Genomic DNA, 69,885 nt, shown 5'->3' on the forward strand with positions numbered 1-69,885 from the left:
AATGTTTTTTTTTTTTTAATTGAAAGTCAGATAGTTTAACGTTTTGGGTTTGGTTTTGATGTATTTTTGGTCAACTTATTTGGCAATCAAATAGCATGAATATCTTCTTTATGATAATCATATGGTAATCAAATAGGAATATCATAAATTACTATGTGATAAAGAATAAAAGGTAATTAGATGGCAATTCAAAGTAATCCGTCGACAAAAAAAGCTACTAACTTTTTTGACATAAAATAGAAAGCAACATGACATTAAGAAACTACTAACTAATTGACAAGAAATAAAAGGTAATCACAATTAGTAGGTAATTAGAAACACTAACTAATTAATAAAACAAATTAAAGGTAATCCGATGACAATCAGAGACAACCACAAACTATTAACTAATTAACAAAAAAATAGAAGTAATCTGAAGGCAATCACATGGCAATATAAAAAACTATATATATATATAAGGTAATCAGAATGCAATCACATGACAATATCAGAAACTACTGAGGGTATGTTTGGGGCGAAAATTATCCTAAGACTATAATAACTACCTCTTATTACATTAAATATTATTTTGTATTCCTCAATTAGCTACTGTTAATGCTATTTCAAAACTCTCATTTGCTACCGTATTTACTATTTGCTACAGTTTTTACTATTTTACATTTATCATTTTTTTATTCATTGCTACAATGTTTAATATTTATCTCTCAAACTAAAATAGTTTAAACCTTAAACAGATACTATTATAACCCAAACTAAATAATCTATACCCCAAACACACACTATTATAACCCAAATATAATAACCAACTCTTTGTCCCAAACATCCCCTAACTATGTGACAAAAAAAATATAAGATATTCAGATAGCTATGTCATTGATATCTTATTGCTATTTGATTGACATGCGATTGATATCTGATTTGTTAGTTGATTGCTATGTGATTTTCATGAGATATTAATTACTTTTGTGATTTCTATTTGATTGTCACGTGATATCTATATTTGGTTGTCATATATTAAATACTTTGTGATTTCTATTTGATTGACATGTGGGTGCTATCTCCGAATGTGTAATTTTCATTAGATATTAAGTATTGTGATTTCTATTTGACTACTATGTGATTGTTATATGATTGATATCTGATTGTCATATTACTAACTTAAACGATCTGAATGACTCTCATCACAACCCTCCAAATTTACTCATCCTCCATTTTCTAGCCTTTTGTTGTAATCCAAAACATAATTCCCCTCAACTTCATTTGTATACATGTATATATTCATAATCGAACAGAGAGATTTAGATGTTTCAAGAAAAAAAAAACAATAATTTTAAGATAGATGCATGGGAAGGAGTATAATCGAAAATTAAAATTTTCCAGTCACGATATGGCAAAATCAAAAGAGGATGCAATTGGAAGAGGGAGAGTAAGAGATTTTACAATCAGGGTGTTTCTTTATATTTTAATGTCGTGATTTTGTTTTGGTGGAAATTGTTGAAAAGAGCACGAACTGATTCAAATAGCAACAAACTCGAAGGAGTGAGCGTAAACTAATTCAAAAGAGTGGGGTATTTTTTTACTTTTCCTTCTTAATCTTTGGGCTAGGTTGAGTATTTTGTCATTTCTACAAAATCCATATACATTCAATATGGATCTAATTTTTAAATTCCTTTATCTTTTTTTTACATATTTCAAGATATACTTAAATTGCGTTTAATAAGTTCTTGTTTAATGTCTCTTCTTTTTCTTTTAAGAAATTTAGGAAAATTGTTAATTAGAAAGTTTTACATTGATAAACATATACGATTATTATTATTTTGTTAGTTTTTTTTTTAATCAACAACTACTAGTAAATGTTCAAACTATCATAATAATTAGCTTTTGTCACATCCCCTCTGAAGCCTTGTTTCACAAACCCGAAAGGAGACGTGAAAACAGCTGATACCACTCTTATGATACCAACTGCTCAACTTCATACCATTTCACAAATAGCTAATAAATAAGAACTTAATTAATTTTTATGAATAGTTACAAGGTTTGTACTTTACACAATATTAGCTTTGACAATCCTAATGACTTTCAAAGATAACCCCAATCTGAGTTGAGAGGGTAGCAATTCCAGACCTTAGGTAGCTTTTTCCAGAACATTCCACTTTCCGTTACCTGGGGGGAAAAGTAAAATATTGGAAAACATGATCTAGAAAGCCCAATGAGTAATATCCTTTAACACGTGAAAACAAATTTGATTTAAGGAACACATTTGTGGAAAAATAATTTTTATACGAAGATATTCATCACAACAATAATGCAACCCTTCCTGCCTAATAACTGGATAACCCTGGCATGATCATGTATTTCCTCGGGTATCGTGAATTCTCGATATGCATGATGTGAAAACAATTCCAGTACCTTTATAGTCCGCCGAATGTGCACATGTCGACATTATCCCATTAGACGTGATGTAGGCACGTTAACAATTTCTCAGGGTACAATCCCAGTTTCCAATGTAAGTCACAACAAGCAAAATGTCATGAACTAAATCAACCAATAAAATCCAGAGAACACACTTCCCGATCATGTCAATTTCCAAACATTTCACATATATATAATAACATATATATATATACAGAATTCAACATATCAAAATACTAAAAACCTCATAATCCTCTTGTTTATCCTTCAAGATTTTGCCTAGCACAGCTCCTAACCTGGGTTTGGGTTTCCTTGAATTTCTCTTCTTTTCAAGAAATCCCAAATTAATAAAAAAAATTCCTCCAATAATTATATTTTAATCCAAAAATAGCTTAAAAGTAAAATAACCAGCTTACCCCCTTCTAAAAATACAAAAATAGGCCTAACTTTCTAACAAAACAACCTTTGGAGGTTATTTGGTAGACTAATGGGCGCTAGGGGCTGCCATAAGGTGTTGACACGCACAGCTGGGCGCTGCTAGGCGTCAGACGTCGCATAGGGTGGGCAGGGATGCAGCGCTGGGTGTCGAGCTGGGCTGAGCGTGCGCCTGGGTGATAGCGCGCACAAGGTTGGCGGTAAGATGCGTGCGTTGGGTGTCCGCGCGCGCCTAGCGTGGAGCGTTTGCGTGTTGGCAATGACTCACGGGTAGGGCAAGGCGATGGGCGTTTGTGCTATGCTATGCGTTCGATTGGGCCTTTAGCCTTCCAATGTTGATTTCTCTTTCCTCACAACTCTAACTCAAATGGCAACCCAGAACCCCTTACTTAACTTCCTTCTGGACACTCTCATACTAAAATCACTCAAAAGGCACGAGTGAATTGTGAGAACTAAACTCCCCAAACTGTTCTATTTATAGGCGTCCAGAATTGCCCAACGCTCAACACCTTCTCTTTCCTTGCATGTCCAGATGCCTTCCTTTTGTGCTGCCAACACCTCTCCTTGTCACCTCTGTTCGAAAGTGGTTTCATCTCCCTTAGCCAATGCAAAGTCCTAACTTTGCATGTCCTCTCATGCCTCCACCTAGCCTTGCTCAATCCTAACTCTCCTTTGTTCAGCCACTTGTCCCGATGAGTCGCAAACTTATCCTTGCTCTCCAAGACACAACTTGTTAACGCATAACTCAACTAAATGACCGCATGCTCTCTTGATCGCATGGCCTCGTCCAATGCTTGACTCTTCCCTAGCTCTCACTAACCTCAAGTCCTATCGCATGTCCTCCCTTGGCCGCACACTCCTTCCCTACGCATGACTCTCCCTTGGTGCATGTCCTCCTTGCTAACACGTACCTTCATGTGCTCAACATCCATACTTAGGTCGTCGCATGATTTCTTCAACACATATACAACCAACGCATGCACAACTTCTCGCCTAGGCCAACCTTGTCACATGCGCCCATGAGATCTTCCCTAACCTCACAATGACTTAGCCATCACGTGGCTTCAATGTATAGGCATTGCCTTACCCTCCTTATATGATCAACTAACCTTTAATTACCTTGGCCAACGTCTTGCCCTTACTCTCGGCCATCCACACCATGTGTCCACCATAGTTTGCCAAGCACAACACCCCTCGCTTAGTGTCTTAGTCGCAAACTTCACACCAATGCATGGTGTTCCTTAAGCTTCCACACTTAATAAGCTAACTTAACCTCAACTACCTTGGCTCATTGATAAGCTTTGCTGTAAGCACTTAACCCTTCAACGCCTAAATTTGCATTGCCACCTCATTGCTTAGCCTAACAACCTTGAGATTGTATAGTCCAACCAGCCTTAACATCGTATGGTTTTGGCATCTCATGGTCTTATCATTGCACATCTCACAGCCGAAAGCCTTAACGTACGCCCAACGCCTCGTGCTCATACTCGTGCAATCCAGCAGTGTGTTCACCCTTGTGCTATGTCTTGCTTCAACCGACCTACTCTTGTGCATCCGCTAGCATCTTGCCTAGCCGCATGTCCCTAGACCAGCGCCTGCCTAACTCATTGCATGAGCAACCTACTCATGTCAACGCCTGGTAAACGTCCTCATGTCATTGCATGGCCACCCAATGTTCACACCTTGCCTTGCCAAGCGCAACATCCCAACGCTGGGTGCCTAGTTTTGATCGCCCGCCTCTTACCAACGCATGGTGCCTTCATGCACAATACTTAGTCACAATTTTGTCCTTTAAAGTCTCACTTAACCACAACTTAAGTTTTAGCCTTTAAGGTCCGATTTTCAATACTTAAAGTATTTTCCTCCTCTTTTATCCTTCTTCAAGTTTCCTTACTGCCCAAGTTTTAACTTAATTCACTTAGGTGAGATTTAGGGTTTCACAACTTTTTTATTCATTCATTGGCTATTATTTTGTTAGTTTATTATGTTACAACTAATTATATTAGCTTGATTTATAGTACATATTTGTACTTTCTTTAAGAACAAAACTAAAGTTATATATATATCCTTATGGAAGCACGTGAACACAATACAATCAAAATTCAATTTGACAAAATACAGAGAAGTAAACATTCTAAATTTATAGTGGATAAACATTAAATTTCTAAGCATGCATGTTCTAAAATACTTGTCCTTGTAGAAATTCCTTCTTCACGAATTTTCTCTCCATTGTAAATTTAGAATGTTTGTCATGAACACTGGAAAACAATTCAATGAACACCACCACTTGGAATCTTTACTATTCTCAAGATAATAGAATAAGAAAGTATGGACTCCTTGTACTTTTTTTTTTTTTTTTGAGAAAGGAAAGGTTGAAGGATTGAGGATAGTGAAAGAGTTTTTGGAGAGAGTTCTTCTTCTGTTATGTTTTCCACGTGTCACACCCCCTTCTGTCTGTTCACAACAGCCTTATCAAAGAGGAGGGGGAGTTACCCATGCGTGCCGAGTTAACTCCCCTATAATGGGGAGCTATTTTATTATAAAAATATTATTAATAACGGTATTATTAAATTGCCATTAACACAAATAATATATGGTCAATTAATTAACCATTAATATATGGTCAATTAATTAACTATTAATTAATTAACTATATATTATGCATCTTAATCACATTAAAATGCAACTCTCTCTTATAACATTTTTTTAAAGATGAATCTCATTCATATTAATTTTAACCTATAGTATTTATATGAATCTTATTCATATAAATAATTTATGAATTCATTCAAATATCTATCACATATTATATAGATTTGATTATAAATTTATAATTACTTGCAATATATAATGTATCAACATACATTATTTTTTATATCAATCATATTAATATAATAAACACCTTCAATTCCCTAGATAATTTAAACAATTCAAATTACTCTAAAAAAATTTATCCCTTATTTTATCCTTAGTGAGCTAGCAAAAAAAACCTTATGGACCTATATATTAGAATCTTCAATGATACGAGATTAATTAATTAGACTCTTTAATTAAAATAATCAACATTTTTAACTACAAGCCACTCTATTGGCTTTTTGAATCTTAATTTCATATTAATAAATTAATAAATTAATTAATGTTTTGATGATAACAAACCTACTTTTATTTATTAATAATTTGAGTGTTTTGAAGTGTCAATTATGTAGAGTTTGGAATAACAGTTTCAACGCAATTTGAATCACTCAAATAAGAATTCAAACCAAGAAGACATGATGTGGCAAAATTTCTCATCAAAGTAGGTCAATTAAAAGGTGTCACTTGGAGCATGAGAGGAAGAACACACAGTGGACTTTTAGGATTTTTTATTGGTTTTAAAAAAGAAAGTGATTTTAAAAGGAAAATGAATTTAATATTATTTTATGCTCATATCTAACGGCTAGTTTTGGACATATAGTGAGTTTTTGTTTTTTGTTGGGTTTTTAAAAAGAAAATGAATTAAAAAAATAATTTAATATTATTTTTTATTTGCATCTAGTGATTAGTTGATTCAAGAAAAAAAAATCTCCACAATTGATTTTTTCATTTTCAAGATCTAAATTAAATGTGATTTTCACCAATTTCCCTCTCCTTTTAAACTCTTCATCTTCTCCAAAATTAAATAACAATTACATATTTTTACAATCCTCAAAAGCCACCGTTGTTATTCTCTCAAATCTCGTTCATTTTTTTTTTCTCTTCATCTTACTCTAGAAAGACTTATTGTATTGTGAGGATTTATTTGTTGAGTACTTAAACTTGTAAATCCACTCTAGAGTTTGTCAAGTATGCCTTTTGTTTTTCCAAACTTTTTTAAGAGTTGGCTCTTGATCTTGGAAAAAGATTTATTGTAATGGTTTGATCCAACCATGGAAAGAATCGAGTTTGTTCTTGTGTTCGAAAAAAAAACATTGTCGGGGCTCGACTCTAAGCCATGGAAAGAGTCAAATTTGAGTGACATACCCAATAGGAGTTTGGAAAGTAGACGTGGTTCGACAGTGTCGAACCACTATAAAATTTTCGGTGTCATTTTCTCTATCTCTCCTGTTTAATTTTATAATTTATTTATTATTGTATCTTATTTGCATGAAATTAATTGATATAAGTTATTCATGAGATTAATCGTTCACATTGTTTGCTTAGGTTGATTTAATTTATCTTTGCATATTTATATTACCAACTTTGTTATGAAAATAAAATTGGATGCTTGAATTTGTTAATGTCACTTTATTGATCATTTAAAGTGACAACATATATATATAACTATTGTTTAAATTACTTGTTTTTCAAAAAGTATGTTAATTTTCTTAATTAGATCCACATTAGTAAAAAAAAAATCATTAATTTAAATAAACCCTTATTCACTCCCCTCTAGGGTTGTCATATCGATCCTACATACTCCAAAGATCGACAGCTGCACTTTTTGTACTGTAGATATATTTATGTGTCCATCGATATAACCAATCAATAATAAATTGACCCTTCACAAATTGTTTGTAATTACAGCTGGGTCAAATTATCGCTTTACCCTATAATTACATATAATTTCTTAAGTACCATTAATCCTTTTAATGAACAATTAGTTATAGCCTAACTATAAACTAGACTATTCTCTAGTCATTAAGACGGAGAGATACCTCATTATTCAAGATCCGAAATCGACCCTTAGGGGAGCAATTCATCTATTTTCCCTCGAGATGGGAAGGAGTCAATTCAATCTTGTGTTGTTGTGTTCCCAGCTCCTTACTCGAACAAATCCCCAAAATGGTAGCTTATTGAGTCCGTGAATATGGTCACTCTCATCCATATAGATCAAAGGATCGTTCTCATAAGCAGAAGTTCACAACTCACTTAAGATTAAGGTCAAGTCACCTATGATCATCCTAGTGAAATGTTAATATCTTCAAGTAACGATGTTATAAAGAGAGACTAATCATTTTGTGCTCCGGTCTTATACAAACTCTTTGTACAGTATACCCTCACTCACATATCTCTACACGATCGATTATGATCGATTCTTTTATAACACTTTACAACGTAACAATTACAAAATAGTTCGTATTCGCAGTGTCCTTGGGATAAGGTACCCAGCCTTATCCATATACTACAGACTGTTCAGGTTATTACTTAAACATGATAGACCCGTATGTCAACCACATACATGTTTCAGTTACATAAAATAATTTTAAATTTTAGTTGATTGGATTTAGTTAATTAGTATTAAATGTCGAATAAAATAACATTTTATTTTATTAAATAAATAATTTGTGTGTAAATATGTGCAAACTATGAAATCCATGAGATCTAACGAATATATATATACACACAAATTATCTATAAACTACGAAATCCATCAAATATTATCTTGGGAAAAGTGCTTGATTCACAATCTTAGAGAATAATTGGTGCTATAAAATTAAAATGTATGAAATGACTAAGTAATTAAAACAAACTTTTTAAAGTTATTTGAAAATTATTCTAAACGGATTAAACTTAAGTATAGTTCATACCTAATACATCTGGTCAAAACATTATTTACCCTCTTAAAAGGTCCAAGCCTAGATCCAATCTCCCTTGAACTAAGAAAATAAAATGATCTCTCTTTAAAGAATTGATTAAATAAATAAATTTATTTATTTAACTTGTTTTAGTTTTGTTTGTTGTAAAAATATTAATTACTGCACATTGCTTGAAAATTCGAGAAAAGTCAAAATGCCATTCCTTTTTTATTGATAGAAATAAGCATGGTGCAAAAAGGGGTTACATTATTTCTAGAAATATTTTTCAAGATCATTATTTTCCGGCCTTTTTTAGAATAACATTATTTCTTTAATTAACCCAATAATCAAAAAGATCTTTTAATTTGAATGCAATGTTGGGTCTAAAATTAGTAACCCATTTCCTCGTATCATTTGATGCTGTCAACTCTCTCATTGTCACTTAAACTTTTCTGTTAGTCTTCAAATCATATAATTTAAATTATCTACCTCAATTAGGGTTGATAATACACTCTAATGACTTGGCTAAACACAATTAGTTGAAATACTTTAACAACACATTGTACTTTGTTCTAATCAATCAACTAAAAAAGCACTATTTAGATAATACCACTTGATTAAATGAAATAAATAAGTACTCCACCAATGTATCACATGAAACTAAATGCAAATGAATTGGACCCTAAGTATCCTAATACTCAACCTAATTAAAAACTTTATTCTATAAATGTGACCCATTTGAATTTAGTAATATGCTTTGTCTTGATATAGCTTGTTATAAATAATATAAATTGACCAACTTGATTTTTTTTTTTTTAAAAAATAATATTTCAGGCCAAATTTGTCAATACTTGTTGCATCTTACTAAAACATTATACTTTATTGAGTTATAAGAAGTAAGTAGCCACCAAATGGGGAAAAAAGTTCCTTTTTTTTTTTAATAATTAGTTTCTTTAATAGTTCACTCCTATTTATTAGAGTTATTTAATAGGTTGCTTCAATCTATTGTACTTCAAAGGGTTTATAATGAACAAAAAGTTCTCTTAATTGCTCACTGTAAACTTTATTTTTTCTTGCAGTCGTATTTAAAGTATTGGAAACATTGAAGCCCTTTTTTTGTGTGAATATATTTTGTGTACGTGTATGTATATACTTTAGGATTAAAAGTAATATGTGAAACATGTACTAAATTTAACTAAAAAAGCCCTTTGTGATTGATAGGTATTTTTTTTTTTTTAATTTTATGTTTTTAAAAATTAAATCTATAAATACAATTTTCATTTTTTTTTTGGCTTTATTACATATTTTAACTTCTAAATAAATTCTTTTGAAACCAAGCTAAAATATGAAAATCACTAAAGAAATTAGTTTTTAAAAACTTGATTTTGATTTTAAAATTGAATTCAAATGTGTTTTAAACAACAGGGAAAACTTACTAAACTTTTAAATATTAAAAATAAAAAATAAAATAGTTATTAAAGGTGGTTGAAAATTAAGAATATATTATTTTCACCGATGAATTTATTTGTTACATAATTTATTTTGTTTTCTACTTCTAAAGTGTAGGTCAATTTGTGAAAACTATAGTTTTTTTTAATCAATACATTTGGAAAACCATTACAAATAAAATGAAAAAAAAAAACGCTATTTAAAATAACAAAAAAAAAATCAGATAATTATCCAACCTCGACCAAGTTTTTGAAAGTTTACTAATTTTGTTCATATATTTTTCCCCAAGAAGAATTTCGATGAAATTTAATAATTCAATTAAAAATACTTAAAATCATGAGGTTCTTAATATATTAGATTTATTCAACTTTAAAAAGTTTTAATAAGTCATTAAAATTTTAATTATTTTTCTAATAAGTTTGTGCAATTTTATTGTGTATCTATTAATTAATTGATATATTTTAAATTTCACGAATCTATCATATATAAAATGAACATGTTAATGTTATTTGATGTCTAATAAATTTATAAATTTTGGATGATGTTCAAATAAGTTAAAGACTACCTACAAAATCAACAATTTAAGATTGTATATAATTTTTTAAAGTTTAAAGACTCATTAAACACGTTTACCAACTTACTAGACTTACTAAATACAAAATCGAAAATTTTAAACCCTCTATCAATCAAATACAAAATAAAAGTTATAATACCGTACTTGTAATCTTATATATTTTTTTACGATATGTGAAATAAAATAATCAAAAGGTTGATAATAGAAGTACCATATCAGTTGAACTAGGTTATTTTGACGTACAACGTGTAGTTTTACCCAAGTCAAAATCACATATTAAATCTATTTTTATTTTAGTATAAAACTTAAAAAAGAAAATCTACCTTATTTTTACCTCATCACCGAATCAACAAAGACATCTTATTTATGTAAAGTATCAATAATACATTTTACTTCTTTTCAAACAGAAAGAAAAACATTTTACTAATAAAATTTTAAGACTTCAGCTTTCAACATAAATAAATAAAATATTATTTTGATATTGTATTTTGTTGTCATTATATTTTCAAGTGTCGAATATTTAGTTACTTTAAGAATTATTTAAATTAGTCCCTTTAGTTCGTTTGTTTGTTGATTTCTATCTCAATTTTACAAAATATATTTCAATAACAGTTCTGTTACAAGAAAATTATTATTATTATTAAACTAAATTCGATAAAATTTAACTTTAAAACTAATTATAGATTTATTAAATGCGCGAAATTAGATTTAAATTATATTTAAAATATAATAACTGAAATTAAACCATTAAAAATATACGGATCAAAATGGAATATCTCGAATTTATTCCATGATGTTAATTTATTATTGAATATTTAGAAATTTTATGTTAATTATTATTCATTGAACACTTTTTGAATGATATAAAAGGAATTCCCATTATTCCTGCAATATAACAAGCATAGACGACCGTCATGTTTGTGGCGTGACAGACACAGTGGCAAGAAGACACGTCAGTGTCGTTTTGCGGTGCTGGCAGAGGCGCGTATACAAATTGTCTCCATTATCCAGTAGGTACGAGGTCCACTTCCATTGCTTCACATTTTTTCCCCCTTTTTAATTAATTAATTAAATTTCACTTATTTTTCTCTTTTTTTACCCTACAATTATTTAAATATACTTTATCCAGTGGAGAAGGGAAGAGGTATTTAGGTTAAGGCTTAATTCGTGATGGTTATAACTTTTAAAATAGTTGTTGGTAATTTTACTTTTAGAAAATTTAGTTATAATATAAAACTAATTATTGTTTGATAAATTTTAGTTTTAAATTTCAACAAATTGGTTATATTGTTTGATAAATAAATACTAAATTAAATTAAACATACAATTGAAATTTTACATTTTTTAATTTAAATGTATAGTTTTTAAAATAATGGTTTAAAATGCTGTATTTTGTTTGTTCTATATTTTTTTGAGAGATTGTTTGTTCTAGAATGACTGTTCAGTATTAAGAGAAATAGTTTTATTTTTCCCCCCTAAAAAAACCAATATGGTATGATTTAAAAGAAAATAGTTGCATTCAACCCAATGAAAGATTATGAGATGGATTTTGGTTATATGAGAAATATACTACACATATAAAAATAAATCTTAATTTTGAAAGAGCAAATGAAAATGGATTAAAATGCGACACCGATTTTACATAATCTAAAAGTTAGTATAAACAATTTCTTTTTGTCAAATTATGTGAAATTAACTTATTTATACTATATATAAATGAGGTTATAGAAGAGAAGAATCTTTGAATCCCTCTTTTGCCCTTATAATTTTAATAAATTTATGTTTTACCCTTCATTGAATAGTTGTAAATTATAGTGGGAGGCACGACTGTTCAAATAAAGATGGTTATATATTGAATTGACACATCCATTCATATATGGATACGATTCAAATTCTAAATGTGAAACATCACCATCTATTATTAATGATGTTTCTAAAATGTTTATTATAAAAGAGATTCCTCTATAATAAAAATTCATTTGATTAAATATTCTTTTCATTCTTTATTTTCTTTTCTAGAAACCAACTTTTTCATAGAATCACTCATTAGGTAAAGAATTATCTTAAAATGTCATTTAGTTATTAAAGTTTTAATTTGCTATTTTGGTGTGTGGTAAGGAATCTTAGAATGTGGAGTATGATGTTGTTTATTCTCTTATTTATGTTTTCATTTAAACTAATTAAGATGAAATGTTTTTTCTTTGATATTGCTATTTCTTATGCATGACAAAGTCTCAAAGGAAAACTAAGACAATATGCAGACTATGCATTGTTAGACATTCGACAAGTTCACATGAAATGATAGTGAAATCCGTAGAGATTTAGATCAATGAATGCAACATGCGTGTGTAAACATGTCCATGGGCATCACTCTTCTCACGAGCAAACCATTGATTTAATTAAGGAATAAAATGAAGGCATGTTTTTCTACTTTTTTATATGTTTATTGAATGTTGAATCACGTTCCAATGATAAAAGAGATTTCTCTAAAATGTTGTTTATAACTAGAGTCTCCTATAATGAATATTCAATTTATTAAATACTTATTTATTTTATTTTTTTCCTCTTAGAATCAATCTCTTCTATGAAGATGTACCTATGAAATGATAAACCATCTTATTATGCTACTTATTTATCACAATTTTAATTTACAACTTTTCATTTCTCTTGCATTACTCGTGTATTTTAATTTTAATCATTTACGTATGTATTTTTAACATTTTTTTAAATACATTTTTTTCCAATACTTTTTATGGGATTCTTGAAGATTGGATCATATTTGTTTTCCTCTTTTACCCTTATGATTTTAATGAATTTAAATTTTACCCTTCATCATTGCTAATAGGACGTGACTTTTCGAGTTTAGGTATTCTCATGTTTGCTAGCAGGACACGACTGTTCGAATAAACAAGATTACATATCGAATCAGCTCATCCATTCACGTATGAATGTAATCCAAATAGTAGGTATAAAACATCACAATTTGACAGTGAGAGATATGCCCAAAATCTTGTGTATAAAGATTAATATTCTTATATAATCAAAATCCAATTTATTAAAACACCTATTTCTTTTTTCCTCCTTGGAGAATACCAAAGAATTTTCTTTGAAATAATAAAATATCATATTATGTCACTCCTTTATCAAATTCAATTACATTATATGCATTGCAATTTTAATCATCCATGTGATATCTTTCAATCATATTTATCTCTTTTATTAATTTTTTAATTTCATGTCAAATATTTATGATTTGAACTCAACATAAAATATAATTATTCAAAATTTAAATATTGCCTAATAAAATTACATTTTAAAAATTTGAAACTACATACAATACATTTCAAATTTATTCTAAATTAACTTATATGACAAGAAAATTTTGATTTTTACATTTTTTTTTTTTTTACTTTCAATTAGAACGACGAGTTTTCATGTGCATTGCCTGTATTTTTTAACTAGTGCTTTAAAGTTACAATTTCAACAAATTTTCTAACCATTGTTATATCGAAACACATAAGTGGTTAAGATTTTTTTAAGGTCACTTACATTCTAAAAAAATTATATAAATAATTTAAGCTTACTTTGATAATTCATTTTTGTGTTTCATGATTTTATTTTCAATTATATTCATCTTTGTCTTTGAAAACATTGAATTCCTAATCACATTTAAAATAAAAAAATTAAAAACATTTAGAGCACCGAGCTGGTTATTATAGTATGTGAGTTATAATAATTTGTGTTTAAGACCAAACTATTTTAGTTTAGATAGAAAATAGTAAACATTGCAACAAAGAGACTTTTAAAATAACATTAACGTAGATAATTGTAGGTCATTGTAAACGTTCACGGTTCGTTTGATTGGAAGTTTTTCTATGTGAGAATTGACACAGGTAAAGCTAAACCCATGTTTGTTACACAATTTTCAACCGTTCGTATAGAAATAAGCTATTTCCATATATCATTTTTTCCCACTGAGATCATTTTCTATACCCTTTCAAAATTTATACGTAATTTCAACTAAAAAAGATAATAAATAGTATTAGTTAAATTAACTTAGTATAAATATTATTTTTAGTAGTACTTATAATTAACTATCTAATTAAAATGATTATTTGTTATTAACAAACTATTTTGTTTATAAACTAATCTATTAAAACTATATGGGTTACCATGACTAATTTCATAAAATAAATATAAACATAATTTATTCCGTTCAAATCTTGATAACATTCTCCTGCACAATGAAACACAACAATATCTTATTCTTAGATATATTACTTCTAGACATCTTTTATTCTAAGATATCTATGATCCAACCACAAACATAGAGTGAACTATAATAAGTAACTTCACCAACTTTAAGTTGAAATGTCAAACAATCTTAATGGTTTCACTTGATAATTATTTGATTTGTACGTATATTTTAAAAACTAAGTCAAATGTTGAAAATCATAGGAAAATACTCGTTTTTATTTTTGGAATTTGTGAGAGTAGGTTAAAGATGTCAAACCTCACGAATATAAGATTGAAATTGAAATAAAGTATATAGGGAGGAAAGTGATGCGGTTGAACCCAAACCATTTTCCAAGTCTTACTTTTCAAAGGTTTTAGGAAATTGAAATGATAGTGTCGAGTGCATGTGAAAATAAAGCATGCATCAAAGGATGCCACACATCCCATCCCCATCATTATAATATAAGATTCGGTGGCAGAGCATGAGAGAAACTATGCCTATTTTATTTATTTTCTCTAGGATAAAATATTTTTTTCATTAAATTTTGGTATAGTTTTTATTTGGTCTCTAAGTTTTCAAATATTACATATAATTTTGAGTTTTGTTTCGACTTAGTTCCTCATTTTCAAAATGTTATAATTTTATTTTTTTAGATTTGAGTTTCATTTTAATTTAGTTCCTAGGTTTTAAGATTTTACATCTTTAACCTCATACCAATTTTCAATCATTCTCGTCAATTTTTATTAGGGTTGTTTTTAAATATAGAAAAATAAACTAAAATATTAATAAGATATAGCAAAATTTGAGAACTATCAATAATAGACACTGATAGACTTCTACCAGTATCTTCAACACTTTTATCATTTGAAATAATTTTTCTTTTTATCAATTAATTAAAAATAATTATGAAGTGAAATTTTAAATTTAATTTTACAAGTTATGAAAAATAGTGAAACTTAATTAATTATAATTCTTTTATTGATTTGTAATTTATGAACATAAATTAATACTAAAGACGGAAAATGAGTATTTAGAGAATAATCGAGTTTAAAAGTGTAAATTTTGAAACATAGGGACCAAATTAAAGCAAAACTCAAATATTTGTTAAGAATAAAATTGTAACATTTTGAAACTTAGGGATTATATTGAAATCAAACTCAAAATTTAAGAACTAAATGTATGACATCTTGAAACCTAGACACTAAATAAAAATTACATCTAAAACTTTGGGACAAAAAGATAATTTTCCTTCTTCAATATTATTATTTGTTTATTCACAATTTTGATTACTTATTATTTATTTTTATAGGGGTCAAAATTGTCAGAGAGATTTTAATAATTAGATTGACCAAGAAAATGGGTGTGTGAACCAAAACCAAACCAAATTCGGCCAAATACAAAATGACTGGATAATAAATCAAATAGAGTTTTATTTTAATTATTACAAACCTGTATTGTTTTTCATGCTGTCTTTGTACTTATTGTCTTGCTTCCTTATATAATTTTAATTACACTTTATGCGCTAAGGTAGTCTTGGATTTAATTTTAGCAATGAGATTGTTTACACCTTCTCTTAATTGATTTAGTTTTTTTTTTTTTTCGAGATTTGCAGCTAAGTATAAATATTTTTCGAGATACGAGAATTTAAATCTCTAATTCTATAGAAAGAAATACATATCAATCATTGTTGAACTGTGCTTAATTTATTTTTTCTTAAAACATCACGAGATTGTGCTTTATTGGATGTTTGTCGTTTTTGTTACTCTACTCGAGGTATTAGTTTTCCTAAGATCAAGTAAAAGTTTACATCAATTTGTTTTTTATACATAATATTTAATTATAAAAACTAAAACATAGTTTGATGACTATTTGAATTTTGAAAATAAAGCTAATTTTTTTCAATTCTTACCATTATGCTTTACAACTTTGTTAAGTAAGAGAGTTAAATTATAAGTTAAATTCAAAAAATCAAACCAAAATTTTCAAAACTTAACTTGGTTTTTTGAAAATTGGTAAAAAGTAGATAACATAACAACAAATCTAGAGGTAAAGAGAAAAATGTTATTCATAGATGTAATTTTAAAAAACTAAAAACTAAAAACCAAATAGATACCAAACGGGCCTAAAGAAAGCACATTTAAAAGGAACATTTGAAAACCCTAACAACGAGGCCTATTACACATTTCTGTCATTTTGGTTTGAAAAAACTTAGGTTACACTCATATCTTGTACAGCCCGAACAACACTTAATAACAACGTGTCATGTAACAATTTTTTAAAAAAAGAAAAATTGATTATTTTATTTTATTTTATTTTTAGTGGATATGAAAAAAATGGAGTATTGGATCAGATGCAACCATTATCCGTTCTGTTATAATGTTATGTGATATTTGATTATTGTCCACTTTATGCACACCCACTAAAAATAAAATAAAATAAAATAATCCATTTTTTTAATTAGAAATTCACAAATCTATTTGGCACAAAAATTGGAAGCACTCAAGAATGCATATTAGACAAATTTTAAGTTAAAAGACTTATTAAATATAAAATAAAAAGTCAAGAGTTTGTTAGACACATTTAAAGTTAAAATAAACTTAGTGGGTAAGATCTCGAAAATTTTAAGACTAAACTTGTTATTGAATATTTCTCTTAACACAATTCTCCATCTCACACATTGTTAATTTGAAAGAGAAAAAAAGTTAAATCAACTTTCAAGAATTTGAACATATGACATTAGGTATTGGGAGACCTTACATTCTATCGGTTTGAACTAAACCCTAACTGAATATTAATCAATACTATATCATAGATTAAAATGAAGTTTTTGAAACTTTCGAGCCATTAGGAATAGTTAATGATAATGAGAAAACGGTGGAAAAATAGATGAATGGGAATTGACTTTATGTAATTGGTTGGTAGCTTTTAGGTTTAGTTTAGGTGGGGGGACCCATAGTTGTGAGTTTTAGTACATAAAAAAAGATAGTTAAAAGAAAAAGTTCAACCCTCTCCCACTGTTTTAGTTGTTTGTTTGTTATTGAAAAGAGAGAATTGGGAGGGAAGAAGGGGGGAAAAAGACCAAAAAGAAGGTTGCTGAAATAGAAGAGCTTTATGTCTCTGACCCAATAAATCATAAATCATAAAACATGCACATGATAAATAAGCAGACAAACTCAGTGAACACACCTCCCAAATTAACCAGCATCTCTCTCCCTTTGACCTTCTTTCTTCTATTTTTTAAAACACTATTCTTCTTTTTTATGCAATTCCCAATCCCTCAAGTTGCCAAGTGTATGCATATATGTAATGCAATTTGTACCATACCATTCTCGTTTCATCACGATTTTGTTTTGAATGATACATAATGTTTAAAGATCAATCGAAGGTACATACATCCCAAAGATTTTCTTTTTTAGGTAAATAAGAAACAAAAACACGTTTTATTTATAATTGGATGTAAATATTTTTTTAGTAGTTCAAATAATTACAACACGTGTAAGATGAGGAAAATAATTTTATTATTGAACTCTGAGTATTACGTGAGTCACAAATGAATTAACTTATAACTAACCAACTGATTTAACAGAATAACAAATACCTTAACAAAAATAACATATTATCAAAATGTTTTTTTTTTTAAATTTAATAAATATGAGGCGTAAGAGATCGAACTATCAACCTCAAGAAAAGTATATAATGCATCTTTATTAATTCAACGAATTATGTTCGAATTGACATTACCAAAACTAAATACCTCCATACGTTTTAAACTTTTATTTATATCTTCTTTTTTTATCTCTTTTTAAATCTTTGTTATTAATATTCAAGGCCATACATTAAATTGATTAAATACATAATTAGTTTGTGCCAATTTTTCCTTGGTCTTCCCTAATCTTTAGATTCAATTCTTTCAATGATGTAATTTTTTTTTTCAACCAAAGTTCTTACCAAAAGTTAAAAAGCATATGATAATGTGTGAGCTCATATGTAAATGGTATTTTTTGTGATGTTGCCCAATTTTAGTAAGATTTGATTTATGTAACAAAAAAAAGGGTTAGGTAAATTAACAAAGCTTGTCGAGTATATATGAAGAGTGAATTTACATTTTTTTTTTCTTTCATTGGCAAATGTTATGTATAGTTTAATAAATTAATACATAAAATATTTTTAACTCATGAGTTTTTTACTTTACATTATTTGTCTCACTAGTTTTTTCATTGGTAATGTGTGATTTAATATATGTAAATAGTATTTTTTTACTTTACATTTACTACAAGAATTTTGACCTATCATGACATATTTGTACAATAAATTTGAGAGGGGAAAAGGAAAAAGTGTCATAAATGTAAAAATTCACATTTGTGGCAGGAAAAACAAAAGTTTTTCAGATTTCATATAATTCGTGACAGATTTAAAATATCATCAAATAATGATATTTACTAAATTGTCATTAAATATAGTTAATAATAATTATTATTTTTAAATAAAAGTATATTAAAATCCTATCTTAATTTTATTTCCAAGAATTCGAAGTAGACTTTCCCCTAGCCCCGTAGGCCAGTTGAACCACAAAACCAAATAGTCAGCCTCGACATTTCTTCTTTTCCCTATTTCCATATCCATATCGGACGTTTCCTCTACCCTCATCTCACATCCTTGGTGTTTCTTCGTTTCCCTATTCCATATCAAACACTTTTTGGCAAGTCGAATTAGTCAGCCTAGGTGAGTCGAATCAATCAACCCCACAAACGCTTTCCGGGGTTTCTTCGGTTCGCTCGTCATTCTTTGTCGATACTCGTTGGTCGTCCTTCATCGATACTCACCGTCCTTCACCATCAAATTTGCGATGGTCATAGCCAAATAATCGACATTCATACTAGAGTTGCCACTTTTTGAGCCAAATAATTGTGGTGAAGTAATTATTTTTATTTTATTTTAGACCTTTGTTTTTAGATACTCGTTGTTTTTATTTTAGTTCTTGCCATTTGACTTAATCTGATTTGTGTTGAAATTCGATATTTCTGGTTTATATACATGTATGTTTGTTGTTTAGTAGTGTATGATTTATGCATATTTAGGTTGTTTTGAAATATATGTTTTTCATGGTTCAATCTTCCACCATGGTTATGGTACATATTTGGGTTGCTTTAGTTTCCATTTTAATAGGTAAGTGTAAGTTGATTGTTATTTATTTTAAGTTTAATTTGTGAAAGTTGGAGAATATACTTCATTCTCATACCAAATTGACAAATAACATTTCCTGCAGTTTTTTCCTTATTTGTGGGCTATTTACGAAGAACTAAGTTTTCTATTTTTATACAATGGACAAGTCATGGATGATGGAAAATAGGATATCTAACGAATATGAGTTAGAAATGGAAAAGTTCATTGAATTTGGTTTACACCATAGCGATGGTTCCAATACAATTAGATGTCCATGTTTGAAACGTAGGAATTGTGTATTCAACAATGTAACAACAATTAGGTATCACTTGTATGTCAATGGAATCGATCAAAATTATAAGATATGGTTTTGGCATGGAGAAGAATTGACCACAGGGAATGTTAACAATGGATTAGAGAATAATGTGACTGAAAATTATGAAGAAGATGGTGATTTATTTAATGTACTTGACATGGTGCAATCTGCTCGTAAACAATTTTCCGATGTACCCAATAGGTTGGACACTATGTTTGATGATGTTAAGAAGTCTTTATACCCTGGATGTAAAAAATTCACAAGGTTATCGACCTTTGTAAGATTGTACAACTCAAAGGTTAGGTTTGGATGGAGTAATTTTGACTTTTCAAAATTATTGTCCATAATTAATGATCTCCTACCTGAAAACAATGAAATGTCAACTTCCACGTACGAAGCGAAAAAAACGTTATATGCCTTAAGATTGAGTTACCAAAAAATAGATGGATGTCCAAATTATTATTGTTTGTATATGGAAAAGTATGCAAACATCACTAAATGTCCTAAGTGTAATTTATCAATATGGAAGATAGTTAAGAACTCAGGTAAAAAGATAAAAGGAGTGGCTGCTAAACAATTGTGGCACTTTTTAATAGTTCCAAGGTTCATAAGGATATTTAAGAGCTCTGAACATGCAAAGAATTTGTGTTGGCATGCAACTGATAGGAAAATAGACGGTATTATGCGACACCCAACTGATTCTTCATCTTGGAGGTTGATAAATCACTTATGGCAAACTTTTGGTTCAGAATTGAGAAATCTTCGTTTAGGTTTGTCCACCGATGGAGTGAATCCGTATGGAGATTTACCGACTAACTACAGTTGTTGGCCAGTGATTACTATAATATATAATCTTCCACCATGGTTGTGTATGAGACGAAAGTATTTGATGTTGACAATGTTGATATTAGGTCCAAAACAACCATGATATGATATAAATATCTATCTAGCACCTTTGATTGATGACTTGGAACTTTTGTGGGAAGAAGAGGTCCAACGCTTTGATGCATATAAAAAGGAATATTTCACTTTGTGGGTTATCTTACTGTGGACTATCAATGATTTTCCTGCATATGATAATCTATATGGTTGTAATTTCAAAGGGTATGACACTTGTCTAATATGTGAGGAGGAGACTTCTTCAATAAGACTACAACATGGGGAAAAAAATGTAAGACATAGAAAATATTTTCCAAGAAATCATCCATACAGGAGACAAAAAAAAGCTTTTGATGGTAAGCAAGAGCATGGAAGTCCTCCACATCCTTTGACAGAAGAGGCCATCTGGCTAAAACTCAAGGACATGAACTCTTCATGTTGGAAGAAGTGTGGCAAGAGATTGAAAGACTAAAGTGGAAATGACTATTGGAAGAGAACACTTATAAGTCACAAATCCAGATGAAAGTACCTGTTGGCGTATTTAGGATCCAAAGAAAATGTTGCATATTATTTGATGTGCTATATGATTTTTGCTGTATGCATTCAATATCAACACTTTGCCTTGATGCATAAATGATGTAAGTGACATTATTAATATAATACTATCTTATGATTGCAAATTGGGTTGAATAGTTATCCATCGTGGTTATGTCACAACCCCTCCCAGATTTACCCTCTTAACCTGGAAGAGAATGTGACAGCGGTAGTTACCAATTCTTTTGTTGGCACTTACTACCTACTACCCTGCTTAACCTGACTTAGAAACCCTGAATTACATTTATACTTATAACCATACTAAACAGATTAAACAAAAAAACCACAAATCTCACATCAACAGGGTTTTATAGAACTATTCATCTTTACAACTTATGTACGTTACGAAACTCAGTGAGTCCATCAAGCAACCTAGTCCCCATATGACATGACAAATGTGTACTAGTGTTCCAGAACTAACCCCTAAACTTCGTTCAAACTTGAGTCCTTGAGTGGCAGAGCAGCTGCAGAGTTGTCTTCTTAGGAGTAACCGCTACAATCTTTGGGTAATCCTTTTAAGATTAATGAGCTTCTCCTATTGATGTCAACCCTTCCAACGCCAACCCTTCTAGGCGTTGAGCACTTAGAAAATTTCCTAGAAGTTAAGCTTGGCTAGGCGGCAACATAACTTACCATCGCCCACCATTAAGTGTCTATCGCATGTCCTAGGTGTTCCACAAGCTGTACATCTATGAAGCACAAATACTTCATGTGAGACAAAGAATCTGTATCAGACATGTATCGGATACCGATACTTCCAGATACTTCCTAGATACATATCTGATACCTGATTTGATGTATCTATTTCTACGCATACTTTTTTTTTAAAGAAAAAAGGCAAGCAACTCATCTAATATTTCTCAATCAAAACTAGGCAACCTATTTAAAAAGCTCACTACTCGAGTCTAAAACTAAAAGGAAAAATAAATAAATAACAGACCAAACCCTAGATTAGAATCATCTAATCTCCATATTCACATTTGAATCCCCACAAAGTCGACCAAAATATAAATCATTTGGATATCTTTAACAATTTAATGAAGAAGTTCTTCGTTTATCTTCATATTTCTCCCTCTAATTTTCTTCTTCTTTGCAATATGAGTCACTTTTCCATTGCATTTTTATTAACTATTGTACTTCAAAATCTTAGATGTTGCTTTGTTTTTTTTTTTTTTTTTTTTGTATTGTATTTCAGTGTTTGTATTCTATTTTGTGCTATTGTTATTAACTTGTATGCTAAATTTATCTATATTCTAGATTTTTTTTAAAAGAAAAAGAAAATGTATCTTCAACATATCAATATTCTCGTTTTTTAGAAATATATATATTAAAAAAATATATAGAAAAATGACGCATCCTTAGACGTATATGTATCTTAGTTTTTTAGAAATTAATGAATTTTCGTATCCAATCATTCGTATCGTATAGTCATATCTGTGTCTGTGCTTCATAGCTGCACACCAATGCCTCGCCTTGTCTTTAGGCGTCCAAGCCTCTGTGATCGCCTACACAACCTCATACTTAGCCTAACCCGTGTTGTTGCTCGCTTTTGTCCATGCACGCACGTTCCATTTGAGTTGCCTGTTTGTTCATCTCAAGTAGCTACGTTAAAATTTGAGCTCAAGATTCCTCGTGGTTTGGCCAAAAACTTCGAATCTTCAACACTGGCCTAGACTTACTTAAAGATCAACCTTCCTGTAATTTCTTTAATCTCTAGCTCGATTCTTTTGGGGTTTCCTTCTGACAACCTTACCTTACCTCAATAACCAGACTCATTCAGGGTTTAGATGGCTTTGGAATCACTCTATTAGCATGAGTAATTTGCTTAAACCATCCTCCTGAATTCAGCTTTCCTTTCACACTGCAATCTGCATGCCATGCTTTATCCATAGAGCTGCCACCTCGCCCTACTAAGTGGGATTAATTGTCCTGATCATGACAGATGGCTGGTTAAGTGTCTAATCTTGCTGAAATCTCCTTACAAATCAACGTAAGTCTCCTCTTGGTCCTTAATCATCGCAAGAAAATCCCAATATCGCACACCAACCTAGTATCGCAACTCATTGTCACATCTTGCCATTCACCATACTTTGGCTTGCTTACTATTTCTCTTGGCCTTCCTCAGCCACAAGGTGCTGTATTGTTGCATACCTCATGGGCTACCAGTTGCTAGATTATCACATGACTCAACATAACCTCTCAAGGTTGAATTATATGACTTAACACTAAGGCAAGCAACCTCTTGACCATCGCCTACACTCATGGTTGCACATGATCATCACATGCCTTATCTGACATCTTTGCTTAGAGCTGTCGCCTTGGCTCTTAGATGTGCACACCATCGCCTACCATCAACCGTCGCTTCGGCCTCCTACTCGTGTCCACGCTCGGCCACACTATTGCCTATGACTTACCTTGCCATCATAACTCCTAGCTCCAAGCTTGAACATCGTATGACCTTAGCTTAGTGCCTACAATAGTATCACCTCGATAGTCTACTCACACCCTTGCCTAGCCAGGCCATCGCCTCAAGCCACGTCTATTCCTTGTCATCACGTCCCATCAACACTCGGCCACACTTAGCCACCAAGTAGGCTCACCTAACCTCAAAAGGCATAATCATCGCCTATCAAGTTTCTTCATCAACGCCCATGGCCAGGCCAACACCCTTAGCATCCATGCCTATTTCCAACACTTAGCCAAAATTACCACTTGCTAGGCCATACTCCAAGCTACCTGAGTACAAACCTTCCAGCACTTAGAATTTTCTTCCTTCACTCTTCGTATTCTTTTTATTCCCTACAATAGAACACTAACTCATATCTATTAAGTACATTTAAGTAGGGAAAGTAGGGTTCAGGGTTTACAGGTTATTACATTCATAGATACTTATACAAAATTATTAACAAGTTCAATACTCTGAGTTTGTACAAGTTATTAGATGTTGAATCTATTCCAATATCTACTTACAAATAATCACGTATGCAAGTGTTGAATGCTAGATTACTGGGAATAGGTTGAAATCAACTTCTCACGTTTCCTTATAATTTGGGGTATGTTATGTAGAAATTGAGCATACATAGTTTAGTATCACTAGTCTAACAATTTCTACATTTATTTGAACAGATAACAATCACTGGAGTTTGGTAGTTGTTGATTACACAAAAGGTGTTGCATTCTGGATGGATCCTCTGGAAAATTGTATCCATGAGGATGCTATAGAAGTAGTTGGAATTATGTGATACTTACTATACCATTGGACATATAATGACTAACTACTTTATGTCAATAATTAAAATATTTTTCATTCCATGTATGTGTCCGTAGGTCCTACCCCATCTCAAAATAGAAAAAGCCAAGTTGGAAGGTTGTTAAAGTAGGTGAAATGACAATACAAGTAATAAGTGACAAGTTAGTTCATAGAAACCTTATTTACCATATCTATGTTTCTTATGTTCAATGCACAGTGTCTTAAACAATTGGGCGTAGTTGAATGCGGCTATTATGTCATGCGGTTTATGTGTGATATAATATTGTCCAAGAACACTTCAAATGTAGACATAGTATGTATTGTAGAACTTTAAACAATTTGAACTACAAATTTAATGCCATAAATTAAAATCCACTTTCTTATATACAGATGAAAGATGCATCATCTACTTATACACGAGATGACATTGACTGTGTGCGATCTGAATGGACTGAGTTTGTAGGATCACACATATTTTTTTGCATGATATATGGTACTTGGTGTTTTTTGTTGCTTTTGGATTGCATTTTGTTGTAAATGATTTTTTGGAGAAGAAATAAATGTACATTCATACAGTAGGGAGAATTAAGATCGACAAAGTGGTGAGTTTAGTGCTTGAATGATATATAAGAACACTTAGATTGTTATATATGTAGACTAATTTGAGTATTGACTTTTTAATCTAGGAAGAATTTGTGATGATTATCCAAAAAAATGTATAGGTTGATGGGATCTCTTTTGTCATTTTTCGACAACTTATTGGTGCTCAATAGGTACCCCCTCCCCCAAGAAAATAGTAATAATAATAAGGAAAAGGAGGATGCTATTTTTTGTCGAGTATTACGTGTTTACTACCGTTTTGGAGAATTTTGTTAAATATTGTTATGATTGTTGACATGGATGAATTGCAGGTATAGGTTATTATATCAATGTTGTATAAGTAAACCATTTGTCCAATTTGATTATGGGTGTTCATATTTGTGGATATAGGTTATGAACTCTATGTTTTGGGCAAGATCAATGTGTTGGAAAAATTGTTAACATTGGAAAGGTAAAGCCTTCTTATATTGTTATTATTGTCAATATTGATGGGTAGAATTGAACTCTAAAATGATTTTTTATTTTCTTAACAAGCTTTGTAAGAATTTCTTGGAGGAAAAAAAAACCCATCGAGTATTGATATATTTATATGTTTTTTTGTAGGGTTAGTAGCTAAATTTTGATTGAAATGCGATTTGATGTGGCTTATTGTAAAACCTTTATTAATGGTTATTAGTTGATCTTTTATGTAAAAATATATACTATTAACTTTATGCTTATTTTCTATATATATGAAAGTATTCTATATTTTTGTTTTTAGGGTTGAAAAGCATCAATTCATTATGGAAATCTTGTATCTAATGACAAGGTTCACAAAAATAACTATCAAAAAGTGAATCTTAATGACGTTACAAAAATGTAAAAATGTTAAATTTCGTGACAGTTAAAATATACCGTGATATAATATTTTTTGATATACAAAAGTCGTTCTGATTCAGATTTCAATGACACTGAAAATTGTCATTGCCTATTTATTCTTCACAAGGAAAAAATGTCATTATATATTCCTTTTTTACATTTTATAATTGTGATTATTACCTAAAATCCTACATAAATTAGCCAATTTTGAGTCAATTGATGACAATGATAACATGTCATATTAAACTTGACAATGACAGTTTATCATTATCAGTAAACGTTCATTAGTGATTATTATTTGTTGTCATTTAAAGCTCAACATTTTTCGAAAACTATCATTGAACATCATATCTTTACAAGGGATACCATAATAGAAAATAACTGTCATGAATTCTAAATATGACAATTTTTAAATATCATGGTATCATAGTTTTCTTGTAGTGATTATTTGTCTCAATAGTTTTTTTTTTCTCTTTTTTGAAACATTGTCTCATTAGCTAAATGCTAACCTTTTGGTGTCCACTGTAAAAACTCGATGGTCTTTTTTCAAAGAAAAACATCAGCCTTATTTGGTAATCATTTTGTTGTTGGTTTTTGATTTTTTAAAATTAAGCTTATTTCCTCCTCATTTCTTACAATGATTTGCATCTTTATCAAGTATAACGGTTGAATTCTTAACCAAATTTCAAAAACAAAAACAAGTTTTTAAAAGCTACTTTTTTTAGTTTTCAAATTTTGGCTTAGGTTTTAAAACCATTGGTGAAAAGTAGATAAGTAACAGAAATTTGGAGGTGGAAGTAATGTCTATAAGCTTAATTTTAAAAAACAAAAACAAAAAACCAAATGACGAGGCCTAAATTGTAACTTTTTAAAAGGGTCATTTGGGGCAAGGAATGGAGTTGTGAACTCCATGAAGTTATGAAATCTAGAGAGTTGTAAACTCCATAATAGTATTAATGCATCGGTTATTTACGGTTTATTATATAATTAATTAGTTAATTTATAAATTTGAAGTAGTTAAATTCAAATATTATAATTTAAAATTTAATATAATTTTCTAAATTATAAATATAATATTCATATATTAATTAATGTTAATAATATAAAATAAAAGAATAAATTCATGTATTAAAAGAGGAGAGAGTGAGCTGAAAAAAATCCACATTTTTTTATGGGTATCATCTATGGGTATAAGGAATGCATGAGAATAACTTATTTCCATGCCTAAAACTTCAAAACTTGTACCAAAAAAAGGAATATGTACCCCTTATTTATTCCAACCTTATTTCCATCTCAATTCCTTCAATCCAAATACTCTCTTAGGGCCCAAAATGTGAGGAGTTAATAAGATATAAAATTGATGTTTTTAGTAGTGAGATCCACAAACTTTTTGAATCAAACAAGGAGTGTAGTTCATAACACCTTATTTCTCAACTCTTTGACCAATCACCCTATGGATTAAAGAAAATTGTGAAAAATGATCCAAATGTATATATATACTAATTCATAAAGCTTCTCTTTTTTTAGATCAATTGACCCAAATATAACACTAATGTTTACATATTAGTGTCAAGTTGTAAGTTATAATTTTGAGTTGTAAGTTGAATCTCAAAAGACACATTATTTAGAATAATAATATTTCTCCCTTTTGTAATATAGTATTCTTGATAAAGAAAAATTTTGGGTGTAGTGGGGCTGCATCTACCTATTGTGCACTCCTACTACATCCAATAAAAAATTGTCACATGACTATTTTTTTAATTATTAAAAATTTATTTTTCATCTATGTAAAAAAAATATATATATATGGACTTAGGTGCAATGTAAGCTACATTCAAGTATTGCTTTTATTGATAATAAGAATTTTTTTAAATCTAATATATTTATAAAAAAGATTTATATTGGACAATTTTATGATCTCTTGGGTCACAAACAATTTCAAATGATTGCATGTACATAAAGGAATTTAGAAAAACATGTGATGATATATATTTATTTTGTTAGTGATAAAATAGGGTTGACACAAATTCTCACGAGATTGGATCCCTACGGGTCTCCGTCCTGACGGTTTGATTGGGGGTGGGATCAAATTGGGGATATAAAACGGGTCCCCAATCCCGTCTCGGATATTTTTTTAATAATTTTTAATAATAATAACATATATATATATATAGTAGATAGTTTTATTATTTTAACATTATTTTGTTTTTTTAAAATTTCATTTCATAATATAATTATATTNTAATAATTTTAATAATAATCTATAATAATAATAATGATAACAACAACAGTAGCTTTTAAATCTTTTTTTTTTAACTTTTTTTTAAAATTTATTTCATAATATAATTATCTTAAACTTTTTATTAAATCTAAAATGTTTTTAATTATTAATTTAAATAAATAAAATAATTATAATACTACTTTCTAATATCAAATATTTAAAATTTGAATATAAATATACAAATTTAATTGATTTTAAATAAATAATTAATTAAAAATATAAATATAAATGGAAATTTTTTTCCTGTGGGGACCCATTTCCCAAATGGGATTCTTCGACCCTGACCCCGACTCCCCAAAACGGGGAATGAGGCGGGTTTGGAGAGTGCCTCCCCGGTCCCACCTCGCCCCGTTGTCAACTCTAAATAAGAATATGTACTTCTATTGTACAATACCTTCTCTTTTGAGTTATGATACTAGATTTTTTTCAATTCAACATATATGGAATATATAGTGAGAGAAAGAGAGACAAAAAAGAAAGGAACATAGGTCAAATTATAGATTTGGTACTTGAATCGTTGCGTTAACGTTTAATAGGTCCCTAAACATTATGAAGAATTTTTTAATAGACTTATAAACTTTCAATTTGAACTTAATAAGTTTGTCAACTTTATAAATGATAAATAGACCCAGATACTTTCAACTTTGTGTCTTATATATCTTTGACTTATTTAACCTTTTTTTTAAAGATGACAAATACGTTAAACATGAAATTAAAATTTTATAGTAGATCATTTAGTCAATGTTTGATAATCATGTGATTTCGAAAATTAAATTTAAAAACATCGCTTCCACTTTGAGTTTCTCGAATTTGTTATTTGTTTTTTAGATTTTTTAAAATTCAAGCTAAGTTTTGAAAATTAAAAAATGGTTTTTGAGAACTTGCTTTTGTTTTTGAAATTTGGATACGAATTCAAATGTCCGCTTAGGAAAGTTGCAAACACTTGTAAAAAGGAATACACATTAAACACGATATTGAAAGTTTAAAGATTTTTCAAAAGTGAAAAATATAGGTACTTATTAGTCAGTTTTTTAAACTAAAAAAAAAAAAAGAAAATCAATTGGATAAAAAATTGAAAGTTTAGAAACTTTATACTAAAATAGGTTAAATGATGTATTTAGTCCTTATGATTTCGAGAATGTTAGAATCTAGTGTCTATAGTTTATAATTAGAACTTAATCTCTATGGTTTGATTAAAGCTTTATAAATAGTCCCTAAGAATTTCATTAAACCATAGAGAATATTTATGAGTTTTTTTTTAATCGAACGATAAGAATTAAATTCTAATTTTTAAAATTGTAGGGACTAAATTCTAATATTTTGTAAGTCATAAAATAGATCAAATTTATCCTTTAACCTAAAAAATATTTAAATTGAAGAGTGTATTTGACACAAACTTGAAAGTTGGTCTCAACTAAACTTCTTATTTTAATCATTTTTATTATTTCTTAGGGTTATAGTTTAAAAGGTGGTGAAATATTAATTTACCATTATTAATATTTTATGTATGTGGTTAATATATGGATAAATAAAGGTACATATTTTAACATTACCTCACAAACTTTGATGATGTAGTTTTATTTTTATTTTAATTTTTTTAAGGACTTTGATGATGTGATGGTAAAGAGAAGTGATAGTCTACTAGAAAAAATGTGAAAAGTGATTAATGTAACTTAGTAAATAAAAATCCAATAAAAGACATTCATATCTTTTCCAAACAACACTTTGTTCCTTACTTTTGGCATGAAACAAGAGAATCAAGTTCATTGACCCATTTTAGTTAGAATAAGAATATTGCATATAATTCCAAATGGGAGGTGGACAAAAATAAAAAAGGGTTTGTAATTTTATTGCATAGTCTAAAAAAATATTTATATTAAGTAGTATCATTATAATATATATGTAGTGTAAGAGAAGCAAAAACTTGACTAACATTTTTTTTTTAAAAAAAAAAAAACTATGTAATTACATGATAACAATTTCCATAGTTTGAGAATGTTTAATATGCCTTGTCATTTTTTTAGACATTTATATAGCTTAATTGAAATAAAATATATAATATTATTAATCAAAAGATATGAAGATTTGAATCCTTCACATTCGAACTCAAAAAGAAAAAAAAAGGTTAACAAATGACAAAAAAGCTACATAATTGCTCTATGATGTCCAGAATATGTTATTGTATTTCTAAATGAGAATTTAATTCAATATCAACATTTTTATAATTTTACAATTATCATTATTGGTCAACTTATACCATCAATCCATAAATCAATAATTTGGAGATGTGAGCGTAATTCAATGGCTATGAAGTTACGCTCTTTAAAGTCAAGTGTTCACATTTCTATCATCGCTTCTTTCTTATTAAGAAAACATCAATAATTTTTGTATTTAAAAGTAGGAAGTGACAAACCATAGTTACTCAATTAAGTGAAAGTGTTCGTCGTAACTTCAAATGCCATGTTCATGATACTTGTTTAAGATAATTTGAAATTTTATTAGTCATCAATTAGAATATGTCATTAATAAATAAGGATGTAATTATAAAATATACAACCAGTGATCTATAAGTATATGATTAGGATTGTTATGTTAAGTAAAAGTATTAGAATCTCCATCGTTAAAAAAGTTTACATCTTAACTGATATCGAAGTGTGAGTAGCCACAAGATTTGTGGTAAGAATCTCCTGACCAAAAGGTCATGGATCTCTGATAAGTTTTTAAGAAGAGACCACGTTACTCTTTTTTTTTTTTTTCAAAATATATGGAATTACAACAAAGAGAAGGGACTCACACCTGAATTGATAATGTATTTGCGATGATTTTTTAAAAAAAAAATTATAAAAATACATGTTAACGTATATATTAAAAAGAAAATAAATGTAATAAACAAAATTGAGAATAAATTTCAAATTTCCGCAATGCGACATAATTAGATTAACTCCAAAAGAGATGTTTCGAGTGAATAATTGGGCTAAGCTCGGCCCGGCCCACAATGGATTAACTCTTCCACTCCACGGTCCACCCAATTTCACAGCCCAAAGCTCCACAATTTTGTTTTTTGTTTTTTCTAGAAAATTTTGGTTTACTCTTTCTTTTTTTAAGCATATCAAAATCAAAATTGTCATTTCTATTTCAATTTATCCTATGAAATCTTCCATGAATTTCAAATGAATTCCTTTATTTATTAATGAAGATATTTTCTAACTAAAATGTTAGATTTTGCAGGATTTAATATCATTTAGAGGTAAATTACTCCTTTATCATTTTTCATATTCTAGTTTTCAATTAACAAGTAATAATTAAAAGTCTATATCAATAAACTTCTTTAACTTTCTTTTCTTTGTTAAGTTACTATCAAAACCCAGGATTTTGTACACATTAATTCATGCCAGCTACGGGATTAAATTTCTGACTTTTCATTATCAAAATAGTAATAATAATCAGCAATTTCAGATTGTGGTCCTCAAAAGAAAAGAAAAAAAAAAAAAAAAAAAGGGAACTTTTTGGACTTTGACTTAACATGACCATCCCTAATAAACACATGCTTGCCACTAATATAATTTGTTATTATTATTATTACTATAGTTATAATATATTATGGGATGACTGCATGCACCTAGCTCTATGTTTAAAAAATTCGTCATATCCAAATATCTTAAATGAGAAAGGGAATATCTTGTAGGTCGCGACCATCAAGTTGAAAAAAAAAAAAAAAAATTACTATTACAATTAGTTAATAATACACATAAACTTACGTAGGTATGTTACATTACTTTTTAATGAATTGACAAATTTTTTGAGAAATAGCATCTTCCAAGAGATGAGAGTTTTAATTCTCCCCCGGATTAAAAAAAATAATAATAAAATAAAATTTTTGAATTCTATGTCAAATTTATTGATTATTATATAATGTAATCTTATCATCAACTACTTTAAAAATGTATCAAAGATGAGAAATTAAACCAAAAAGATTATTTTTAAGTTAGAAAAAAATGTTAAAATACACGAGGTTAAATTGAAAATTGATATAATATATAAAAACTTGAGTCAGGTTGAATTAAAAAAAATAAATAATAAAAAATTTGACCCATCTTCTTATTAATTGCCCTGTGGTACGGTCAAGGATATAGGATACCGGTACGGAAGGTAACCGGTTGAAAGTTAAAGATGAAGGAGGTCCGTACAATTATTTTGATGCGTTGCATTTGGAGCTCCCATTTATTTCTAAAAATGGTCCTTCAAATTTCAGAGCCTTACAATGTCGGCATCTTTCTTTTTAAAGTTCAATCCTTCGATTTTTTGTGTTTGATATGTACGTAATATGTCATTAAAAGAGTTGTTTGGTTTAAGATTTTATAAATATCTAAAAATAAAGGATACTTCAAAATATGATATTCGAGAATAGGATATCTGAAAATTTAAAATAACTGTGTGTTTAGTTGTGCATGAAAAATTCTATCAAAATTTTATGAATAAAGATTTTGTTTGTATTTAATTTATGAAATTAAGTATGAAAATATTATACAATTTTAATTGATTAATTAATTAAGCAATAAATATCAGTCAATATATTGATAAAAATTAATCAATTAAGAATTAATAATAATTTTAATTATAAATATTTAAAATTTGAGTAATTTATAATTTAAATTAATCAATTAATATATTTAATGAATGCCATATTACTTATAATCTAATACTTAATCATTTTTATAATTAATTAAATTTAACATTAATAATTTCAAATTTAATTAGATAATATAAGAAAATATATTTTATTTAATAAACAATATATTGTATGAAAAATTTTGTATTTAGTAGGATATTGAACTCTCCATCTTGCACCAACTAATTCATGAATATTTAAAAATGTTGAATAGGTCTAGCAATTATAAGACAAAAATTTTTAAAATTCGAAGACTTTTGAAAAGTGTAGAAATTTATTAGTCACTTTTTAAAGTCTAGGAGGGTGTTTGGGGCAATGAGTTAATTATTATAGTTGGGTTGTGATAGTTTGCATTGCGTTTGAGTGTATATTATTTTAGTTTAGGTTATAATAGTATGTGTTTGAAGTGTAAACTATTTTAGTTTGAGAAGGAAATAGTAAATACTGTAGCCAATAATAAAAAATGATGAATGTAAAATAATAAAAACTGTGATAAATATTAAATACGGTAGCAAATGAGAGTTTTAAAATAGTGTTGACGGTGGCTAATTGGAGGTTTGCTTAAAGAATTATTTGACACAAATATTTATAGTTTTTTTTAGGTTTGCTGTTTATTTTATTTTAAATTTTATTTGTCGTGATTTAATAAAATTAATAAAGCCTAAGTTTTTCAATTTAATATCTATATTTGTTTTTTAAGATAACCCTCAATTTATTAGTTTCTGTTGGGCTAGTTCATACACTTAAAAAGATATCTCAATGGGAGCTTCAATCTTGTGTTTAATTGATACTAATAGTACTTAGGTTAGCTCTCTTGTCCAATGTCACCAACACAATAAATTTATTTGAAATAAATAGAACTAATGATTCCTAAACTTTTTTTTTTGGTAATTATTTTGTTTTTGATTTTTGTATTGAAAAATTAAGCTTATTTTCTCTTCGTTTCCTACAAAAATCCACATCTTTTTGAAGTACTAGAGTTGAATTTTTAACTAATTTTAAAAATAATAACGAGCTTTTAAAAACTAAACTCGTTTTTATTTTTGAAAACATTGGTAAAGAATAAAAAACAAAGAAAGAAAGTTGGAGGTGGAATGAACGTTATAGATTTTATTTTAAAAAAATAAAAACTAAAAACTAAAAACTAAATGATTACTAAACGGGATTAAATAATACAATCTTCACATATCATAAGGGCTAAATTGACGAAATTATTAATTATACCATTTTTAAATATTAGGAGGAAATATACACGATTTTAAAAGTTTAACCCATGATCAAATAGAAAATTGATATGATTTATTTATTTATTATTATTTTTGTAGTTGTCCCCAAATATTGGGCCAAACAGATCAATTTATACTAACTTCGTATAAAAAAACTTAATTATCGCACTAAGTTTCAAGACACTTCAAAATAATATTTTTGAAATAGAAACTCATCTGTTTTATTGTCTTTGGTATAAAAAAAAGTGGTGGGTTTTGAATTTTGATGTCGAATTTTCCCAACAGATTTACGTTATTGTTAAACTAATACAAGAAAAATTAACGATAAATATTGTGACATTTCTTTTTAGTACAAAGTTTATAGAACTAAGATATAATATTTAAAATTTGATTGATCAAAATCGAATATTTTAAAATTTATAAATGAAAACATAATACTGATAAAAATAGGGGAGTCCATTAACAAAATATTATTTAAGTTCAAAACAAAAAGTACATCTTATCGATAAGGATATTAAAAAGAAAATTATTAATTGGTACAATTTTCGTTATTGTTTTAAAATTTTACCATACCTTATAGATAAATCTAATCTAATTTAAAAAAACTATCATATTCTAATCTTAATCCTAAGAGGAAACGAGAAACTCTAAATTATTCCACCTATATATATATATCAATACAATTTCACGAGTGCTAAATTCATTCCAATTCCATAAGTTGTTGCTAAAATTCAAATAAGAATATTTGTGACAAGTCTCGTATCGGTGTGCAATTTTCTCTTAGTTTATTATCGAGGTATGTTGTAGTTAAACAATTTATTTTGTCAATAAATAAATAAATAATAATGGCATGAAACTAAACTGAATTACATTATTGGAATTAGGTAAAAAAGGAGGAAGCTTGGCTCATCCATCCGTTGGATACATACATACAGGTAATTCAGTTGAAAAGAATTTAATGTCCAGGCTCTGTGTTTATCTTTCTCTAATTTTAGTATAAACCTTTTTTCAATGAATTTGAAAGAGTCAGTATCGATTCCGAAGCCTATGATATAGTAAACTCCCCGCGCTTTTCTCTTCATCGTTCCCAAAATTCTGTGGTGTTACGATTCCCATTCGCTTGTTTCTTCTTTTTTAGAAAATTTGGTTTTCGATTTTTCGTTGCCTTGCGATTCTCTGTTCTTCCATGACCCTTTTCGCGTCCAGTGGGTTTGCCGCAGCGAACCCATTTGGACGAGAACAATTAGAATCGTATTTTTATTTTTATTTTTTTTAAAATTCTCTGATTTTCCATGATAGCGCCAATGGCGCTTCAGTGATTTTCGTTGTTCTTTGTATCTCTTTCTTCTACATTTGAATTCTAAAAGTATAATAATACCCCACTTGCCATCTCTTTCATGGTCGTCTTTCATATTCATTCGCTGTCTTAAGTCAACATTACGGTCTTCTTCTTTCTGGCGAGGGCTCCTTTTAGGGTCTGCGGGTCCGATTTTGCTGAGGTAATTACTGTTATTGAATTGTCTTCTTCCCTTTTTTTTGGCCCTTTTCGTGTTTTACCTTGATTTTTAGGGTTATGGGTGCCTGGTATTGGCCTTTGGGTAGTCATAATTTGGGTCGTTTTCTGGAGGTTTTTACTATTGTATTTTTTTACAAATTGGATTTTGAACTCCAACGTCAACTGGGGTTTTCAAGAATACTCTTTTTATTAGCTTTTTATATTCTCTGACTATTGTTATTTCTGATAGCGGCCTTTTATGTTCCAGGAGGTTAATTATTTATTTACTTTTATTGGGGCATTGGTCAACATTGGAGGTAGTTCCTGTTTTTAATGGGTGGTTGTGTTGGAAATTTTGGTTCTCTTTCTCTTTTTGAAAGATTTAGCTGCCTATTATTTCGAGTTGAGTTTTGTTGGTGAAGTAGATTCAAATTTGGGAGAAGGCTGAATTTGATCATTTATTGGTTTCTTTTTTCTTTTTTTCTTTTTTTTACTTCTTAACAGGTTGAAGGATTATCTATGATAATGGGAATTACAACAGACAACAACATTCTGTACACTTCTTACTTTACCGGACTGCATTCTTAACCCTGTTTGATCTCTCAGGTCTAGAATTCCTTGAACGCAAGGTGTACTATTTGAGTTATCTGTGTTGATCTTAGCGATGGATTCAAAAGGAAATGATATGGGGGGTATTACGATCCCAAAGGAGACACAGGGTCAGGATAGAACTATGAACTCAAAGGTGGCTGGTATGGGAAGCATTAGCAGCAAAGATATGATATTCAGAGCAGATATGATTGATTTGAAAACCCTAGATATGCAGCTAGAAAAGCACTTGAGCCGTGTTTGGTCAAAGAGCATTGAGAATCAAAGGCCTAAGGAGGCGTGGGAGATTGATTTGTCTAAACTTGAGATTGAAAAGGTAGTTGCGCAAGGGACATACGGAACAGTATACAAGGGTACATATGACAATCAAGATGTTGCAGGTAAACATCCTTTATGTTTCCATCTTTTCGCTTTTGATTTTAATTCTGTTTAGTTTCAGAGATGTGAAGGAACTTATTGGAAAGTGGCTGCCATTGATATTTCTTTTTGTTGATGCCAAAACATCTTTTCTATTTTCCTACACAAGAATTACTGTATGTACATTGAAAAATAATGTGAGAATCTTGGAATTCTATATGTATACTATAAAGCTTTGGTGAATTTAGGATCTTTATATGAGTTGTTTAGACTTTAGTTTGATAAACGTGATACACATTCTTCTTTATCCATGAAAAGTTGAAAAATCCCTTTGGAGCCTTAAAATCATGAAGACTCTTTTCAATGAGTTGACCAATTGTGGGGAACGATGTTGAAGTATGGAGTAAGCTTCAAGCTAGGTGTTTGTATGACCTTTTACATTGTTGCTTTATGAGGGGGGAACACTTAAATTCTGAATGCTGTTCCTTTTTATTTATGAAGACATTGGCCTAGAAACTTTTGTTGATGTCAAATGGTAGCTGAACTGTACTTTTCTATATTACAGTGAAGGTATTGGACTGGGGGGAGGAGGGTCTAGCCACATTGGCTGAAACTGCTGCTTTGCGGGCATCATTCCGGCAAGAGGTTGCTGTTTGGCACAAGCTTGATCATCCTAATGTTACAAAAGTACAAACTTCTTCTTCAAGTTCCTATAGTGAATGGTTGATGTTCATGGGGACATTGAAATACGTGACAATTTTTTTTGGCTATGTTTTTCTGTATATGATTTTTGCCTTTTTCTTTTACTATGGCCTTGAGGTGGGTACTGATCATCCTTTTTTTTTTTTAATCTTTTATAACAGTTTGTCGGAGCTTCAATGGGAGCTACAAATCTTAAAATTCCAATGGATGGTCAAAATTTGTTTCCATCTAGGGCCTGTTGTGTTGTTGTTGAGTTTGTTCCCGGTGGGACATTAAAAGAATACTTGATTAGATCCTGTAAAAAGAAACTGGAATTTAGGAAAGTGATTAAATTAGCTTTGGATCTCTCTAGAGGGTAACTCTCTCTCTCTCTCTCTCAATGCTTGACATCATCTTCTCTAAAGTAGAAGATTTGCTGAATAGGATTATAACTAATTTTACAGGCTCAGCTATCTACACTCCATGAAGATTGTACATCGTGATGTCAAAACTGAAAATATGTTGATGGATTCTGACGACAATGTCAAAATTGCTGATTTTGGAGTTGCCCGTGTTGAAGCTCAGAATCCAAGAGACATGACTGGGGAAACTGGTACTCTTGGATACATGGCCCCAGAGGTAACTTTCTCATTCTGCTCTTAATACACGTGATCATTTGGCATTAGATATGTTGTTTTATCGTGTCATATATATTAGAACCGCCTGTAGATATTCACAAATTAAAAATGTATTTGGAAAAAAGGATACTCATTTGAAATATTATGTTCTGCTTCTTTTGCTTTTGTTTTTTCTTATGAACGTGGATCCTTTTGCATGAAACTTGTCTCGCCTTGGAGGTCCAAATTCAATTTTCTCGCTATAACTGGATTTGCTTTCTTCTTGCTGGCTTGTTCTTTAGACCTACCTTGAACGATTTTCAAAATAATTTTAGTGGTTGTTTTTGCTCAAACATGTTGTTCAATGTGAATAATTATGGATGGTAATCATATCTCGTGCCTAGCTGTATAGTAGGCGTTAACATGCCAATATTCTACCATACTTGCAGGTTCTTGAAGGGAAGCCGTACAATAGAAGATGTGATGTCTATAGTTTTGGCATCTGCTTATGGGAAATTTACTGCTGTGATATGCCATACGCGGATCTTAGTTTCGCTGACGTGTCCTCCGCAGTTGTTCGACATGTATGGTACTTTGGACCTTAGATATAAAACATGTCTCTTTTTAGTCTCTTGTTCATTGCCATTATTTCTTATGTTTGTTGACACCAGTAGGAGTAGAGCTTGAAAATAATATCTATACAGTACACTCTTCCCATTTATTTAGTAGTGTTATGAATTCTTTGTTTATGCATATAGTCCATTAAGAAGATTTGAAGCATAAGCAATTTTGTTTTTGCCAGAATCTGCGGCCGGGTATCCCGAGATGCTGTCCAAGTTCTCTGGCAAATGTGATGAAGAAATGCTGGGATGCCAATCCAGCCAAACGCCCTGAAATGCACGAGGTTGTCAAAATGTTAGAAGCCATTGATACAAGCAGAGGAGGGGGGATGATTTCTCCTGATAGCTCTAGATGTTTCTGTTTTGGGCCTTTCCGCAAGATCCGTGGTCCATAATTCATTTATACTCTCATCCCTTGATGATGTAGAAATAAAGAGTCAAAACTATGCTGGTTTCCTTGCTTTGTGCGCCCTGTTATTTGATATTATGATATTTGCTTGTAACTGCTGAAATTTTGCTCTCATATTGTCACTACTACAGTTACCAATCTGTCTTTACTTCAGAAACTCTCAATGAAGCGTTTCACTTTTGTGCCTTTTAAGAATTTGGTGGTTGTTTGAATTTTATTATGGTAAAGATTGTATATGAATGTATACACATTCCATTTGGGTTTACACTGTTTGACATCTTCCCTATTTAAATTTCCTCTGTTATTATTATTAATTTGTGATTGATTATAATATGTATGTTTTCCTTTATTTACTAATGGATGGCTTTTCTAGGTTAAATTATCAAATATATGTATAAACTATGGATTGGTTTCCTTTATATTATTAATCTTGAAAACTTTCATTTTAACCCTTAAAACTCATAGTTTGTTTCAAAATAAAATTCAAGACTTTTTTTGCCATCAAATTTATGGACAAAAAAGTATGTCCACTTATGTGTTGCTAAGGTTCACATATGCTATTGTGTTTGTATTATCATATAACATAAACAAACTTTTATATCTATGAATCTAACCCAAAAAAACTATAAGAGTTATTTTGATACAAACTCATTGAAGTAAAACTTTTCAAAGTATGTTAGAGTATTTAGTATTCAAATGTAATAGCTTAACATTATATATTATATCGATATTATTTAGTTAGTTTATTGTATATGTAAAAGTTCATTGGACCTTACGTTCTCTTGTATTTAAACTAGCTTTTATTTCACTTGTAATTGTTGAGAAATCCAAATCAAATTGGAATTGGACCATATGGTAAATTTTAGGGTTTGGTTTTGAAAAATGACAAAATGACAAATAATAAGATTTATGGAAACTCATGTTACATACAAATTCAAATCCTTGTTTTACTTCATAACTTTTGTTATTGAAGAAACTACAAATACATAGTAAGTGTAGAATCATAAATAATGATGGGTTTCGTATACAAATAATTGCCGACTCCTTAATTCTCCACTTTCTCTCGATTCATTTGAAAAAAATAAAAAAAACCTGGAAAATAACTAACCCTTACTCATTTTCCTTGTTAACATTTCAATACAAATTTTATTATTAGTTTAGATTCAATTTAACTATACTTCAAATTAATCTCACTTAAATTAAATATCTAGATTTCTCTAATAAATTTATATTGTAAATATCCATATATCAAATTTCATTTTATCAAATCACTTTTTTTCAAATGTTTGAATTGTTTTTCATTATTTTATACATATTCTTAATAAACTAACATAATATTTTTCATATTTTTTAAGGTTTAAATTATTTTATATATGTTATTAGATTCAACTATACATATTATATATTTAGTCACTATTTTTATTTCATTGTATCACATTATATTATTATATTACCATTGTTAATGTTTTGAAATACATTTTTGGTTATTTTGCATTTCATTATCTAAAAATCATGTATTTGTTATTGACGCATGATTAAGATTGAATTTACAATTTTGTTTTTTTCTTCTTAATTTCAAATTTTTTTCATCCATGTCTTTTGATTTTACCAAACGATTCTATCCATTGATCCATCGATTTTCCTATTTTCCTCTTCATCGGTTCTTGTATGATGATTCAATCTTCTTTTACTTCATTATTATAATCAGCTTTCTTCATTTTTTGGTAAAAGAAGATGTAATATTATTCATCGAAGAAAATCGGAGTTAGACACTACAATAAGTTGGAACTCCTATATCTGTATTGGACGCTAGAAAATCGGAGTTATGATTTTTGTGTGGTGGTTGACTACTCTCTAGTGTGTCCGTGAATCTTTCAAATACACTATATTTAAATAATATTTCAGTAGAAACATATCCTTCTCTTTGAACATTATTATCAAATTTCATTTATCTAACTCTTTAAATTGGTTTAACTTTTTGTTATCAAATTTAGTTTTATCTAAATCTTTTTTATTTGTTTAAACATGTTGTCATCAAATTCAAAATATAATATGAAGTTAAATGTACTCCTAGTTTCAGAGGGCTCCGGAAATTAACTATTATACATTTTTACGTAAGTGTAATTGTAACATGAAATTATGAGATTAATTAACCTACATCTACACATACACAGTATAATTGTAATATGAAGTTATGTGATTTTAATATCACTTTTCGTGTTTTCTGATTTAATTTAGAGAATCCCTAATTTTTCTCCAACAATTTCCATTTGAACCTATCTTTTGTTATTAGATTCTATTTTATCTTTTTTTTTTAAAAAAAAAAAAATTGTTTATACGGTTTGTTAGCATATTCATATATATATTTTTATATTATTACTATTTATATAGTTTATACTTTTAAAAATATAATATAGTGATATAACAATATATAATTGGTATATAAAACATATTTATATACGTATTTGTTATTTTAATAAGATTTGTTCTCCATTGTTTCGTTAAAAAAAAAAAAACTTAACCCTCATTTTCAAGTTCTAATGTATTTATAATTTTTGTGATTTAAAAAAAAAAAATCTAAGCACTCTCCTCCTTACATATTTATAAATACATTTTTTGAAAAACACTAATTTTACTTTACTCCCTCTCATCCCACCATTTTTTTTCTCTCTTTCTTATTTCCCATTCGCAACAAGCCTGTCATAACATCTCCACAACCTCTCTCGCATCTTGATTCACTTTCTTTAGAACCTTCCATTCTTTCTTCTTTCACCATCACCCTCTCTGGTTCTCTAAGCAGTCACATGCCACCATCTGTGGCTATCGTACTGTAGGCACACTATTGTGGTCGTCCATTGAAGAAACAACCTCCAATTGGTTATCGGTGAGGACCATATTGGCTGGTTTTGAATTTTGGAACCTTTTTTAGGATTTTGGCCATGTCATTTATTTTTTTAGCTAGCTTTTGATTGAAATTGTATTTTTTTTTTCTTCTAGAATATTTAGACTTGTGTATTTGCGGTTTTCAAGTTTTGTTGAAGCTTGAAGCATAGTCTATTTGTATTCATTTTGTTAGTCTTTGGGATAGTTTGGTCCTTTACTAATTAATATTTTCTATTATTTAAATTCATTTTACTATTTTTATAAATTTGAAACATTTTTCTAAATGAAACTTTAAAATTTGTTATTTTTCTCGTTAACCAAATCTAATTCTTCAATGTCTCTCCATCTCTTTCTAAAATCTTCACATGAAACCAAGCGGATAGTTTTAAGAGTATTTTTGATAATTTAATTGTTAAGTTTGCTAATTCAATATTAAAAACCTTCTTCAGTCTATCTTATTCAATTTGAAAATCCACAAAAATAAAATGTTATCTTGGAATGGGAAACCTATCTTAATAAGTGGACGATTAGGGCACGGATTTGACATCTTAATTAGAATTTACTAAGCCTAAAATTTAAATCGAGAGTTTGAAAAATCATTAAAGAAAGTTGTCTTTTGAATTTAAGTTTAATATTTTAATAAGTTGAATTATATTGAATGGAATTGAAGATCATGACAATACTAGATAAATTTGAGATAAAATCGAAACAAAAAAGGGCAAAATGAAGCTTGCTGTTGCTGCCGAGTTAAAATTGCTCCGAGTTGTAATCGTTCATTCAAAGCAAAGTGGATAGCCGCACAGTGCAACAAACAACTCCATTAATGGCGGCAAATCTTTATCCAACCATCTCCATCACGCCGAATTTCATCATACCCACCACTCGGAATGACTCAAAGCATACCCCTCCCCACCAGTTGTTCAAAAATTGCAAAACCATGGATGAACTTGAACAATTACACTGTTACGCGTTGAAGCTGGGTCTCATTCGCAAACAATCGATTGTAAGTAAGCTTATTTCCACTTGCGTGGAAATGGGCACTTCAGAAAGCTTGGATTATGCTCGAAAGGCGTTCGAGCTCTTCCAGGAAGACGGGGAAGCAAATGCCACTGTTTTCATGTACAATTCGTTAATCAGAGGATACTCTGCTGCAGGGCTTTGTGATGAAGCTATTTCGCTGTATGTTCAGATGATCGAGGTTGGGTTTATGCCAGACAACTTCACGTTTCCATTTGTATTAAGTGTATGTGCTAAGACTGGTGCGTTTGTGGAAGGGGTTCAGCTCCATGGAGCTCTAATGAAGATTGGTTTAGAGAGAGATATGTTTGTTGCTAATTCTCTGATACATCTATATGCGGAAGGGGGAGACTTTTTGTTTGCTCGAAAGGTGTTTGATGAAATGCTTGAGAGAAATGTTGTTTCATGGACCAGCTTGATTTGTGGTTATGCTAGGACAGATTCTTCTAGAGAGGCTGTGGCTTTGTTTTTCCAAATGATCGAGGCAGGTGTTAGACCCAATTCTGTCACAATGGTGTGTGTGATATCAGCTTGTGCCAAGTTGAAAGATCTTGAACTAGCCAAGAGAATTCATGCTTACATTGAAGAGTCAGGAATGGAGCTTAATACTCATATGGTGAATGCACTTGTGGATATGTACATGAAATGTGGAGAAACTGGTGGTGCAAAGCGACTATATGACGGATGTGTTGATAAGAATTTGGTTTTATGTAACACAATCATGTCGAATTATTCACATCATGGTATGCCGAACGAGGTACTTACTGTCTTGGTAGATATGTTCCGAGTTGATCTTCAGCCGGATAGAATTTCGTTGTTATCGGCTATCTCGGCATGTGGGCAGATGGGTGACTATCTACTTGGAAAGTGCTGCCACAATTATTCTCTAAGAAATGGGTACGAAGGTTGGGATAACATTCGCAATGCAATAATTGACATGTATATGAAGTGTGGAAAACAAGAAATTGCCTACAGAGTTTTTGACAGTATGTCAAATAAGTCCATTGTATCGTGGAACTCGTTACTCGTTGGTTACATTAGAAACAAAGATTTAGAGTCAGCTAGGAAGATATTCAATGAGATGCCTGAGAAGGATATAGTGTCTTGGAACACAATGATTAATGCTTTGGTTCAAGAGAGTATGTTTGATGAAGCAATTGAATTGTTCCGAGAGATGCAACTAAAGGAAATGAAAGCAGACAGGGTGACAATGGTAGAAGTTGCATCGGCATGTGGATATCTTGGAGATCTCGAACTCGCGAAGTGGATATATGCGTATATTGTAAAGAACAGTATCTACTGTGATATGTTGCTTGAGACAGCAGTAGTTGATATGTTTGCTAGGTGTGGTGACACTTATAGCGCGATGAAAGTGTTCAACAATATGGATAAAAAAGACATCTCAGCGTGGACAACAGCCATTGGAGCAATGGCTGTGGATGGGAATGGCAAACGAGCTATAGAACTTTATAGTGAGATGCTAAAGCAAGGGGTGAAACCAGATCAAGTAGTTTTTGTAAACATATTAACAGCTTGTAGCCATGGTGGTTTTGTGGAACAAGGGCAGCGCATATTTGAGTCAATGAAGCAACATGGAATCTCTCCACAAATTGTACATTATGGTTGCATGGTTGATCTATTAGGTCGAGCAGGTAAGTTAGAAGAAGCTCTAGATATTATAAAGAGCATGCCAATGAAACCCAATGGGATTATATGGGGATCTCTATTGGCTGCATGCCGTACTCACAAAAATATTGATATGGCGACATTCGCAGCTGAAAGGTTAGCAAAAGTGGCTCCAGAAAGGACTGGGACTCATGTGCTTCTATCAAACATATATGCTTCAGCTAAAAAGTGGGCTGATGTTGCCAATGTGAGGCTACAATTGAAGGAGAAAGGAGTTCAAAAAATGCCTGGTTCAAGCTCGATACAAGTTGATGGAGTTATTCATGAGTTTACTTCAGGTGACAGATCACACCCAGAAAACTATGGGATTGACATGATGTTAAAAGAAATTAACATCAAGCTTGGGGTTGCCGGCTATGTTCCTGATACAACTAATGTTCTTCTTGACGTAAATGAGCAGGAAAAACAATATCTACTCAATCGGCATAGCGAGAAGCTGGCCATGGCTTACGGGCTTATAAGTACAGAAAAGTATGTACCAATTCGAGTTATAAAGAATCTCCGAATGTGCTCTGACTGTCACGCATTTGCCAAATACATTTCAGAAGTGTATGAAAGGGAAATAACAGTACGAGACAATAATAGGTTTCACTTCTTTCGGCAAGGGTCTTGTTCATGTGGTGATTATTGGTAATATATTTCACAGATAGGAAAGAACTGTAAGATAAAATATGCATCTTCAATATTGATTTACATTCATTCTTTGCTAAAAAGGTAAATCTAGTCAACTAGTGAACAGACAGATGGCAACAATGGACTAAGCAATGCTGGAGCTTCTTCCCTGTCAGTTGATAAGAAACCTACACATTGAAGTGCAATGTAACAAAAGACCTATGCTGTTTCTATTACAATTCACATTATCACCGACATGTTAGCCTTTTAGAGATATGTTATAGTATCAACAAATAGCAGAACATAACTGAAAGCAGCCTTCATAGTTGGGGAAAAATGGAGTCGACATACGCTTCGTGCATTGGGTCTGATAACCAGAGTTTAGCAACATGATGATGTGATGAGGTGCGCCTATGAATCTCTTCAACCAGCCATACAGTTGCTTCAGCTTTACTCGGATGAATTACGGTATCCAATGGCTTATATTCATCCACACTTCCAAACCTTAATTGATCCCACTGTTTGAGTAGAATGTTAGTTAAGTAGTGCAAAGGCTGACCATAAAGCTGCTTTATAGATTTGCCTAAACCCATCCAAGTTGTAAAAGGTATTACAGAACCACGTTGTGCTGGGATCTGAATCTGTTTCATGTATTCTTGATACATTTCCGCCCTTTTAATCAACATACCTGCATTATTAGAAGACATTTCAAAGATCATCTTTTTCAAAGCTTATGAATTTGAAAATTATATAAACAGCAGCATTGATTATTAGAGACTTTGAATTGATCTCGTGCAAGGCAAAAATACCTTCAGATGTCATTTCTTTGGCAGGAATTTTGAAATCATCCAGGGAAGGCTTGAACTCAAATCCATCATTTTGTACTCCTGTTTCTGAATCAGAGGAAGAAGATTCACCTGATGATATAACATCTACTTGTTCATTCCAGGGCATTGGCCTCTTCATTTTGTAAATTATTTAATTCTGGACAAAAAGAGATCATAGGTTTGTAACCAAGCCAATCAACACAAAACATCTTACAAAATACCAACACCAACACGTTTAAAAATCCATGTGATCATACAAAGAGTTAGAAATATGAGATGCCAACCAAACTAAACAGATCCACCAGATACAAAACATTACTACTTTCTTTTATCAACTATTTGGGAAGGGGGATTTGACATTTTAACCTCGAGATCGATAGTGTATGTCTTATGACAGTTGAGCTATGCTTAGATTTAACAAAAGATTACTATTGAAAGGGAAAAAAGAGCAAAAGAGCTTTTAGTTACAACAAAACAAAATGTACTTCAAATATTCAATCTCATGTTCATAGCATACCTTAATCACAGACTTTGAAAATAATCAACCAATTCAAGTCTGGTTTCTGGGTCCTCCACAGAAACAATTTCAGCCTATCAGGCCATCACAATCTTACTGTGTCTAATTGTCTATTACATATCTCCATTTGCAAAGACCACCTCACACATGCAACTAATGAAGCAATGTACTCAGTTTCTGCTAGGGAACACGCTCAGATTATTTACAATGCACTCAATAACAATCGCAATCTAGTGCAGTTTCTAAGAACTTGCAGCAAACGATGGATGTTCATACCTCTAAGCAACACTCTAGCAAGCCCATCAACAGGATGATAGACAATTACAATAGACATCTCAAACAAACAAATAAACAAGAAATTTTCAAACAAATGTACCGACCAACTCATCGAATCCCGTAAGAAGCTCTTGCAAACCCACCAACGAGATACGATAAGAAGAAATAAAGAACATGGGTTTTGATTATCGGACAAGAAGAAACAGTAAACCAAGTGAATTTTCTACATATGAACCTGAGGATAATGGATCGATGGGAGAGAGATTGACGGTGAGTACCTTAGAATTTCGAAAAGAAAGAGAGAGCGTCGAATCGTAAAGCTGAAGCTGTTCTTCGATGTGGGTTTCGGGACGGATAGCCAGTAGAGCTCAGTAATTCAACAAGCTCGAATTTTGAGAGACCAGTTTTTGAGTTTTGCGGCGTTTCGCTTTTGCGCGATGGGAGATCAGAGATGTTTAGGATTGGTTCAAAAGGCCGGTTCAATAATTTCAATGGTTATTTCCAGAGGCCAGAACCGCCGGTTCACAAAATCTTTCATTTCCAATTCTTCATTGATGATGTTTGCTAAAATACATCCATGAAATTAGTTGGTGAACTACATAAATTTGAGAATATCTACTTTATTAAAGAAGTAATTTCGTTCATTTCTTATCCTTGTCAGTTTCATTCACATTCATTCATATTCTTTAATCAGACTTCACTATCTATTCAGTAATTATTTTACATCTTTGTCATATCTCTTGTCTACAAATGAGACTCGCAACTTAAATATTAAGGGAGAAAATCAATCTAGACTCCTTGATAACTTATAGAAATACAAGTTATTGTTCTCTCAAAGTTAGAATAGTTAGAATCTTTAGTGAAATAAACACATTCATTATAAAGAAAAAACGCAAGAAATTCCATACATGTAGTAAACCCATACAAAAGTATCATTTTAAGTAAAAAAAACTATTTCACTAATGCATTTCAATGCAGAAGTCAAAGAAATTTACTAAGTGTTGCAGCCAAGGCCAACGCAAGAGGTATGCATCTAAGAATGTTCGACGCATGAAGGATACATTGACTCGTGCATTTCATGTCAAATCACCACTTACAGGTATGGGCATCTGACTGGCGGTGTCTGAACATTTCAGAAGTGGCAGGCGACTATTCCAGGGTATGAAATTTAATGCAATCTAATCACCAAGTTGTTGAGATTTTTCTTTAAAAGAATTAGTCAACTTTAGAATCAGAAGTTAGACACCTTATAGCTCAAGCAGTTAGAAATTTTCTTTAGTGGAAAAACTATGTCGTTTGCAAGCAAGAAGTAGGAGGGAAGACAATTTCACCGTTGATCAAGAGGTGCCGTTGGAGAGATGCTTGAGAGAGATACCTTCTTTAACTCATCTACCACGTTAGTTGTAGCAAGCATTAAAAACAAGCCAAAGAGGACAAGAAATTGAACCCTGTGGCTTGACTTCTTCTTTTTACATTTCACTTCCATCCGTCATTTCATTTCATTAAGTTGAGATTGTTTATATAAACACTTGTTATCTTTAATTCAATCTTATCTTTGGCTATTTATCACTTCTCCATCTGTTTACCTTCAAAATTATGTGTGTTCATGAATTTTCTGATTTAATGAGAGCATGAAATCTATAGCTTAAATCTCCCTGATCAGTTGATTAAAGTGATTAAGTAGTTATGTCACTTGAGAGAGCAATTTAACTATGAACGCATTAAGTCAGGGCGTGAAGTAAGTCTAGAGATAGAGTTGCTCGCGTCTTTTGCCTGTTCTTTATGACCAACACATGCACCATAGGGATAGGATTACATGTGATTTCGCATCGAGAGATACTGAACTTAGCATAAACTAAAGAATAGAATTTTCAACGCATAGCACATACATTTAGATTGTAAACAAGCATACGTATCATCTTTATCTCATCTTCATTATGCTCACATAGACTTGCTAAACTTGCTAGAAAATCAATACATACTACTTACACTTAAAACCATTTATCCATAAATCCATTTATCCCTCTGAACTTCTATTTCTTCTTGCATGCGTGTCATTAACTAGGTGTAAATAATCAACATTTCTCAAGTTAATTAGGAAACATCTGCATTAGATCCAAAAACAAGGTCTGCGTTAGAACATTCTGCAGTTCCTGCGTTCGACCCTAGACTTACCAGGAAACTTAAGTTAGATTTATACTTGGGTTTGACTTGAGAGAACTTGTACGCGTTCACAAGGTGTGCTCGCATCCATTGCCAATGCATTGCCTGATTTTCTTATCAAGAGAGAAATCACTCCATCATCTATCTCCATTCATCACCATTCTCCCTCATTATTTTATGTACTTTTAGAATTAAAACGTGGGGCGAACACTACTAATCTTATCAAGTTAAACAACTTTTCACCGTAAACTTTTAATTTCATAAATAACACTTCAAGGAATGCGTATTGCAATCTTGGCCTTCAATTTATAAAAGTGTAGCGCTTGCCATCTATCAAGTTTTTCTTCAAACATTGTTGAAAAAGAGATTTTCTAATGTGTTTAATAAAATATAAAACACCATGCACAATATGATGTTGATAAGATTTTAAAGAAAACGACATTAAAACTTTTATTTTTTTAATATATGAATTATGAAAAGTTTATTCAATTTATAACAAGTGATTCGGTTAACCTTATTTTTGTGCAAAAATGTATTTTATTGAAACTAATGGATTTTTGAAAAAATTTACACATTTTTTAAAATTAAAATTAGCATGTGCATTAGCATAAATTAAACTTAAGATTAAAATTACAATATTCATTCAAATTTAGGATCCAATTTCATGATTCGAAAGATTATGGTTCAAATTGATACCACTTACAAATTTTAGGAGTTACGATAATATCAAGGTTGTAAATAGAAATGTCAAGGTCAATAAATTTATCAATAAAATGGCAAAGTCAAAAAATACATTTAGAAAAATTATATAAAAAAAAAGATTCCAAAAAAGACATTTAAATTAATTGATGGAAATATCCGACACAATTAAAAAATCTAACACCTTACATAGTACTTGTACAAAAAAAAATAAAAAAGGAAAATTTACCATACTTTGTTCGTAATCACAATAACATTTTGTTGTCATAAATATTTTCTTAAAAAAAAAAACTTTATTCTTTTTAATGTTGTGAACCCCGCAGTATTTTGGGAATTTTGAATAGATTGGTCAAATTTTGAAGCCCACTCAAAATTTGGCCAATCTTTCATAAATACTCGAATTTTGACCATCTAATGACGTTAGCCGCGTGTGAAATGTCCGTTTAGTCCACGAAATGCTCGAAGTCGTGCATGCATCGCATATTCTCGCTCGTTCATCTCGTTTCGGACTCATTCCTCTCGTTCATTCCTCTATTTGGAATGCCCATTCAAGCCCTCGACTCGGATTCTTGCACGTTCCTCTCGTTTTTTACTTCTTCTTCTCGTTCCTTCCTCTCGGTCATCTTCGGACAAAAATCGAACGTTTTAAATCTCAATTTTCAGTCTGATTCCCTCATTCCTCTCGCTTCATCTTCTTTCCTCTCGTTTCTACATCTTGTTCTTTATCAATTTTTCAACAATTTTCATGTAATTAATAGTCGTACGAATTTCCAAATACTTTGAAAAACCCACAACTCTTTCAAATTAATTTAATGAAAAGTGTTGTGCACGCTAAGTCCTACTAAGATAACAAAACGTTTTGGTAAATCGAGTATCATCCGTTCTCATAACACGTTCTCTCTAAAAAAACCCATAACATTTAGCTGCAAAGTTTTCCAAAAATACAAATTTGTAACGTTCTAATTGTTGTTGAATCAACACATATAAGCAATTTCATACTCCAAGTAAGTATAAACATGCACTGTGTTGTTTCTCATTTACTTAAATCCTACGAGTCGTGTTTGAGACATTTTGTTTGTGAGTTGTTATTATGCTGCTACAGATAGTCGAGAGAAGAAACGAGAGTGAGGCTAGTCCAACGTGAGAAAGAAAATACCGTGTCAGATATATAAACGAGAAAAATGAATGAGAGCGATAGTTAACGAGAGGAAGAAATGATAGGAAGAAACGAGAGTTTAACATAATCTAAAATTTTAATTTTACTTGTTATCTATTGAAGGATTAACGAGAAGCAGTTGTTTGTTCGATATGGAGGGTTATGGGATGAAAAGGAACAATACTATAATGGAGGATGTTTGAAGGGTATCCTAGTGCCAATGACATTGAAGTATAGTGAATTGAGAGATTGGTTGTTTGACTTTATGGAAATTGATTCTTCAGAGTTCAACTTGATAATGAGGGTGAAATATAAATTGGATTGTGAATGTCCTCCTGTATTTTTTATGAACGACCACGATGTTAAATTTCTGCTTTTGGAGTTGGATTGTGACAGACTGCCAATATTCATAGTGTTGAGAAAATTCATCAAGTGGCAGAATTCGATGACATAGAGGCAGAATGTGAACAATGCATGTAGGTGATATTAATAATGAACCAGATACTTTTCCATCGGTGGTGTCGATGGGAGATGACAACATGAATTCATGAGATTTGTATACTCATGGCCAGAAGAGGGTCATAATGAGAATGTTGTGAATGAGAACATTGTGAATGAGAATGTTATGAATGAGAATGTTGTAAATGAGACTCCGACTATTGAAAGGGGTGGTTCTATCCTTACTCCGACCCTGGTTCTCCATAATGACTTTGGTCATCTTATTGGTAATGTGCATTGGAGGACTAAGGCAGTAGAAGAGAGTTGTCCTCCTGAAGTTCGACCATCTGTGAGTACTATAAGAACTGGAGACCTGATCATGCAACCATAGTCTTCATCTGGATTGGATATTGAGGAAGGCCAAATTTTATTTTGCAAGAACGATGTCAAAATGAGGTAATGTTGGCCATAAAGATAATTTCGAGTTGCGGGTTAGGAAATAAAAAAAAAACGATATAGTATACGATGCATCCACGAGACATGTAAGTGGGGAGTACATGCAGTTAGAATGGATGGTTGTGACATTTTCAATACCAACAAATATACAGCTGCCCACACATGCTCGACTCAAGTCCTTAATCACGACCATAAGCAAGCTAGTGCATTTGTAATTGGCCAGTTAATCAAAGAGAAGTTCGGTGTTGGTCATGTTGAATTCCCGTGCCATATCATTGAGGATATGAAGTTGGAATATGGTGTGAACATAAGTTACGACAAGGCATGTGTGCAAAAGAAACTATTTTCGCTCTTGCAAGGGATACCTCCGAGGAATCTCACGCCCTGTTACATGCTTATGGTGAAGCTTTAAAGATTGAAAATCTGGGGACCGTTTTTTAGATTGAACTTGAAGAATCTGAATACTTCAAATATATGTTCATGACACTAGGTTCGTGCTTAAGAGGGTTTAAGAGTTGTCATCCAGTAATCTTTGTTGATGGCACTCATTTGAAGGGTAAGTACAAAGACACAATATTGGTTGGTGTGGCAATGGATGGTAATAACCAGGTGTACCCTCTGGCATATGCTATCGTTGACAATGAGACTGATCGATCATGGAAGTGGTTTATGATGATACTGAAAGCTACAATTGGAGAATACCCTAATCTTGTACTTATTTCAGATCGACACCAGACTATCACCAATGCAGTTGATGCTATATTCCCAACAACATTTTATAGACTTTGTACATTCCACTTAAATAGAAATATCAATAAAAACTTCAAGCATGAGGCTGTGGGCAAATTGTTCGATTGTGCAGCAAGAGCGTATCGGGAGTTCGCTTTTAAAAGATATTGGGACCAAATATTCGAGTTCAAGAATGGTAGCCTTGGAAGGTATTTGGAGGATGTGGGTGTCAAGCGCTGGGCACGATGTTATTAATATGTGAATCGATATGATAACATGACGAACAATAGTGCCGAATGTTTCAATTCAGTGACGAAAGAAGTAAGGAAATTGCCAATAACAACACTACTGGAATACATAAGGTGTTTGATACAGCAATGGTTCTATGAGCGTCGAAATATTTGGTTAGTTAGCATATCGACACATTCAAAATATATGGAGGAAATTATATCATTAGAGTGTGAGAAAGCCAGACGATACCTAGTCAACCCAATCGATTGTTATACGTTCCATGTGAAAGATGGTAGGTTAGACGGTATTGTTAGCCTTAACACATTTGAGTGTAGTTGTAGATAGTTTCAATGTTTGGAGATTCCGTGTTCACACGCTACTGCTGCAGTTAGAGAGTGGAACATCAACCCATTCACCATATGTTGCAGGTTTTATTCTGTGGAGTCGTTTGTCCTTGCATATACAGTATCGATATTTCCACTTGGTCATGTGATTGAATGGAAGAAATCGTCGGAGTACTTTGACGTTAAGATCCTTCCACCAAAAAAGGTCATTCGAGTAGGACGAAGGCGGGTATAGAGGATCCCCTCTGCTGGAGAACATCGACCCTCGAGAAAATGCAAACGATGTGGTGGTGTCGGCCACAATAGACAAACCTGTAATGAGCCACTTGTCAATATAGACAACCATGATAGACAGATAGACTTGTAGTAAAATTTGTTAAGGCTGGTAGGAAAAAAAACTTGTACTGTAATCATACTGTCATATAACATTCACAAGTTATACTAACTTTTACATTCACAAGCTGTACTGTTTTTTTACATTCACAAGTTGTACTATTTTTTACATTCACAAGTTGTACTGTTTTTTAGATTCACATGTATTTTTTTTTTTACATCACAATTTGCACAAACAAGCTCATAACTTGAAAAATACAATCCAATAAATGAATGTATTAGCCCATAGCTCACAATCATACTATAATCTAAAGTCCGACATCTTCTCTTGAACCAACAATCCTTTCATCAAAAAATTTTAAACAGAAGATACCACAATCTAATGTATTGCGACCTTATATGTCTCCTATTTTTGCACGATAAACTTACCATGGGTCATGATGTAAGTTTAGTTTCTTCTGATAGAGCTTACAGAAGTAAGCCAATGACAGCAATATATGTGTCAAAGGCGTCAACTTTAGTGCAATATCATTCATCGAGATGTACGATGGCATGGAGTCTTATAACAATATTCGTCCTCTGTTCACGTCAATCACGACCAAGATCCAATGTTCACGTACGTTGATTGCACTATAAACGTAGTCTACATCAGCCCATCATGGTTAGTGATTCGGCTCCAAACCAAACACAAGGTCAGTTACACTATTTTCTTTCTCTCATACAACCGTGGCTTTTTCCTCGAATCTATCATATATGGCTCTGAATAAGCTTTCGGGTATGAAAAAGTTCAAATGGCGTTGTTGGCAATGAATGAATTAATTATTAATGAACTAAGTATACAAAATGAATTAATTGAAGAGGCATATACATACCAATATTCCCAGTGGGAACGTCGTGAACTTATGGACGCATATCGCGGGTTGAGCAAACAACTTTCTCCTTAAAAACATGAATATGCTCTCAAGCACCTACAAATGAAAGTCGAACACATTACTAACCAAAATATAGTACAGGTAACGATGTAAAGCTTGTATAAAAAAATTAGTCCGTACATCATACTCGATCCATTCATTTCCTTCATTAACTCACAAACAGTTCTTTTGTGCTTCTGTCTATCCTAAACAAAGCCCTCGTGTCGAGTACGTAAGGCTCCACATCATCACTCATGAGCCATTATAAGATGGTGTTGAACATTTCCTCTAGGACTGGATGGGCTAGATCATATCTAACCATATCAACCATACCAGAAGAACAAACACCTAGACCGTAGTACTTCTTCTTCAACTTTGGTCGTTTCACTTCAATCGGAAGGGTATAAGGCTTAATCTCTTTCCTCTTCCTACCCGTACGTCTTGGAACCTCATTGACCTTTTTCGGGTTATTTCTCCAACTTAATCTTCAAATTCTTTTTTGGAGGCCAGATCAGGCGTAGCTGGATATCATCATCGGTAGAGGATGAATCTGACATCGGTGGCTCAATGGCAGTGGTGGTGGTGAATGTGGCGTCAGTGGTAATCGACTCAACGAGGGTGAGCATGCGGTGGTTATAGGCACAATGGAAGTGGTGAGGAGGGAAGGGGGTGGCATGAGTGATATGGTCGATGGGAGTGGTGGTGGTCAGTGTGAGAGATGTGGTGGTTATAGACACAATGCCAGTGGTGGTGATCAACTTAGAGGTATGCTCGAGGATAGTGTCGATAGGAGTGTTGTTGGAGAAGGTAGGATCAGTGATAGGGTCGATAGGAGTGGTGCTCAAGAGGGTGGGATCGGAGATAGGATCGATAGGAGTGGTGTCGAGAGAATGGGATCAGTAATAGGGTCGATAAGATTCCTCTCGACATGTTGTTCGTCTACACCATCATGGTCACGTGACTTTTCCTTACCATCATGGTCACGTGATTCGTCTTTTCCATTGTTTTACACAATTGTACCATATCATTAGTACATAATGCACGAAACACACCAACTCATCCGCAAATCAAGAAATATACATACCCGACATAATGTTTGCAATATCTCAGTGATTACCTGCAGTTGTACCTTCACCTCCCCCAAATTAGACTTCACCTCCACCAAATCAGATTTCACCTCCCCCAATGTAGTCTCCACTCTCAAGACTCGTTCGTCTAAGATTTGCAAGTAGTTTCTACTTTGCATACTCATCCTGTTTGAGTTGACATTAGGCTCTGGTACACGATGATCTGACTAACGGATCTCAAATTCCTCTTCGTGACAAGACTTATGCTCGAATTGGAAAGGCATATGATCCCCCTCATGAGGTTCATATCTACTAGATACCTCCTCTTGGTCAATGTCTGATAGTTCTTCTTCTGAGCATCTTGACATTAACAACATCAGATCCTCCTCCTGAAGCACCAAATAAATTGGGCATTCGTCAACTCGAGTGTCCCTAAATTGCCTTTCGGCATCAGAAATCGTTAACGGCCTGATCACCAACTACATGAAAACATATTGTAGACAATGATAAATAATGTTAAATACTAAAATAATGTGAGGTAGTGCTTGTTACTCACCGAAGAGGAGTTGAAGACGTCTTTCTACAATAGCTTGTTGGATAATGAATGAGAGCATGACCACCTTAGAAATCAAGACACAACATTATTGTTAAGTTGAACTGCAGCTTTCCCTGCAATACTGGATATAATCTCATATGCCTAAACGTATAAGACCATTTTAGTTTATAAGAAAGTAATGACAATTCATTACACATTTTATGATAAAGAAAATGTAAGAATTGATGCCTGGAACGCGTGAAGAAATCCAGGTAGATTGTAATCCAGCATGTAACTTTTATTTGTTTTCACCTTCTCTTTGTACAAGGTGACCTTGTTCTTTAACGCTTACTTTAGACCATTGAAGGTTTTCTCCCATAAAACATGTCCTCAATTTAAGTTGTTAAGGTATTTGAGGTCTTCCACATCATCCAACAACAATTTACCAATGCTACTTTTTGTCTTGTCTTTTCCTATCAATCATCCAAGTCAATTAAATTCTTGTCATAATAATATACAAGAGTAACTTTCACGCATCCAAGTCATTTTTGAACTCTAGCGCTTTATAACATTCTTCAAACTTGGTGGGATACATTTCCATTTCAATTAAATTCTTGAAATACTTCAATCGTAGTGATCCCATCACTTCAACACTACGAACCAGTTTAGTAGGTGACCACCACAATCCCGTCACCAATAGGAAAACCTCCTTCGAAAGTTCAACAATTGTCTCATCAAAGTCAAGGGTCATGGAATCAGACCTGCTACTTTCCACCTCCCTTAATAATTTATGGTAAACTAGTGGGCTATTAAAGACTATGTCCATATCCACATCACGAATTTTCCAAACACAGTCCTCCTAAACGTTTGAAGCTACCTCTCTGTAAGTTTCCCTTTGATGATCTTATTTGCGATCCCAATGTGAGAGGAAAGGTTTGTAGCCTGTCCAGGAAAACGAACCTTTATAGCAATCTTCAGATTAGCCATTACAATTGCAGGTAAAAGAAAAAAAGAGAATTAGAGAAAAAAAGGAACAAAAATCACATTATCGAGCATTCTGAAAAAGTATCGTTTCAAGATCTCGCTCGTTGCTCTTGTTCTTTTTCTGGTGCTTTCCTCTCGTTCTTTTTCTCATTCTTTCTCTCGTCACAGAAATTTGTATAGAAATCGAATCGTATGCAAGGAATGAAAAACGTAAACCACAATTTGTATCAATGTTAACTTAACTTTTGGAGGCGTAGAAAGGAGCAAACGAGACAATTCACCAGTGGAAGAAGACAGTCGATAATTTCTTGGCATTTTACGGTACAGAAATGGAATCGCATGCAAGTTGTGGCATTCGATTTCGATGATACTAAAAGAGATAAAAATATTGTACTGAGGTCGAGGAAAGAAGTTTTAGCGAGAAGAATGAGAAAGTCTAAAATTTAAAATTTAAAACGTTCAATTTCAGTCCGATGAAGAACGAGATGAACGAGTGAGAATATGCGATGCGTGCGCAACTTCGAATGTTTTGGAGACTAAATGAACATTTCACACGTGACTGACGTTATCAAAAGGCCAAAATTCGAATATTTATGAAAGATGAGCCAAATTTCGAGTGAGCCTCAAAATTTGATCCACCCGTACGGAATTCCCCAATATTTTTGGCAAGGCCGGCAACACTAAAAAGATGGGGAAAATGCTTTGTCTCGGATCGAACCAACCGGTAGGGTTTGAGTTTTAAAAATTGTGGGAATGTCTCGTCTCCGTTCTGCTGAGAGCCTGAGATGGGCGGCGCTCCTCCAAATTTCCGTGACTAAACCCTCTCGCCTCCACTGAACTCATGTATGATATATATATATTTATACACATGTACTCTATTCTTGATTAAGCCAGAGTTGTTCAAAAATGGCATTCAAATCACAAATTCGCATCATTTTTGCCTTGCGGAGCTCGACTCGTGCCTGTTACTCAGCCAAACCTCTCTGCACCATAACCGGATCGACCCAGGTCTCTGAATCCCCCGACCTTCCGAACTGGGTAAAGTTCTTCGATACTAAAAGCTCTTCACATTCAGACTCTGAAGACGATGTCTTTGTTATTCCTCCATTGGCGCATTGGCTCGAAGACAACAGTAGAGTTGTCAAGCAGAAACTCCGCGAGACGAGCGATGACGAAGTGGACAAAGTAAGTATGATGCTTAAGAATCAACACCCATCACCGGAAAACGTTGCAGAAGCTTTGAAAGGAAAGACTTACAGGGTTTCGAACACTTTCGTTGCACAGCTACTGAAGAGATTTGGGAATGATTGGATCCCAGCTTATGGGATTTTCAAGTGGGCGAAAGACCAAACGCCTTATTGTCATTCACCCGAATCATATAACTCCATGGTTGATATCTTGGGGAGGGCTAAAAAGTTTAAACTGATGTGGGAGTTGGTGGATGAGATGAATCTTTTAACTGGGTATGTGAGTTTGGAGACGATGAGTAAGGTTATGAGGAGGCTTGCGAGGGCTGGTAGGTATCAGGAGGCAATTGAGGCATTCCGGAGGATAGAGAAATATGGAGTCAGTACAGACACAACAGCCATGAACGTGTTGATGGATGCATTAGTCAAGGCAGGCAGTGTTGAAGATGCACACAATGTGTTTGAAGAGTTGAAGGGTTCAATAGCTTTCAATTTGACCTCTTTCAATGTTCTAATACATGGGTACTGCAAAGCTAAGAAGCTAGATGAGGCATGGAAGATTATGGAGGAAGTTGAGAAAAATGGACTTGAACCTGATGTCATTTCCTACACTGCTTTCATCGAAGCTCATTGCCGAGACAAGGACTTCCGGAATGTGGATAAGATTCTGATGCAAATGGAACAAAAGGGCTGCAGGCCTAATGCAGTAACTTTCACCATTATAATGCATGCTCTAGGGAGGGCAAAACAGATAAATGAAGCTCTAAAAATATACGACAAGATGAAGAAAGAGGGTTGTGTGCCTGATAGTTCATTCTACAGCTCCCTGATATTCATTCTTGGTAAAGCTGGTAGGCTCACAGATGTTAATGAGATAGTAGAGGACATGACAAAGCAGGGGGTTAATCCAGATGTGTTGACATATAACACTATGATATCTTGTGCTTGTGCGAATTTGCAGGAAGAGACAGCTCTAAGATTGCTACGGAAAATGGGGGAGGTTTCGTGCAAGCCAGATCTCAAGACTTACCACCCTTTATTGAAGATCTTCTGTAAAAAGAAGAGAATGAAGGTGCTTAAGTTTTTGTTAGATCATATGTTCAAGAATGATGTAAGTATTGAAGCTGGGACTTACTCGATTTTGGTGCGTGGGATGTGCGAGAACGGGAAACTCCATCTTTCTTGTTCGTTCTTCGGGGAAATGGTGTCCAAGGGGATGGTTCCTAAAGACTCCACATTCAAGATGTTGAAGGAAGAACTTGAGAAGAAAAGTATGTTAGAAGAAATGAAAATCATTGAGAAGTTGATGTCGTATGCAACAAATCAAGATAGTTAAAGAATGATATTCATACTAGAGCAACCAGCTGTCTAAAGTTTGTGTTTATTCGAGCAATATCTTCAAAATAGGGGCTCTTACCTTGGAAAATCGTACAGTTGAGATGTTTTATCTATTTACAGTGTTTTTAGAGAAGGGACTAATGCATACAAGCGATGATTAACAATGACTTGCAAAAACACAAATTTAAATACAAACATATATACTCACCATTTATACTCGAATGGTGTAACAGGTTGAAATCAACATTATATAGACCATTTTAGGATATCATGAATATAATATACAATCATGTAGTATAAAAATGAATTCATAATTATACAAGATCGTTTATAACTTTAAAATGATCATCTCGCCAGTCACTATGAATGGGCGTGACAATCAATGTTCACGAACTGAAGATAATGAAATACTGTTAGGAAGGAGTATACAAAAATGTTCCTTTTTATTTATCTGCAATGGAGCTTAACTAATGGTAAAAAGTTTCCCTCATGTAACCAGATTTACCGGAAAGATTTATAGAGTAACTAAATAAGATAACCTATGTCTAATTGGAAGGGTCAAAATGTAGAAAGGAGCAGCCTTTTTGCTTGAAGAAGCTCTTTTCAATGTAAATACATTTAGTGGGATAAAGAAACCGTTCGAACTTCTCAGCTTTTCAAGCTACTATTATGTAATTAGTGTCTCAGAGATGTCGTTTAACACTAGAGGACAGCAAGGATCTTGAGCGGATATTCGACTTCAATTGCCTTGTTCTTGGTCTTTGCCATCCGCTTCCCAGAAACTCCTCAATTAACCTGCATACCAATATGCAGCAATTAGAAATCCCACAATGTTGAGACAAGATAAAACTAAATGTTACTGGAGGACTACAGGTGTCATACATGCTGCAGACTGACTTCTGTGAAACTGCCAATTCGCGGTCCGGGAACGATTCCTCCAGTCGGAAACTCAACCAAACATAGAGTTCCAACACCTTCAAATTTAATTGCAAAAGATATAGACTTCTAGCTTGAATATAATGAAATAGAAAACCAGTAAAACTAAAAGCAAAAAAACAAGTTAATGAACTTCGGCCACTCTTTGGCAAACAAGAATGCCTGACGATCAAGCATGGAAAAGCTGGAAAGAAAGCAAGAAATACCATCATTATTATTATATAGTTTATGAAAATTCCTGCCACTGTTTTATTTATGTACTTATTTACTTTTTTGGGGTGCCTAAACATTTATAACATCATAGTTTCGCAATTTTTGAACCATTCAATAAGTTCAATTTCCAAATTCCATCAATATTCCAGAATCTTGAGAGAGAGAGAGAGCTTAGAATTATATGTTCACCTTGTGAATGGATTCGAGCTCCTTCAGTGCAGCTTGTGTTTGTGGCACTTGAAGCATTCCTGCTGTGAATATTTCTCGTAGCCGAACAATGCCTTTATTCGCATAATTTTGAGCAAACTGTTCCATCATGCATGATGCATGCAATCATATAAGCTTCCAATTAATGAAAATAAAATATAACAATAACCACGGATTAATTAGACCTGTGTAAGACCTTGGGATGTAATGTCATCGGCCATGTCCACAGGGCTGCAAAAAAATGGGGCACCAACCAACTGATATCAAGTACAAACCGGTACAGAAAAGGAACTCAACCAACCAAAAAAAAATTCTGTTAATAAATTAAAACTAGTATACTTTGCCAAACTAAAACTTTCATCTGTGAAAAGCTCTCAAATCTACAATGACTGAAAACAAGATGCGCTTCTCCTTTTACCTGATACAGAAAAGGTACTTATCATGCAAACTGAGAGGCATCTCATCAAGGACGGCAGCAACTTTCTGATTCCAAGACATTACATTGTAAAATATTAAAGAGGCATCGAAGAGGGGAAATTTAGCAAAATTGAATATAATTCCAGCTTTTCAACAAGACATCATCCAGTAGACGAACATACCAATATTTCTTCACAGTCAGCAATGAAATAATTTTCAGATAATTTAGCATTCTCAACAAAGTGCTCCTGCATAAAATATTAAAATTACGAAACAATGTCGGTCATAAATCTATACTATACATATAAAATGGGATACGAGGAGAGGAACTTTCTCTATCCATTGTAACCCTCCTGGACTAGTACTGTGAAACGGAGAAAACCCATAATCTTTCAACATGTTCTGCTCTTGTAACAAATGCATATCATGTGCAGAATAAAACCAGGCTACCAGGTTGAAGGAGCAGAAAGTCGATAATTTTCGGACTTCCCTGTGTTGAGGTGCAAGGAAGTAGACCAAATCAAATACTTGCAACTTTGGTTATTTACTTAAATGTTCCGATACAAATAACTAACCAAACTATGTTAAAAACCGCTGGGAAGTTGATCAAATCATGTCCTGTCAGAACCTATATGAAGCTTCTTATCTCATGGGTGCATGAGATACATAGGCATCGATGGTCAAATATTAGGTAACCGTGATTAATTACAAGACAGAACGATTCGTATATATATATTAACAATTAATAGAAGAACATCAAGCAGCAAACTACCAGTATCTGCTGCAGGCCATTTTCAGGGTGCAGACGGGAATATAAATACATGAGTTCAAAAGTTGGAAATAGCCCAGCTCTCTGCAATATTGAGTTTTCAAAACACGATAAAAATATTATATAAATATTAACCAAATATTTTAGATGATTTAAAAGAATTACATCAAGCCAAGAAGCAAAATTTGGATACATTTCTATATAAAAGATCACCTCTATAGTGGGAGAAGCGGACTTGAGCGATAAATGAAGTAAGGGTAAATCAGCTCCATTTATACAAGTTACTTCACCAATGGGAAATTTGGATCCGTACCTGCCAGCTCTACCTATTTACAACACAAGAAATAAAACCCCAATTTTTTTAACAATACAGCAGGTATATGACATTATGGAACAGTTGAAAGCAAATTGTTGATGTATTGTTGATGTTTGGAAAATTTGATGGAAGTATTACGATAAATAGTGCAAGAAAATGATATAAGCATCCTACTAACAAAAGATGGGCCTATCTTTAGGACCCCAAAATTGTTCAGACTTTGATCTAATATAATAGCCTACATCTTCCATTCGCAAACATGGAGACTATAAAGTGTATGCCAATTCATCTAGAGCAGATCATTGAGATCAGCTGTGTTAAACATGAAGAGATGTTAAGACCTACTCAAGGACGGAAAGAGTATGGCTAACTACTTGAAAAGAAAACCAATATGGTTATTGGTATATTAGAACTTTGAATAAGGTTAGAAGTCAGAACTTGGTCAAGAAAATCCGAAAGAAATACATTATTAACCAGCAAGGACTATGAGATATTATCAATTGACGTCATCATATTAAATAGACTTTTGTAAGTAAAGCTGAGGAATCGAATTGTCTTAGTAGGTATTAGTGTGCTTTTAGAAACAGTTCAATAGACCAGCAACAGTCTCTTAAGACTCTTGACAAAATTCCAAGTTTTCAGGTACTGAATTGGCCACCGCTTTGACAAAATTCCAAGTAGTTGGTATTAGTGTGTTACAATTATTCAAACTCATTTACACGCCCTTAGCACACATAGCTTCCAGTTACCTGACTCATGAAATCATCATAAGATTCGTAGAATGATTCATATTCCATGATGCAGGGATCGGAAGAGTCACAGAGTAGCTAAGAATGGAAATAGCCATGGATCTGACAACCCACTGATTACTACTGCATTTGATGACAGACTGATAGTACCCATCGGCACTTCAAGGTTTCTTATTAAAAGAGTAAATAAAAAAGAAGTGTTCGATCAAATTCTAAAGAATATTTTCTCATAAATCATAAATTAATGCCAGTTTAATTTACCTGCAATCTGTTTGATCTCTGGTACAGTAAGCTCCCGCATCTCAAAACCATCAAATTTCTCCATAGTCGAAAATATGATCCTCGAGATGTTCAAATTAAGACCCATCCCAATGGCATCACTAGCCACCAGCACATCAAACTCACTGGTTGTATCATTGAACATCATTGCCTGCAGTTCTAAAAGGCATCTCAACTCAGCAAATTCAGGGTTGCCAATTTTTTTTTTTTTTTTTTTTTTTTTTTAGAGAAGAGAAACGAATTTCATTGATGAATGAAATGAAAAAACCCAAAACATCTATAGGTAGATTACATAAAGCATTTCCAATTGGAAATCCAAAAAGAAAGGCTAAAATCCGAAGGGAGATAATGTGGAAAGCACACTTATAAGTAATAACCAATGCAAATCAAAGTTTTATCAGAATCAGGCAGATTCTAATACCTGCCTCGTTCGAGTTTCTGGTGGTAGTGAACCATAAACTATAGAGCAAAGATGTCTACCCTTGCTTTCAATTTCTTTCTAGCAAAGAAAGAGAACAAAAACAATTAGACTTTAAAAATTACACCAAAGTTGTTGAAGGCAGCGAGCTAAGAAGTTATAACAAGTTGTTGAAGCCTATAAGCAGTAACAGTAAAAGGGGGGAGGGATGGAGATAATTGAAGCGTCAAAACTATGTCAATCAGAGTTTTGGATACGTAATTATCAAATGAAATATTCAAGGCTGTACAAAGAATAAGCATTAGATAAGATAATAAAGAGACTGACCTTATAACCATATATTCTGCGACGTGAAAAGGTGACAATGCAATCACCCTTCCTAATATTAGAATAGGGTCCAAGTGGAACATTCATTGGAATCAGAGGTGAAAGTCTCTCATAGTATTGCACCTAAAGACAAGAAAGTGCTGGAACGCTTTACAAAACAAAAATATGAATATGATGAAAAAAATCATCAACAACTTGAAGCCTTGAACTATTAAAATGGATGAAAAGACTACCAGATATCAATATTAGCATATATCTTTCAAACTCTTACAATAGTTTAGTAGATATAACCATCAACTTTGTGGCATAATGGTAAACACAACAGAATAACATCTATAATTTTACCCATGACAAGTGTTACACGAATAAGCATTACCTCAATGTCATCACCGGTTACTTTAAGAATTTCCTGAATAAGAGGTACAACAGCCGGATCTCCACAAAGATGAACCTCATCAGCACAAAGTCCAAGTAGTGCACGTGTAAATGAATAACCTCTTGTCTTACAGCCCAACATCTGAAGTAAGAAAACAAATAACAAATAAACTAAGTTTAAAACTTCAACATTTTATTTCAACAAAGCGCTTACAAGTTAGAGCCCAAATTGTCCTCAACCACTGTCCAAAAGAAATCAAATTACTGATCTTGTTACCATAAAACACTTTTAATGATCGAATACATGAATTTAGCTTCTTTCAGGTTCAAACAAAGAAAAACACTATTTTGGGCTTGAGTCATGGTGAAGCTCCAAAATGAAAATATAAAGCCTAATGTTATCAGAGCATAGTAATTTTTTTTTTTTTCCTTTAGTTTTACTGATGAAAATTTGATTTCCAACAGCCCCAGCTATATATACTTCAATTACTGAATATAAATAGTTACGGCAGTAACAATTACTACTGGACAGAACTTTCTTAATTGAGGTATGACCCAAAACCCTTAGAGGAAACTCTACTAACATGCCTGAATTTCGTCGATAACAGCACAACTGTAATCGGAGGTTACATCAGCCATCTCAACAGTAACGGCCTTATGTTTTGCACCATCAACTTCTTCTCTTTCTTGACCCGTGATCAGATCACAGGGAATTTTAGCCTTATTCAATTGCTTGGCGACTTCCCAGGCCAATAATCTCAGGGGACCACAATATAAGCCTGCATAAGAAGACAGAAGTAGGGATTCTAAAGATACCTATGAACATATTTTAGTCTCTCCATGATAATATTGAATCAAGAGAACGATAAACTACAAGAGTAAATTCACGATATTGACTGCATGTACCAGAATCACTTGATTCAAGTCTCTTCAAAGCATTGTGAGTTTTGCCACTATTTGTTGGACCCACGTGCAGAAAAATTTTGCGATGTTTCCTTCGTGCATTTGGATACCATGAATGAGGACGTCTACAAGTAAAAATATCTCAGTTAAGAATTAATAAACAGAGGAACGAATGTAGCTCTTGCCAATGGTTTATAAGAAGTATAGAAGGGCGGTAGTAAAATCATTGGTCACATAGAGATAAGAGCATTGAGAACTCCGGCACAAGCAAACCATTGGAAAAATTAGACACTTCTCGATCCTCACTCTTAAATCGGTATTTAAAGAATAAGGTAAATTTCGGACTGAACAGTTATTAGGAGTTTTCACCACGTTGTAGCAATGTAGTTAATCTCCCATGACTGTTTGATTCGCAGTCTCAAAAAGCATCCCTCTGTTTCAATTGAACGGTGATTATTAATTGGTTAAAGGGATTGATTGATAATGGAGGTAGCAACCATATTGACAGTCACACTAAATAGTTTGTCTTCTGGTAGGGGTATCGAACTTTCAAAATCTTCTGAATTGACTCATTCCAACATAATAACCACACGGTACATTATTAAGATACTTTAACAGTTGAGAATCGTGAGCAAAGCAAAACTATAATGTATACAGAAGTCAAATGCTTGAATTAGAAATTTCAAACAGTTGTAAGCCTAATAAGTAATATTATTACGTCAAGTCTGTGAAGTCAAATTTACTGCTGTAGGTGCCATACAGCCGACAACTAGAAGGTCCAAACCTCAATAGTACCCCTACGAAACCTGCAAAAGTAGAAAATAGAAATGTTTATGCAACACAAAAAGGGCATCGTATTTACCATGTTATAGTACTGGAATGTTTTATTTTACAAGCTTAATGAGTTTACTTTTAGTTCCTTACAAAAACAAATCCCTGGCTCAACAAAATAGATTAGTTTGTTTGATGCAAAACGAGCAAAGTGGATAAAGCAAGCCATAGAAGCACCAAACAATCGTAATATAATTGTCATAAACATGATAACTTGGTAGCCAACAAAGCCATCCAACAACCTACTAAACACCAATACTATTTTGGAAACATTTGTTTCCCAAATATCTTCTAATATTTACCCAAAAAAGGTCCACATTGCAATTTCCAACTTGGTAGCCAACAAAGCCATCCACTTCTAACCACAGTATCCAGAAAAGAAAATTGTTCACCACTGTAGCATTTCAACACATTCTCCCAAGAACCTCTACAAATAAAATGAAGAAAACACCAGTCGCTTTTTTTTTTCTTTTTTAGGATAGAAGAGCCAAGAAGAAAACATTCCTTAAAACAATTACACCACCCAAATGTAAAAGCACAAAACTCTTCAAACATCAAGAAATTAAACACAAAACGCCATAGAAAAAATTGCTTTTCATAGCCATTCTCTCAGAATGACATCCAGAAATCAATCCCATCGTCAATTGGGCTGAACTATCAAGCCTACAAATATCTAAAAACTAAACAAACTTAACAGACAGGACAAGATACATAACCTATTGACAACACAGCAAAGGAAACAGCCAGATAAAGGAACACAAGAAACAAGGTGGTGAGAATCAAACCGGGAAGAGTAGAAAAAACCCCCGGAGAGAAAAGCATGCGGCAGATATGCATCGACGCCATTGTGAGTTAGGATGAGAAGCAAGTTGGGAGTTGCAAAGATATGGTCGCTGGAGGAAGAAGTCGGGTGGGTATGAAAACGAAGGAAAACATGTGGTCAGATGAAATTCGGTGAGGTTTCTTCTACGGCCAATCCAATTTCGAAACTCATTCACATAATTCTCGGAGCTCCGGAGGCCTTTCTTCCTCTTACACGCAGACTTCCGGTCCTGAAACCGTAACGACGTAAATATGACCTAAATTACGAATTTAGTAATAAAATCTATAAAACATTATTTTCACTTTTAAATTCCTTCTTATCTTATCTGTTTTTTTATCAATAGTTTAAAAACTTAGTCAACTTTTTAAAACTAAAAAAAAAAAAATAGTTAAGAATTCAGCCAATGTAATTAAGTAATATACAAAAATTAAAAACCAAAAATTAAAAACAAAATTACTATCAAATATAGCCTAAATTTTTATTTCATGTCTAATATTAAGTTTGTAGTTGAGAAAGTTTCTAGTTCTGAAAGTTTCTTCGATATTAAACAGACACAATCTTCCAAATTTGAAGTTCAATCCTTTTCTTTTCCTTTTCATATTATGGTTTTTAAGATAAATAAATGCTAGAGGTATGAATAATATTAGTGTATTATCGATTGAAATTACCATATAATAATAATGTGCCAAATTTTCATTTTTCACATTTTCTCAAATATTTTATATTTAAATGAGTAATTTTATCTCAAAAAAGTATTTGATAAAAGGTCAACGATTAATATAGCAATCTGACCCAATGTATAAACAAATATAGCAAAATGTAAAATAATTTGTAGATATATCAAAATTTAGATCTACCTTTTGGAGTCTATTAGTAATAAGTTGTATCATTAATAAGGGTATATCAACGATAACGTCTACCATCGATAGATTTTGTTATATTTACAATTCTTTGAAAATGATGTTGTAAACTTAATTATCAACTCTAAGAGTATTACTCATTGTAATTACCCTTTAATTTTAAAATAGACACCTTAAATTAACCAACAAGTTGGGGTGGTTTCAAGATTAAAACAACGGTAGAGTTTAAGTATATTTGAAAAAATTTATTACTAGCTGTGAAAGTTTAATTACATTGTACTAAATATTTGTTTATTATTTCACCTTCCTCACTAGTCACGTTGAGGATTTTTGATATATGTGACTTAGTTACTTTCTTTGCGATTTGCTATATTTTGCAAATGAATTATTTTATGAACTTCAAGTTCACATTGATCTGTACGTGGATCTAAATGAGACAATAATGATGCATTCAATGTAATTTTTTTTTCCAACTTTTTAATTCATCTCCCTAATGTTGGAAAAGTTGTCTCATTAAAATGACAATCAGCAAATCGTGCAGTAAATACATCACCCGTCAGGGGCTCAAAATATTTAATAATTGATGAGGAATCATATCCAACATATATTCCTAACCTCCTTTGAGGACCCATCTTAGTGTGTTGTGGTGGAGCAATTGGAACATATACTACACATCCAAAAATTATCAGATGGGAAATATTTGGCTCATGACCATAAACTAATTGTAATGGCAAGTACTTATGATAAGCTACTAGCCAAATACGTACAAATGATGTTGCATGCAAAATAGCATCTCCTCGTACAGATGAATGAAGCTTAGCTCTCATAAATAATAGTCTTGCAATTAATTGCAAACATTTTATAAATGATTTTGCTATACTATTTACACAAGCTACAAGATAACTATTTACACGAGTTATAGGATGTTCAACACTTATCCCAATTGGCATACAATAATTATCAAAAGCTTGGGATGTAAATTCACCAGCATTATCAAGACGAATGGTCTTAATTGTATAATTAGGAAATTGTGTTTTTAACTTAATTATTTGAGAAAGTAATCTTGCAAATGCAATATTTCGACTTGATAATAAGCATATGTGTGACCATTTGTTGGATACATCTATTAATACCATAAAATATCTAAATGGTCTACTTGGTGGGTTAATGGATCCACATATATCATCATGAATTCGTTCTAAAAGATGGTCGCATAGAGCCGGCGCATCATGGTGGGCGCATTTGGGTGAAAAGCGTAATAAATCATGATGGGATTGAAAGCTGATGATTCAGTCTCCACTTTATATGGTGATGGTCTAATTATCAATTTTCCTTGAGAGCAAGCATCACATGATAATTCGTTAGATTAAAGAATTTTCCGGTTCTTCAATGGGTGTCCATTTGAATTTTCAATAATTCTCCTTATCATTATAGAATCTGGATGACCCAATCGGTCATGTCAAATTGCAAATATGTCTGGATTCATGAACTTTAGGTTCATTGTTGCATATGTTTCAATTACTCGTATATGAGTATAATACAATCTAGAAGATAAAGCAGGCAACTCTTCTAATATACGTTTTTCATTTGAGACAGTGGATATGATAACCATTGCAACATATATTTTTAAAACTTAGAAGATTTCTCTTTGATTGACTAGAGAACAATGCATTGTCAATTGTAAATTTTGTTCCTCCAGGAAAAATAATATTTGTTTTTCCAAAACCTTCGACCAAGTTTGCAGAACCTGATATTGTATTTACTTTTGCTTTCAGCATTGTCAATTTGGAAAAGTATTTTTTATTTGT

General features: G+C 32.0%; 5 protein-coding genes across 13 annotated transcripts; 3 read left to right on the forward strand and 2 right to left on the reverse strand.

The window, feature by feature from the left end:
* The first annotated feature begins 35,395 nt into the window (after window positions 1-35,395).
* On the forward strand, window positions 35,396-39,530 carry LOC120070170 (serine/threonine-protein kinase STY13-like). 5 transcript variants are annotated; one of them, XM_039022026.1, is made up of 7 exons: window positions 35,396-35,412; window positions 36,477-36,961; window positions 37,504-37,625; window positions 37,802-37,995; window positions 38,084-38,258; window positions 38,686-38,820; window positions 39,039-39,251. In XM_039022026.1, the coding sequence occupies exons 2-7, from the start codon at window positions 36,637-36,639 to the stop codon at window positions 39,249-39,251; spliced, it is 1,164 nt and encodes a 387-aa protein (XP_038877954.1). In that variant the 5' UTR covers window positions 35,396-35,412; window positions 36,477-36,636. The 5 variants fall into 5 exon arrangements, with proteins under 5 accessions (XP_038877954.1, XP_038877952.1, XP_038877951.1 ...); XM_039022024.1 differs by lacking the exon at window positions 35,396-35,412 and adding an exon at window positions 35,552-35,976; XM_039022023.1 differs by lacking the exon at window positions 35,396-35,412 and adding an exon at window positions 36,158-36,289.
* Window positions 39,531-42,742: 3,212 nt separating this feature from the next.
* Window positions 42,743-45,737, forward strand: LOC120070157 (pentatricopeptide repeat-containing protein At3g22690). Its single transcript, XM_039022007.1, has one exon. The coding sequence runs from the start codon at window positions 42,972-42,974 to the stop codon at window positions 45,483-45,485; it is 2,514 nt and encodes an 837-aa protein (XP_038877935.1). The 5' UTR covers window positions 42,743-42,971; the 3' UTR covers window positions 45,486-45,737.
* Window positions 45,522-47,537, reverse strand: LOC120070160 (protein RDM1). The gene is made up of 3 exons (XM_039022013.1): window positions 47,362-47,537; window positions 46,273-46,447; window positions 45,522-46,151 (listed from the first exon to the last, which is right to left on the reverse strand). The coding sequence occupies exons 2-3, from the start codon at window positions 46,427-46,429 to the stop codon at window positions 45,784-45,786; spliced, it is 525 nt and encodes a 174-aa protein (XP_038877941.1). The 5' UTR covers window positions 46,430-46,447; window positions 47,362-47,537; the 3' UTR covers window positions 45,522-45,783.
* A 10,210-nt stretch (window positions 47,538-57,747) lies between these two features.
* LOC120074772 (pentatricopeptide repeat-containing protein At3g22670, mitochondrial) lies at window positions 57,748-60,307 on the forward strand. The gene has a single exon (XM_039028020.1). The coding sequence runs from the start codon at window positions 58,036-58,038 to the stop codon at window positions 59,650-59,652; it is 1,617 nt and encodes a 538-aa protein (XP_038883948.1). The 5' UTR covers window positions 57,748-58,035; the 3' UTR covers window positions 59,653-60,307.
* Window positions 60,081-67,476, reverse strand: LOC120074749 (ATP-dependent RNA helicase SUV3, mitochondrial). Of its 5 annotated transcripts, none has more exons than XM_039027991.1 (16): window positions 67,180-67,476; window positions 66,282-66,369; window positions 65,567-65,688; window positions 65,249-65,439; window positions 64,662-64,802; window positions 64,286-64,408; window positions 63,962-64,039; window positions 63,523-63,691; window positions 62,410-62,522; window positions 62,200-62,280; window positions 61,610-61,675; window positions 61,429-61,493; window positions 61,196-61,241; window positions 60,993-61,109; window positions 60,537-60,628; window positions 60,081-60,449 (listed from the first exon to the last, which is right to left on the reverse strand). In XM_039027991.1, exons 1-16 carry the CDS (start codon window positions 67,238-67,240, stop codon window positions 60,338-60,340), a joined length of 1,665 nt encoding a protein of 554 aa, XP_038883919.1. In that variant the 5' UTR covers window positions 67,241-67,476; the 3' UTR covers window positions 60,081-60,337. The 5 variants fall into 5 exon arrangements, 3 of the variants coding, with proteins under 3 accessions (XP_038883919.1, XP_038883912.1, XP_038883928.1); XM_039027984.1 differs by having other exon boundaries at window positions 61,207-61,267; XR_005481060.1 differs by having other exon boundaries at window positions 60,400-60,449; window positions 61,196-61,267.
* Window positions 67,477-69,885: the final 2,409 nt, after the last annotated feature.

Source organism: Benincasa hispida, chromosome 1, assembly GCF_009727055.1.
Source record: "Benincasa hispida cultivar B227 chromosome 1, ASM972705v1, whole genome shotgun sequence".
Lineage (NCBI taxonomy): Eukaryota > Viridiplantae > Streptophyta > Magnoliopsida > Cucurbitales > Cucurbitaceae > Benincasa > Benincasa hispida.

Coding starts and splice junctions, on each gene's coding strand:
- LOC120074772 (XM_039028020.1), top strand. CDS start 58,036: ATGGCATTCAAATCACAAATTCGCATCATTTTTGCCTTGCGGAGCTCG.
- LOC120070157 (XM_039022007.1), top strand. CDS start 42,972: ATGGCGGCAAATCTTTATCCAACCATCTCCATCACGCCGAATTTCATC.
- LOC120070160 (XM_039022013.1), bottom strand. CDS start 46,429: ATGAAGAGGCCAATGCCCTGGAATGAACAAGTAGATGTTATATCATCA. Junction 46,152..46,272: donor CAAAGAAATGACATCTGAAG/GTATTTTTGCCT, acceptor CTAATAATGCAG/GTATGTTGATTAAAAGGGCG.
- LOC120074749 (XM_039027984.1), bottom strand. CDS start 67,240: ATGGCGTCGATGCATATCTGCCGCATGCTTTTCTCTCCGGGGGTTTTT. Junction 66,370..67,179: donor GGTTTTTTCTACTCTTCCCG/GTTTGATTCTCA, acceptor CTACTTTTGCAG/GTTTCGTAGGGGTACTATTG. Junction 60,629..60,992: donor AGCTCGAATCCATTCACAAG/GTGAACATATAA, acceptor TTAAATTTGAAG/GTGTTGGAACTCTATGTTTG.
- LOC120070170 (XM_039022026.1), top strand. CDS start 36,637: ATGGATTCAAAAGGAAATGATATGGGGGGTATTACGATCCCAAAGGAG. Junction 36,962..37,503: donor TGACAATCAAGATGTTGCAG/GTAAACATCCTT, acceptor TCTATATTACAG/TGAAGGTATTGGACTGGGGG. Junction 37,626..37,801: donor ATCATCCTAATGTTACAAAA/GTACAAACTTCT, acceptor CTTTTATAACAG/TTTGTCGGAGCTTCAATGGG.